This window comes from Callionymus lyra, chromosome 9 (assembly GCF_982586985.1).
Source record: "Callionymus lyra chromosome 9, fCalLyr1.hap1.1, whole genome shotgun sequence".
Taxonomy (NCBI): domain Eukaryota; kingdom Metazoa; phylum Chordata; class Actinopteri; order Syngnathiformes; family Callionymidae; genus Callionymus; species Callionymus lyra.
Genome location: NC_141826.1, coordinates 6,059,687 through 6,110,835, shown reverse-complemented (window position 1 = coordinate 6,110,835; position 51,149 = coordinate 6,059,687). Strand labels below are relative to the sequence as shown.

The following is a 51,149-nucleotide window of genomic DNA, read 5'->3' as shown; positions in this document are numbered from 1 at the left end:
ATCACAATATAGGTACTCACTATGCAACCAACGTAACATAAGAAACAACAAAAGTATTTCAACCCTTGTCAAAAAACTTGCGGCATCAATCCTCGCAAGAAAATGCTTTTTAAAACAAAAAACATGCTTGAATACTTATATTATAATGACCAAAAATCTATTAAAAAAAAACTTGTGATATAAAATTCACAAGCAAAAAACGCTTTTTTCAACCAATAGAAGTCCACGGCAGTTGACCGTAAAACTACTTTTATAAATAACTCCAAGTAAGCCGTTTTTTCCCTTTTTTAAAAATAAACTCGCAGCATAAAACTTACAAGAAAAAAACCTCTTTTTTAACCAATAGAAATTCAAGAAAGCTTATCTATAAATTTCTTCCCAAAAAACTTAAAAAACACACATTAGCGTTAACGTTGTATTTAATCAAGAAAGTGTTTTTATTTTTTATCATAATATAAGTACTCACTAGTCAGCGTAACCATACCCAGAAACTCGATTATTTAACCAAGAAAAGCCTTTTTTTTTAAAACATTCCGTTCGTACTCTCGGGGGTTAAGCCTCTCTAAAAGGGTGAATTAAATGCCTTTAAAACGTGCTAATAGAGATATATTTGTCACTCGACAGAATCCCCGGCCAATTTTGTTCTGTCTGTGATTACTTTATGTGCCGAGAATCGTAACGGAAAACCAAAACCAAAACAACAAGTTATATGTTCGTTTGCTTTACAAGCGGAATCAACGCACAACCCATCCACTCACACAGCTTCGGACATCGATCAACTCAGCCAGACGAAACTAAATGCAGAAATCAAATAAAAGGCTTTCTGCTTACCTTATCTTTGTCCCGTTCGTCCGGCTGAGAAAAAACTTCAGTCAGTCGCCATTCCTCTTTCCAAGAATCTCCAAAACAAATCCGGGTCACGGCACCATTTAAAACGGATAAAACCGGAGTCCGTTACCGTCGCTCCAACACGACGTCACCTCCGGGTCTTAATACTTTGCTTTATGGAGAAAAAAGGATCAATTCAGAGTGTACGGTCGTTTATTCACCGCTTCAAAACAAACAAACATAGAAACTTTTACGATCGATCGGACTCGCTCTTTGCCGGCAGCTGTACAGGTCAATAGCTCCGGGAAAGACGGTCTCTGGTTATGGGTTGTCTCTACATTTAAGGGAAAGTTTCCTGTCCAGGGGGCGTCTGTTCCGGGGCAGTGGTTCTTTTATGTTAACTCCTGTTTCGAGTCACCTGGAGAGTAACTTCCTTCCTTGCCTGTTGTGTGGGCAAGTTCCTTTGTCTTCCAGCCCCCCTCTTTTGGGTGTGTTCCGTGTTGCCCTTTTGTTTCACGTCCACAGGTGTGAACTGAGCAGACAGACAGTCCTTCATTAAATCGCTGAATAATCTCTAGTCTGTTTCAAGCTACCCTTGACACAGTGTATATCAGTATGAAAGTGAAATGTTGGTTGTGAATGTGTATTTAAACGTTTAAGCTCTTAGATGAGGCTAGTATTTTATACTCTATATTTTGATCATCTTTTTAGCATTAATTTAACTTATGGCGTATACGTATAGTGTAGAATAATTTCCAATCTAACAATTGTGATTGAATTTTTCCTTATTACTCGAAAACAACTTATTTAGGAGTAGTTTTCCGTTTTTCCCCGTTTTGTTTTTCTAATGGTGTCCAGCAGGGGGCAGTATCTCTGGTGTGACGCTAAAGTTTAAACCCAATTTACTTAATTAAATCTTGTTTTTTATTATATTCATGTTTTTGGTGCTGTTTCTTATTGTTAAATAATGTTTGTTTTTTACTATTATTTAAAGAATAGTGTCGCTACTCTCAGTCTGAAACGTGTTATGTCCATAAAGATCATTATTATTAATAATCATTGAGAAGCTCGAAAAGAACATGTGAGGAAATATCGTATTTGGTAATAAGTTTTTATCCATCTATTACAAATTTTTACATCATTTGGCTGCAGCAAACATAGATTAAAAATGTAAAATGACTTCATTTTCAATTTCACGTAGAGAAACCAAACAGGAACACAACAAATTAGAACCGATTGAAGATCCAAATGTTTTTTTTTTATAAAATAAGAATAACTAAACATGAGGAAAAAGTTGTTGTTGTTGAGAAGAAATGTCTATTTTCTGTTTTGTATTTACTTAATTATCCATTTACCATGAAACCTGAAAATTGAATCTTGTTTTTAATCATATTCCTTTTTGGTGCTGTTCTGGGTGCTGCTGCTCTCCTGCAGAAGATCCTGGAGGTGGATATAAATCTGCCGGTGGTGAAGGTCGAGCAGATGACCCGCCGCTCCTGATTCCATTTCTGGCGTCAGTCTCACAAGCTTAGTTTGAACGTCAGTCTGAACAGCTAGTAGATGCTTTTCAAGGTTCGTATCATCTTTCACTTCCATCCCTTTGAACTGTTGATCCACAAATGTGTCAATGACTTTTATTTCCTCCTTAGGATCTTCATCATCTGATAGTAGAAATCCTTGTCCTGCGACGACAACTTCCGCCACTGTAGAAACAGGAAAACAGGTTGTCAAACAAGAGCTTTTGGGACTTGTACAAATCTGGCTGTGTTTTAGACACTCACCATGTGCCCCAGGATGGTGTTGGTCTCTGCACTGTCTTTAGGCTTCATCGTGTTTTTCACTTTCTCCCTGTTCTCCCTCATGAACACCATGAAGGCGTTCAGGGTCTCTTGACATAGGGTGGTTTTTTGCCACAACCGCATCAGATCATTGACAACATTAGATCAATTTTATGAGTGAAGGTTGCATTTTTGGAAAAGTAAAAAAAGCGAGAGAACTAACTGGGAAGTGCAGGCCGGAGGAAGAGAAGGAGCGAAGCCGGAGGTCGGCTGGACGTTCTGGTTGTTGCTGGAATGAGATAGAAAATGATATTTAGAATCAGAATTAATATTAAAAAATGTACAAAAAGGAGACAAAGCTTGTGTGACACTTACAAAAAGGCGAGAGGGTTCATGGTTGGCACTGCTGGAACATTCTGGAGACACAAACACAAAGAAGGTCATGAACAGCTACTACATCAACAGTTGACAGTTGATCAGCCACTGACCTGCTGTTGGAAAACAACGTGTTGTTCGTACGTGTTTCCATGTAAGAAGGGATGAGCCATCATCGGTGGAAGCTGCACCCAGAACCCCGGGGGGGCGCCAACGTCGATCCATCTCCCTCCTGTCTGGACCGGATGGTTCTGCCCGACAGTGTTCTCCGACAGCACCGGTCTATACGACACGGCACTGTCGGGGCTCCACATTGTAGCGGGTTGATGTCGTACGTTGTCGTGTCGACAAGTCCGGAGGTCGAGTCTTTTCGTGGCTCCAGGGCCTCGACTTCATCGAGGAGTTTCATCAACTCCTCAAAGTCAATTTGAGGAGCAGAGTTGGAATCTGACGGAAGATCCCCGAACATTTCCTGGAGCGTTGAGAGGACAGTGTCCAACTCTTCGCTGGGATCGGTCCACGCCGGAGAGAAACGGCTCGGATTCGGAACAACGAAGTCCATCGTGGAAAGCATCTGTGAAATAGTTAGAAAATGTCATTTATAATTCTTTAATAAATACTCTGAGCAGAAACGTGTCTTTACCTTCTTCAGACGTCTGGAGATACAAGGTGTAAAATATTCTGTTGAACCTGAGATGAAGACAGAAAAAGGAAATTAAAAATATTGCCAGTGGCTCATAAATTAAAGTGTAAGGTGCTAATTTGACAAGGTTTATATTTAACACTTAATGAATGAACAGTTGAGAGCAGCTAGAAATGCAGTATATGTTGTCAGGTGCATTATTATGGGCTGTTTATGATCCAATCCACTGATAAAAATCTAAATATTACATGGATTAACACAAAAAACAATGGATAAATATTTATTATTACAGTTCAGATGTCATTTTGAAAATATATTAAGCTAATAATTCAATCACATGACTTGTTTAATGTTGTTTTTTTATTTTAAAGTAATCAACTTGAATTCATTTTGACACACTTACAGTCTTTATAATTTATTTCAACCTAATACTGGGGAAATTGACCATTTATAGTAAATAAACACATACAGTGTATCTTTATTGATAAATAAGTACAAATAAGTTTCAGATCAAATATTTTTTAACCAAAATTAAAACATAAACCTTAACTGTTGAAACAACACTTTCTAGGCAACATGTATTATTGTGATGTTACTATGATCTATCTATGGTAATAAACTGTACAATTATTTTCCTACTTGTACAAATAAATACATTTATATTTATAATATCTCTTGCTGTTTTAATAAACATGTCAAAGTAATTAAGTTAATGCGTAATTCAAACGACTCATATACATTTAAATTACATTAAAAGTATATATACCATATATATATGGTATATATATACCATCTCTAGCCTCAAATCTGCAGGTGGCGTAGTTTAAAGTAACTTACTACTTCAACCAGGTGTCACCTCTCAGTGTCTACTCTCTGTGTCATCTCTCCCTGAAGCCCATCAACTTCCATCTCTCTGCCTCTGCACTACCACTTAGTCTGAAGCAACATGAAAATATTACTGTTTATAAATATACAAATATGTACATAGTTCACATTTTTTATGGTCTTCAGTTTTCCCATGGAATTATAATAACAGCGAAAGCTGCTCTGTTTACAAAGTTATCCCATCCTTCCTTGTGACAAAAAAGTCACCTGATCAAAATGCATTCTGTAAGAAACTGACAGTTTTTTCTTTTTTCCTCATATTCCTCATCAAATGACTGATGCAAAAAAAAGAAGGAAAACATTGGGACATCATTCATTGATAGTCAACTCACCTCCGCTTTTGCTCATCAACTTTCATCTCTCCCAGTAACTGTTGTTCCGCTTTGTCTAGACAAACAAACCATGTCTTTTAATCACTAAAAAAACTGTTATTATAATTCCATGGGAAAACTGAAGACCATAAAAAATTTGAACCATGTACATATTTGTACGTTAATAAACAGTAATGTTTTCATGTTGCTTCAGACTAAGTGGAGCGGAGTGCAGAGGCAGAGAGATGGAAGTTGATGGGCTTCAGAGAGAGATGTCACAGAGAGTAGACACTGAGAGGTGACACCTGGTTGACGTAGTAAGTTACTTTAAACTACCCCACCTGCAGATTTGAGGCTAGAGATGGCAACACCGAGCAGCAAGCTGTGTGTGTCCGTTATTTAGCTAAAGGGAGTGTGAAGGAGGCCTTTATTGTGTCGACGTGATATAAAATGCATCAGACCTTCGGTAAGTATCACCTTTTCCAATTGAGTCCATCTTAGTTCTGCTTTAGGCACTTTTTTGCTAAAAAATCCCACAACTGATCCAACGTCACTCAACACACATGTCAATAAAAACTACTTTTAATGTGATTTTGAATGTATATGAATCGTTTGAATTACGCAATAACTTTATTACTTTGACATGTTAACTAAAACAGCAAGAAATATTATAAATATAAATGTATTTATTTGTACAAGTAGGAAAATAATTGTACAGTCTATTACCCCAGATCATTGTTAGTAACATTCCAATAATACACGTTGCCTAGAAAGTGTTGTTTCAACAGTTAAGGTTTATGTTTTAATTTTGGTTAAAAAATATTTGATCTGAAACTTATTTGTACTTATTTATCAATAAAGATCCACTGTATGTGTTTATTTACTGTAAATGGTCAATTTCCCCAGTATTAGGTTGAAATAAACTATAAAGACTGTAAGTGTGTGAAAATTAATTCAAGTTGATTACTTTAAAATAAAAAAACAACATTAAACAAGTCATGTGATTGAATTATTAGCCTAATATATTTTCAAAATGACGTGAACATTTATCCATTGTTTTTTGTGTTAATCCACATAATATTTCGATTTTTATCAGTGGATTGGATCATAAACAGCCCATAATAATGCACCTGACAAGATATACTGCATTTCTAGCTGCTCTCAACTGTTTGTTCATTAAGTGTTAAATATAAACCTTGTCAAATTAGCACCTTACACTTTAATTTATGAGCCATTGGCAATATATTTTAAATTTCTTTTTCTGTCTTCATCTCAGGTTCAACAGAGTATTTTACACCTTGTATCTCCAGACGTCTGAAGAAGGTAAAGACACGTTTCTGCTCAGAGTATTTATTAAAGAATTCTAAATGACATTTTCAAACTATTACACGGATGATTTCCACGATGGACTTCGTTGTTCCGAATCCGAGCAGTTTCTCTCCGGCGTGGACCCTCAACGCTCCAGGAAATATTCGGGGATCTTCCGTCAGATTCCAACTCTGCTCCTCAAATTGACTTTGAGGAGTTGATGAAACTCCTCGATGAAGTCGAGGCCCTGGAGTCACCGGTGCTGTCGGAGAACACTGTCGGGCAGAACTATCCGGTCCAGACAGGAGGGAGATGGATCGACGGTGGCGCCCCCCCCCCCCCCGGGGTTCTGGGTGCAGCTTCCACCGATGATGATTCATCCCTTCATACATGGAAACACGTACGAACAACACGTTGTTTTCCAACAGCAGGTCAGTGGCTTTTCAACTGTCAACTGTTGATGTAGTAGCTGTTCATGACCTTCTTCGTGTTGGTGTCTCCAGAATGTTCCAGCAGTGCCAACCATGAACCCTCTCGCCTTTTTGTAAGTGTCACACAAGTTTTGTCTCCTTTTTGTACATTTTTTAATATTAATTCTGATTCTAAATATCATTTTTCTATCTCATTCCAGCAACAACCCACACTTAACTCATAACATAGATCTAATGGTAATGATCTGATGTTCCACCAGATGCTGTGGGGCCAGAAAACCCTATGTCAAGAGACCACCGAACGCCTTCATGGTGTTCATGAGGGAGAACAGGGAGAAAGTGAAAAACACGATGAAGCCTGAAGATGCAGAGGCCAACACCCTCCTGGGGCACATGGTGAGTGTCTAAAACACAGCCAGATTTGTACAAGTCCGAAAAGCTCTTGTTTGACGACCTGTTTTCCTGTTTATACAGTGGCGGAAGTTGTCGTCGCAGGACAAGGATTTCTACTATCAGATGATGAAGATCCTAAGGAGGAAATAAAAGTCATTGACACATTTGTGGATCAACAGTTCAAAGGGATGGAAGTGAAAGATGATACGAACCTTGAAAAGCATCTACTAGCTGTTCAGACTGACGTTCAAACTAAGCTTGTGAGACTGACGGCAGAAATGGAATCAGGAGCGGCGGGTCATCTGCTCGACCTTCACCACCGGCAGATTTATATCCACCTCCAGGATCTTCTGCAGGAGAGCAGCAGCACCCAGAACAGCACCAAAAAAGGAATATGATTAAAAACAAGATTCAATTTTCAGGTTTCATGGTAAATGGATAATTAAGTAAATACAAAACAGAAAATAGACATTTCTTCTCAACAAAAACAACTTTTACCTCATGTTTAGTTATTCTTATTTTATGAAAAAAAACATTTGGATCTTCAATCGGTTCTAATTTGTTGTGTTCCTGTTTGGTTTCTCTACTTAAAATTGAAAATGAAGTAATTTTACATTTTTAATCTATGTTTGCTGCAGCCAAATGATGTAAAAATGTGTAATAGATACATAAAAACTTTTTACCGAATACGATCTTTCCTCACATGTTCTTTTCGAGCTTCTCAATGATTATTAATAATAATGATCTTTATGGACATAACACGTTTCAGACTGAGAGTAGCGACATTATTCTTTAAATAATAGTAAAAAACAAACATTATTTAACAATAAGAAACAGCACCAAAAACATTAATATAATAAAAAACAAGATTTAATTAAGTAAATTGGGTTTAGACTTTGGCGTCACACCGAGGTACTGCCCCCTGCTGGACACCATTTGAAAAACAAAACGGAAAACTACTCCTAAATAAGTTGTTTTCGAGTAATAATGCAAAATTCAATTACAATCGCTGTTTATTAACTAATCTTTATCTACTAGGTTCTGGTAGTGAGTGATACATGGGCGAAAAATTAGGTGAAATAAGGCGGCATTAGCTTAGCTACATGCTAACGTCATGCTACAGAGGTTGGATTAAATAAACGAATAACTTCGAAAATAATAAGCCAAATTGATAGATTTATTAAACCATATCGACGATAGTGAGATGTTTATTTCCCCGTGTAGCGACACAAGGATCTCAACAGGATAAAAAGGTTGTCGTGGTCAACGTTGACAAGTGTAACGGCTAGTTTTAGTGTTAGCCGCGTGACAAGTACAACCTTGAATCAAAAACTTCGAAGAGAAGGTAACAAACAAATCTTTTAAGAAATGAAACAAATAAACAACAAAAAACGGTCACTCACGGAACATCGAGTCCTCACCGATGTACGAAAACATGCCGGCGATGACACCTGCAAGTGGACGAACGCTCGCTTCTGATTGGCTGACACCTGAACCTGCGTCAATGATGACGTACACGAGGCCTTTAATGCGTCTTTATCGAAGCGATATAAAAGGTAATTTCCACCTGGATTTACCGTATTTCGCATCGGACCTTCGGTAAGTATCACCTTTTCCAATTGAGTCCATCTTAGTTCTGCTTTAGCCACATTTTTGCTAACAATCCCACAACTGATCCAACGTCACTCAACACACACGTCAATAAAAAATACTTTTAATGTAATTTAAATGTAAATGACTCGTTTGAATTAGGCAGTAACTTAATTACTTTGACATGTTAATTAAAACAGCAAGAGATATTATAAATATAAATGTATTTATTTGTACAAGTAGTACAATTATTGTACAGTTTATTACCACAGATCATTGTTAGTAACATCACAATAATACACGTTTCCTAGAAAGTGTTGTTTCAACAGTTAAGGTTTATGTTTTAATTTTGGTTTAAACATATTTTATCTGATCAATAATCTGTTGTACAGATGATTTCAACAATGGACCTCGTCACTATCGATCTGAGCAGCTTCTCGTCCGAGTGGACTGATCCCAGCACGGAGTCGGACACAGTCCACTCCACGTTCCTGTCCATGATCGGGGACCTTCCGTCTGCTCCTGATTTGGACTCTGCTGCTCAAGACGATCTGCTCTTGCTCAAACTCATTGAAGAGGTTGATGTCGAGCAGTTAGAGAAAGACTTGACCTCAGAGTTCAAGATGACGACGGCCCCTGAAACCCACCCCTTCCAATGTGGAGCCACGACGGTTCCATCGTTTGGACGAGTGCTGTCAGAGAACACACTAAGGCACTACCATCAAGTCCCAGCTGGGTTGACTTGGGTCAACAGTGGAGTCCCCCCAGGGTTCTGGGTTCAGCCGCGACCAGCTGTGGAAGTCATGAGCCCGCTCGTCTTTTTGTTAGTGTCACACATGTTCATATCCAACTCCACGTCTTAAATATCGTCTTGAAATTAACTTTCCTTTTCATTCTAGCAACAATCAGAACATCCAGAAGACCTCCAGCCGCGCTCCTTCTCCGCCTCAGGCCTGCTCTTCCACGTTAGTCCTCACGTTTGATTCATCTAAATGCACACTTAACTCATAACATAGATCTAATGGCAATGATATGATGTTCCACCAGATGCTGTGGGGCCAGACCGTACGTCAAGAGACCAGCGAACGCCTTCATGGTTTTCATGAGGGAGAACAGGCAGATGGTAAAAAACACCATGAAGCCGAAAGATAGTGCCGAGACCAACACCATCCTGGGGCACATGGTGAGTGTCTAGAACACAGCCAGATTTGAACAAGTCCGAAAAGCTCTTGTTTGACGACCTGTTTTCCCTGTTTCTACAGTGGCGGAAGTTGTCGTCTCCAGACAAGGATTTATACTATGGGATGGCAAAGGATGAGAGAAGAATCCACGCCGAGAAACACCCAGACTGGTCGGCGGGCAATAATTATGTAAATAACTTTATTTTCTCTCTTTCTCTTTTGGTAAGTGTTTTGTTAATCTTTTTGTTTCTCTGTGTGCAGGGAAGGAAACACAAGAGGGAGAGAAAGAAGAAGAATCTTATCATCTAAAGCCGCCGTTTTAACTGCTGTACATATGTTGAGTGTAAATAAATTATTTTTAATCAAAAAGTCTTTTTGAATGCAGCAGATGATGTTGTCTACATCAGGGCTCGACAACCTTTATTGTGTAAAGAGCCATTTACGGGTCGTGTCCCGCCAAAATAAAACTCTGTTTGACGGATAAACTGAATCCTAAAAAGCTAATAGTCCTATAAAGTATATTTTACAAAAACAGGAAAACTTATTAAACTTATTAAATTTGAAGGAACACTTGCAGGATATGAGAAATTGTCCCTTTCTCTTGTCCCTTGATTTTAAAAATGAAACGCAAGACAATCCGTTCTCTTTTCTAAAAAAAAAAAAAGTCCACCCTTTATTCCAAACATTTTTAATTTAGAAAAAACATAAGTATTTTCAAATATTTACAATGTACAAGTTGCCTTGTAAACAATACACAACATTTGCAAATATTATATTAAGAAATATACACTTTTATTTTCAAATATCATCCCTTAAAAATATTGTGGCCACATGAGCAAGAACATAAATTAATTACAATTTCAAGGGATTAATCTGCAGTATTTATTGGAATTTGGAATGATAATTTTAAAGAAGAAAACATGAGTAGGGGACACTTTGATTTCTCTTAACGTATCGTTCAGAATACTTTTCACCGTCTGTCGGTCCTCCCTGGAGATGTTTGTCTTGAGTTTCAGTAGAGCGGACACGCGTTTTTCACTGGAAAGAAATGGACACGATTCGATAAATGACAGGTTATTCTAAAATGGCATCGATCTTTTGGTCTGGACTTTATACTCGTCCTGATAAAGTGGGGATACGAGGAGGCCAGTGTGACGACTTGCATCTGTATGGCCGGAACATCCTGGAGGCTCAACACTCCCGCAATCATGTCCAGGTATTCCTTCAGCCAGTTTTCTTTGGACCCCTGCACACACATGTTTTAATAAGCTTTTAATTATCTCTTTGAAAAGTTAAATTAAATGTTTTTTTTATATTGAAAAGTTGAATTTATTTTAATTGAAAAATCTTTTTCAATAATTAGTATATTTAAAGGTAAGTAAGTAAGTAAGTGTTATTTGTAAAGCGCTTTTCGAGGCTAGACCATGAATAGCTCTTAAAGTAAGAACCAGAAATTTCAAATTGATCTTGAAAGAAACTGGCAGCCATTGAGAAACTGACAGCCATTGAAGAGTTTTAAGGATTGGAGAAATGTGAGTTCTTCTACTAGAGTGGGTCAGAATTCTTACAAAAATGTATTGCATGAAACCAAACACACCCTGTTTCATTTTACAATATCGGTTTTCATGGCATCAATCATAATGTCATCAGCAAAGGGACAATGAAATCCCGCGAGATTCTGGCGATAACTGAGGACGAGAGGATACACTCAACATATACAGGGAGTGCAGAATTATTAGGCAAATGAGTATTTTGACCACATCATGCTCTTTATGCATATTGTCTTACTCCAAGTTGTATAGGCTCGAAAGCCTACTCCCAATTACGCATATCAGGTGATGTGCATCTCTGTAATGAGAAGGGGTGTGGTCTAATGACATCAACACCCTATATCAGGTGTGCATAATTATTAGGCAACTTCCTTTCCTTTGGCAAAATGGGTCAGATGAGGGACTTGACAGGCTCCAAAAAGTCAAAAATAGTGAGATATCTTGCAGAGGGATGCAGCACTCTTAAAATTGCCAAGCTTCTGAAGCGTGATCATTGAACAATCAAGCGTTTCATTCAAAATAGTCAACAGGGTCGCAAAAAGCATGTGTAGAAAAACCAAGGCGCAAAATAACTGCCCATGAACTGAGAAAAGTCAAGCATGCAGCTGCCAAGATGCCACTTGCCACCAGTTTTGCCATATTTCAGAGCTGCAACATCACTGGAGTGCCAAAAAGCACAAGGTGTGCAATACTCAGAGACATGGCCAAGGTAAGAAAGGCTGAAAAACGACCACCACTGAACAAGACACACAAGCTGAAACGTCTACTTGTAGACTGGGCCAAGAAATATCTCAAGACTGATTTTTCTAAGGTTTTATGGACTGATGAAATGAGAGTGAGTCTTGATGGGCCAGATGGATGGGCCCGTGGCTGGATCGGTAAAGGGCAGAGAGCTCCAGTCCGACTCAGACGCCAGCAAGGTGGAGGTGGGGTACTGGTATGGGCTGGTATCATCAAAGATGAGCTTGTGGGGCCTTTTCGGGTTGAGGATGGAGTCAAGCTCAACTCCCAGTCCTACTGCCAGTTTCTGGAAGACACCTTCTTCAAGCAGTGGTACAGGAAGAAGTCTGCATCCTTCAAGAAAAACATGATTTTCATGCAGGACAATGCTCCATCATTGCTGGCAAGAAAGGGTCTAAAAGAAGAAAAACTAATGACATGGCCTCCTTGTTCACCTGATCTGAACCCCATAGAGAACCTGTGGTCCCTCATCAAATGTCAGATTTACAAGGAGGGAAAACGGTACACCTCTCTGAACGTGTCTGGGAGGCTGTGGTTGCTGCTGCACGCAATGTTGATCGTGAACAGATCAAAACACTGACAGAATCCATGGATGGCAGGCTTTTGAGTGTCCTTGCAAAGAAAGGTGGCTATATTGGTCACTGATTTGTTTTTGTTTTGTTTTTGAATGTCAGAAATGTATATTTGTGATTGTTGAACTGTTATATTGGTTTCCCTGGTGAAAATAAATAATTATAATGGGTATATATTTGTTTTTTGTTAAGTTGCCTAATAATTATGCACAGTAATAGTCACCTGCACACACAGATATCTTCCTAAAATAGCTAAAACTAAAAAAGCCCTGCTCCAACTTCCAAAAATATTCAGCTTTGATATTAATGAGTGTTTTGGGTTAATTAAGAGCATGGTTGTTGTTCAATAATAAAATTAATCCTCAAAAATACAACTTGCCTAATATTTCTGCACTCCCTGTAAAGGTCATTTATATTATAGTTCAATTGGTAGCCTTTTAAATAACTATAAATATAATGAATGTTTATGTTTTGTTTAGGCTACGATTAAAAATAAAAAAAGAAATCAGAAAATGTATTTTTGAATTATTGGAATTAAAATATCAAACTCTACAGTAAAAAAACAATTAATTAATTTTGAAAGTATTCAAAAAATTGTAACCACAAAATCAACCTTTCGATATATACACATTATTGAATTCAATTATTTAAAAGAAACAATTAAATGCTTAAACAACAACATTTCAATAAAAACAAGTTTAAGGTTAAATTCAACATATTCTAATGTCACTGAACTACGTCCATAGTTTCACCACAGTTTCTCACCTGATCACTGAACCAACGTTGTAAAGTGTCGGCGTCGCTCGTCACTCTGTCGAAGGCCTCCTGCTGCTGAGCCCGACTCCTCAGCTTCACGTCTCCCTTCAGCAGCCGTCTGACGTATTCCACCGTCACCTCCTGGTGCAGCTGTCCGATCAACTCCTGAAGACACGGATCATGAGTCTTAGCTTGTGAAAACCTTTTTTTTTTTAGCTCTTTTTTATTACCTGGTGAGAAGATTCAGGGGATGATCATCTTGTCGAACGTTGACGAGTGCAGCCAATCGTGGGTTCCAAGCTTTCTGTGGTTTGGCTGGGGCGACACAAGTGATGGATTTTTATTTTGATCACCTGTACGTCTGTTATTGACACTCACCTTGAGCGCCTGGTGGACCGGGCTCAGTAGGAACTGGTGCGCCGATTGTTTCATGTCGGCCAGGACGCTCATGCATCTCTCTCGAACGTCGTCCAGGATCATGGAGCTCTTCTTCAAAATAAAATCCCTGCAGACACATGACAGTTGAGTCACATGACCACCTCGCGGTCACACCCTGAAGTCGGAGGCTCCACCTGAATTGTTGAATCCATCCGAGGTTGGCTTTGATGAACGGTTTTCTGCTCCACTTGTTTTGCTTCATGACGTCCTCCTGGAAGTCCTTGAAACTAAAACATTAATTCATTTGAATCTTTTTTCTTTTGACGTGAGAGACGTTACCTGCACAGCGAGTTGCTCAGTTCAAGTTATACACTGGACCTTCTCTCTATCACCCACGACCATTCCCGCTGAGGTCAGCATTCCGTTGATGAGCTGAAGTGTGAAAATGAAGTCATGGTTTGAAACGTTACCGCTACTAGATTTAGCCAAAAGAATCCTTTTTTTTCAAATACCTGAATGATGTCATAGGACATGGTGAAGCTTCCGTCCTTCTTTGTCGGCTCGCTTTTCCACGATTCCCTCGCTTCCGCCAGGACTTGACTGATGAACGTCGTCATCTCTGCCTGATCAAACCAAAAAAAGCTTGATACGTTATCAATCACGAGTTATGATTAAATCCTACAATCTTAGGTGTATAAATAGAAAAGTGTTAAAGATCAACCGAGACATCTTATCTATAAAAACATTTGTTCCAAAGGTTGTTAAAGTCATAATACGTAAGTTTGAAAAAAAAAATGTTGGCTCCCCCTGTGTCAGAAAAATATAACTGCAATGCTGTCAAATCAGTCAACCATGCCTGTTCAAAATGACAACAATCGAACAGAAAATACATTTGAAAAAAAAAGGTTTTAAGAAAGAACTTTTTTTTAAATACTTTTTTAATTTGTAGGTATTTTAACTGTGTATTGTTTTGTTGTTTAAGCGCTTTGTGACCCTGGTTTATGGAATAGGGAAATTCAGATTTTTTAATTATTGGAATCAAAATATCAAACTCTATATGTAAAAAAAACAATTCATTAACTGTGAAAGTATTTTTAAAAATGTATTAAATAATTCAATAACTTTGTGTAGTTTTGTCTCTCAGGACAAACCTGATGATGAATGAATAATGAATGGAAATTACTTTTGTCTTGCCCATCAAAGTTGTCTTCAATGAAACGATTCACTAGTTACTAAATTAAGTCATATTGTAAGGGGTGGAGTCAATTTATACAACTTATATTTATAATAAACAAATGGTAAATTACATGTTTTTTCTTGTCTTGGCCACCTGAAACAAAATAACAATGCTTGGAAAATGTTTGTTTTTTTATCTTATTCTTCAATAATGTTTTACAAGCTTATATTACTGTGTAGTTAATGTGTAAATATACCTGTTGTTTGCTCAGGTACTGCTCCTGCAGCGACGCCACCATGTGGTCAGGCAGCAGACTTCCTAGACCTTCAAAGTTGATCTCTGGCGCCAAAAGAGGGTTCTTAAACAGTCTTATAGAATAAGAAGATTATATTGATAAATATAAAATCACTTTAATTTCCAGTTAAAAACAAAGAAGGAAGTTCAAGGTAGGAATAGCATTGGTGGGGAGTTGGACGGGCAACTTACCCAGGATAATAGTCAGTGACCCATCAGCAGCAGGAACTTGCAGTCCTCATCCCCCAGCCCGAACTCTGCAATCTCCTCCAAGCCTTTGCTCATTTACTGGTGGTACAGCTCGGCATAGAACTGACAGATGTCCATCTCCGGAGGGTAGCAGCTCTTGACCACCTTCACGACCGTCAGCAGGTCCTCCTTCATCTGCAGGCCCATGCTGTGGATCTTCGCCTGGAGGCAGTTCTGCTTCACCGGACTGCTGAGACCGACGGGTTCTCCATTCGCTCCTCCACCAGGCTGGTGAGCACTTGGTCGTGTTGTTGCCTCCATCTGCTCTGCCTCCAGGATGGCGCCGACCCGGCCATTTGATCCACCAGTTGGTCCTGCTCCTCCTGCAGCTGGACTGCTTTCACGGCGGACACTAACACGGCCGCTTCTTGTTCCCCCTTCAGAGACTCTTGGTCTATATGGTCTGGATCACGAGAGTCTCCAGGATTTTCTGGTCCGAAACAAGCTTGAGGACTTTTTTGTCTTCCTCTGATTGACCAAACAGAAGCTTCTCTTTGTCCACCAGCTGAAGTGCTGCCTCGTAAAAGTGAGATTGCTCCAGGTCTTGGTCAAAAGAGACGACTGGAAGAGAAACAAATAAGTGGTTAGATATTGAGCGTTCCTTCTGACCTTTGCTGACTGGCCATATTTTGGGGAACCTCCAACCTCCGGCTGGGCTTCCCTCTGGGATCGGTGGCACGTGTGACGCCGCTGACCTTGACCGGAGCCTCATTCAAGCCGTTTGCTCTGCAGGAAAACCATAATACAGCGTTTAAATGACAAAAGGGTTTTTTCCATTCATACATGATTTTTTCTTACACTTCTGAATATTTTAAGATGCTGAACAATCATTTTTAAGAACAAAAAAACCCATTATTTGCCATTTTTTAACCTCATCTAGAGCCTGATATTTAATTATTGGCACTAAACTGACAAACATTATCAACTTCAACTTCTATCCTCAGCCAGATTTTATGTTAAAATACATTTACATTTACACAGAAATTCAAAACACATTGTTAACGCAAACATCCTACTCACCAGATTTGTTCGTTTTGAGAGGATTCTCTTCCAAGCAGCCTTTGGCTGATGTGAGCTCCTGGAAGTTACAGTCGGGGAAATAACTCTCTGGTCCTCTGAGCGTTGGAGGATTTCTGAGGCTACAGGCTCCTCCCACTTTCCTCCCACCCCTTGCGTGCACACACCCACGCACTCATCGTACTTTCACCTTCACTTTTGTCTCGTTGTTTGCACAAGCATGCTTCTAGTTTTCATGCGGCACCTTCATTCCAGGGCAGCAACATTTGGATGACTTTGCCAGGTGTTATTGTGAATAAAGGTCACAATTTAAATCCAAGTCAAAGTTTCAGGTCAAACAAAAATTCAATTAATTAATTTCATGCAAGGTCAATAAAAAAACTTTCTTTTCAAGATATCTTTGCATTTATTTTCCTTATTATTTTTGATTTATCTTCGTTTTAGCTTCATGTCATTTTATTACTTCATTTTCATTCAAATTTCGTTTTTTATATTGAGGGGCATTTTTATCCGTCTGAGACTCGGTTTAGAGCCTCTACCCTCAAAGAAGTTAACCTTGACTTGACTTTTCACTTTGATTTAAAAAATAAATCAAAATATCTTCATAGTCGTTTCTCCTTTCAACCTTTTAGAAAATGAAAATAAAACGAGACAAAACTGAAAAGATGTTCCACAGTGTAGTCGGTTTCAAAATAACTTTTAAAAAGTGAACAAATATGCAGTGGTGGAGGTTGTTCACCTTGACCCTGAGACAACACAAGGGATACCACAAACACATTTGTTTTAGGGCCTTCGGGGTCACCTTGACCCCCAGACAACACTAGTTCAAATTCCCTTTCTGGAGACTCTAATTATCTCCATGAACAAAATAAAAATCAAATCATAGCTTTTTATCCATTATATTGTAAATCTAAATAAACAAGGATCAAAAATGAATGATTTGAAAATTATACCTTCAGGGTAATATTATAATCATAGTTATTATATTCAAAAGTTAATACATCTAAAATGCACTTTTTATTTTTATTTGACCGAAAAAGAGAAAATATTGTGTATGAAAATATATATTTATTGACTAGTTTCAGTGCTGGAGAAGCTAATAATATGTAGCGGGTCCCAGCAGGGCCTTCGCTGACAGATATGATAATCCTGGAATTACAATGGACATGAACGACACCGGACCACAAGTGCTCATGAACCAAGTCTCTTGGATTATCTTTATTCACATATTTTCATTAAACTGCAATCGTGACTCTTCCTTTGTTCTTTTTCTTTTGCATTAGCAATGGTTTAAAAACCACTTTTCAAAGTACATTTACATAAATGTCATTTTCCTTTGAAAACAAACCATGTCTTTTAATCACTAATCATTTTCTTGTTATCAATCATTCCTTCACTTCCAACATACACCCTTCATTCTTTCATCAAGAATAATAATCGTACATTATGTACAGTAGATGCCATAAGTGAACACTTAATAAAACAAAATGAATCTCTTTTGCAGTTTAACTCGCCAAAACGGTATAACATATTTATTTCTGCGCGTGCTTTCAACCAGGGCGGCTCCTATAACTGGTCTGAACTTGCAGTCATGCTAGCATGCTACATATACTCCACACAATACTTTTCACACTTCATAGCACACAAATGCACAATTCAGACTCACACACCACACACACACGACTATTTTAACATATTAAATATTACCGCACAAAAGTCAAGGAGTCAAAAGAAAAATACACACAGAAGCATTTAACTACGGCCACGGACGCCATTTTAGTAATCGCCACGATCATGAACCGCAGCACTTTCTATGTTCACACACATAACTGTCATATCAAAAATCCTTATAAACAGTTTAAAGTAAGAGGAATTAAAGAAAGAGTTCTTAACCAACCTGGAATTACAATGGACATAAACGACACCGGACCACAAGTGCTCATGAACCAAGTCTCTTGGGTTTCACTTGTGCGAAGTATTGCCATGAATACCGTCGCCCGCAAGTGCTGCCACCTTGTGTCCGTTTTCTGCATGGCATTGCACATTTATCTTTATTACACCCTCTTAGTGGGACTAAACAACAAACCAAAAAGTGACAGAAAACATTATATAATAATATCTAAACAAAACACTTTTGTGAGTATCACAAATACATTTAAAATCTCACCAAGGATGAAAACTAGATTTGTTAAAATGAATGATGAATATATTTAAATATAATCTTTATGTCAACAATTTAAATAATAAATATCTATATCAATTTAAAAGAGCCAATACTATGATAAAAAGTGGGTTTGTATCCAGACATTTATACTCAACAGTGTCAAAGGTCGAGCCTGGGAGCAGGAAGTTGATGCAGATTTGACAGACAGTCATTGTTGAGAGAGAGAGGCAGGCGATGAGAATCACTGCGTGAGGAAGGTAACGTTAGCCGACAACAACTTGTTAAATATATCATTTGGATTTTGATTTGAGTGGAACTCCTGTATAACTCCTAGATGGATATCAGAAAGTCCGCAGCAGGGATAAAGCAATGAGGAATGAGAGGTGGGTGAAGTCCTAGCTAGCTAGACAACATAAGTGTGTCTTAAGTTAATGCTAAGTTAGCTTTAACGTCATTCCTTCTATCAATATGTGAATAAAGATAATCCAAGAGACTTGGTTCATGAGCACTTGTGGTCCGGTGTCGTTCATGTCCATTGTAAGTAAGTAAGTAATTCTTATTTGTATAGCGCTTTTCCAGACCAGGGTCACAAAGCGCTTAAACAATCAAAACAATGTTCAATAAAGTATATATTTTAAAGATCAAGATAAAACTGATAACACAACAGGAGTTCCAGAAAATCAAGGAAAAGCCTGAACAAATAAAAACGTCTTAAGATGTTTATTAAAGGAGTCAGTAGACTCCATCAAGCACAAAGAGAGAGGAAGATTGTTCCAAAGCTTAGGAGCAACAGCCTGAAAAGATTTCTCCCCTCTGGTTCTGAACCTTGTGCGAGGAACCATAAGTAGATTCTGATCCACAGACCTCAGAGCCCGAGCTGGGGTGTAAGGCTGGATCAGATCAGTGATGTAAGGAGGAGCCTGACCATGAATAGTTCTGAAAGTAAGAACCAGAATTTTAAAGTTTATCCTAAAAGAAACTGGAAGCCAGTGAAGAGTTTTAAGGATCGGAGAAATGTGAGTTCTTCTACTTGAGCGGGTTAGAATTCTCGCTGCAGAGTTCTGAATCAACTGCAGGCGAGACAGCTCCTTCTTGTTAAGACATGGAAACAAACTGTTACAATAGTCCAGACGAGAAGAAACAAACGCATGGATTACAAGCTCCAGATCATGTTCCGACAACATTTTCCTAAGTTTAGAGATTTTTATCAGTTGAAGGAAACAGTTTCTGGTTCCAGGATTATCATATCTGTCAGCGAAGGCCCTGCTGGGACCCGCTACATATTATTAGCTCCTCCAGCACTGAAACTAGTAAATAAAAATATATTTTCAAACCCCATATTTTCTCTTTTTCGGTCAAATAAAAAAAAAGAAGAAAAAGTGCATTTTATGTATGATGTATTCATATATTTAATTTAACTTTTCAAAGAGATAATTAAAAGCTTATTGAAACATGTGTGTGCAGGGGTCCAAAGAAAACTGGCTGAAGGAATACCTGGACATGATTGCGGGAGTGTTGAGCCTCCAGGATGTTCCGGCCATACAGATGCAAGTCGTCACACTGGCCTCCTCGTATCCCGACCTCAGGTACCAAAATACAAACTTTATCAGGACGAGTATAAAGTCCAGACCAAAAGATCGATGTCATGCTAGAATAACCTGCCATTTATCGAATCGTGTCCATTTCTTTCCAGTGAAAAACACGTGTCCGCTCTACTGAAACTCAAGACAAACATCTCCAGGGAGGACCGACAGACGGTGAAAAGTATTCTGAACGATACGTTAAGAGAAATCAAAGTGTCCCCTACTCATGTTTTCTTCTTTAAAATTATCATTCCAAATTCCAATAAATACTGCAGATTAATCCCTTGAAATTTTAATTAATTTTTGTTCTTGCTCATGAGGCCACAATATTTTTTTTTTTAGAAGAGAGAACGGGTTGTCTTGCATTTCATTTTTAAAATCAAGAGAAAGGGAAAATGTCCCATATCCTGCCCGTGTGCCTTCAAATTGAAGTTTTATTAGTTTCCTTGGTCTAAAAATCAAGTTCAAGTCTGTCTTTTGGAATATCTTACTGCTCAAAGCACAGTCTTATTAAAAAGGGAAAATACATAAGGTTTAAAATATTGCTTCTGGCGCCGCCAAGTGTCCCTAAAGTGTAGCTGCCGGCCACAACATACTATGCATTTGTTTACAAAACAAGATAAATTCTCTTGTTGAGTCAGTTTAAAAGATTATCATTAAGAAAAACAGGAGTTCTAATGTCATGTGCCGAGGTGTCAAATGAATGTTGTTATTGACGCACCGTTCTAGAACAATACCTGGACGTCATCAATGTAAGATGTACTGCCTTCTCAGCCAACTTGTTTCCTTGTTTTTATTTACTATGAATGATGGCTGAACCGAGACGAGTTGGCGAAGACTTCAGAAGCAGAAGTTACTGTAAACACGTCCGCTGAGAATCACCGCTGCAGGGAAAAGGAGGAGAGGAAAAGCCCTCTGAAGGACAGGGAATGGCCCCACATTCCAGTCATGGTCCATAAAAATAGTTTCCTATTTATTTTATTAATTTATCTTAAAATATGACAGTCCTGGATTAAGAGTTAGCCACTTAGCATTTAGCTTGCTAGCTCTTTATACGGGACCTCTGTTGAACTTTTAGTGTATATTTAAACTCATAAACGAGGGAAACGTCTACTTCTTTGTAACAAGATGGCCCCAGATTTCTCTTTTAATTTCTGCATAAAGAGTATAAAGAGTTAAACTTTCAGACACATGCTACATGTTTAAAACAGACCATTTATTAGTTCATAATTTTCTTTCCTGTTTTTGTAAAATATACTTTATAGGACTATTAGCTGTTTAGCATTCAGTTTATCCGTCAAACAGAGTTTTATTTTGGCGGGACACGTCCCGTAAATGGCTCTATAAACAATAAAGGTTCTCGAGCCCTGATGTAGACAACATCATCTGCTGCATTCAAAAAGACTTTTTGATTAAAAATAATTTATTTACACTCAACATATGTACAGCAGTTAAAACAGCGGCTTTAGATGATAAGATTCTTCTTCTTTCTCTCCCTCTTGTGTTTCCTTCCCTGCACACAGAGAAACAAAAAGATTAATAAAACACTTACCAAAAGAGAAAGAGAGAAAATAAAGTGATTTACATAATTGTTGCCCGCCGACCAGTCTGGGTGTTTCTCGGCGTGCATTCTTCTCTCATCCTTTGCCATCCCATAGTAAAAATCCTTGTCTGGAGACGACAACTTCCGCCACTGTAGAAACAGGGAAAACAGGTCGTCAAACAAGAGCTTTTCGGACTTGTTCAAATCTGGCTGTGTTCTAGACACTCACCATGTGCCCCAGGATGGTGTTGGTCTCGGCACTATCTTTCGGCTTCATGGTGTTTTTTACCATCTGCCTGTTCTCCCTCATGAACACCATGAAGGCGTTCGCTGGTCTCTTGACGTACGGTCTGGCCCCACAGCATCTGGTGGAACATCATATCATTGCCATTAGATCTATGTTATGAGTTAAGTGTGCATTTAGATGAATCAAACGTGAGGACTAACGTGGAAGAGCAGGCCTGAGGCGGAGAAGGAGCGCGGCTGGAGGTCGACCTGATGTTCTGATTGTTGCTAGAATAAAAAGGAAAGTTAATTTCAAGACGATATTTAAGACGTGGAGTTGGATATGAACATGTGTGATACTTACAAAAAGACGAGCGGGCTCATGACTTCCACAGCTGGTGGCGGCTGAACCCAGAACCCTGGGGGGACTCCACTGTTGACCCAAGTCAACCCAGCTGGGACTTGATGGTAGTGCCTTAGTGTGTTCTCTGACAGCACTCGTCCAAACGATGGAACCGTCGTGGCTCCACATTGGAAGGGTTTGGTTTCAGGGGCCGTCGTCATCTTGAACTCTGAGGTCAAGTCCTTCTCCAACTGCTCGACATCAACCTCTTCAATGAGTTTGAGCAAGAGCAGATCGTCGTGAGCAGCAGAGTCCAAATCAGGAGCAGACGGAAGGTCCCCGATCATGGACAGGAACGTGGAGTGGACTGTGTCCGACTCCATGCTTGGATCAGTCCAATCGGACGAGAAGCTGCTCAGATCGATAGTGACGAGGTCCATCGTTGAAATCATCTGTACAAAAAAAGTCATTTATAATTCTTTAAGAAATATAATTAAATTATAATTAAAACATAAACCTTAACTGTTGAAACAACACTTTCTAGGCAACGTGTATTATGTATTATGGATTATTGTGATGTTACTAACATTGATCTGTGGTAATAAACTGTACAATAATTTTCCTACTTGTACAAATAAATACATTTATAATGTAATTAAGTTACTGCCTAATTCAAACGAGTCATTTACATTTAAATTACGTTAAAAGTAGTTTTTATTGACATGTGTGTTGAGTGACGTTGGATCAGTTGTGGGATTGTTAGCAAAAATGTGGCTAAAGCAGAACTATGATGGACTCAATTGGAAAAGGTGATACTTACCGAAGGTCCGATGCGAAATACGGTAAATCCAGGTGGAAATTACATTTTATATCGCTTCGATAAAGACGCATTAAAGGCCTCGTGTACGTCATCATTGACGCAGGTTCAGGTGTCAGCCAATCAGAAGCGAGCGTTCGTCCACTTGCAGGTGTCATCGCCGGCATGTTTTCGTACATCGGTGAGGACTCGATGTTCCGTGAGTGACCGTTTTTTGTTGTTTATTTGTTTCATTTCTTAAAAGATTTGTTTGTTACCTTCTCTTCGAAGTTTTTGATTCAAGTTTGTACTTGTCACGCGGCTAACACTAAAACTAGCCGTTACACTTGTCAACGTTGACCACGACAACCTTTTTATCCTGTTGAGATCCTTGTGTCGCTACACGGGGAAATAAACATCTCACTATCGTCGATATGGTTTAATTAATCTATCAATTTGGCTTATTATTTTCGAAGCTTATTCGTTTATTTAATCCCACCTCTGTAGCATGACGTTAGCATGTAGCTAAGCTAATGCCGCCTTATTTCACCTATTTTTTCGCACATGTGTCACTCACTACCAGAACCTAGTAGATAAAGATTAGTTAATAAACAACGATTGTGATTGAATTTTTCATTATTACTCGAAAACAACTTATTTAGGAGTAGTTTTCCGTTTTTCCCCGTTTTGTTTTTCTAATGGTGTCCAGCAGGGGGCAGTATCTCTGGTGTGACGCTAAAGTTTAAACCCAATTTACTTAATTAAATCTTGTTTTTTATTATATTCATGTTTTTGGTGCTGTTTCTTATTGTTAAATAATGTTTGTTTTTTACTATTATTTAAAGAATAGTGTCGCTACTCTCAGTCTGAAACGTGTTATGTCCATAAAGATCATTATTATTAATAATCATTGAGAAGCTCGAAAAGAACATGTGAGGAAATATCGTATTTGGTAATAACTTTTTATCCATCTATTACACATTTTTACATCATTTGGCTGCAGCAAACATAGATTAAAAATGTAAAATGACTTCATTTTCAATTTCACGTAGAGAAACCAAACAGGAACACAACAAATTAGAACCGATTGAAGATCCAAATGTTTTTTTTTTATAAAATAAGAATAACTAAACATGAGGAAAAAGTTGTTGTTGTTGAGAAGAAATGTCTATTTTCTGTTTTGTATTTACTTAATTATCCATTTACCATGAAACCTGAAAATTGAATCTTGTTTTTAATCATATTCCTTTTTGGTGCTGTTCTGGGTGCTGCTGCTCTCCTGCAGAAGATCCTGGAGGTGGATATAAATCTGCCGGTGGTAAAGGTCGAGCAGATGACCCGCCGCTCCTGATTCCATTTCTGGCGTCAGTCTCACAAGCTTAGTTTGAACGTCAGTCTGAACAGCTAGTAGATGCTTTTCAAGGTTCGTATCATCTTTCACTTCCATCCCTTTGAACTGTTGATCCACAAATGTGTCAATGACTTTTATTTCCTCCTTAGGATCTTCATCATCTGATAGTAGAAATCCTTGTCCTGCGACGACAACTTCCGCCACTGTAGAAACAGGAAAACAGGTTGTCAAACAAGAGCTTTTGGGACTTGTACAAATCTGGCTGTGTTTTAGACACTCACCATGTGCCCCAGGATGGTGTTGGTCTCTGCACTGTCTTTAGGCTTCATCGTGTTTTTCACTTTCTCCCTGTTCTCCCTCATGAACACCATGAAGGCGTTCAGGGTCTCTTGACGTAGGGTGGTTTTTTGCCACAACCGCATCAGATCATTGACAACATTAGATCAATTTTATGAGTGAAGGTTGCATTTTTGGAAAAGTAAAAAAAGCGAGAGAACTAACTGGGAAGTGCAGGCCGGAGGAAGAGAAGGAGCGAAGCCGGAGGTCGGCTGGACGTTCTGGTTGTTGCTGGAATGAGATAGAAAATGATATTTAGAATCAGAATTAATATTAAAAAATGTACAAAAAGGAGACAAAGCTTGTGTGACACTTACAAAAAGGCGAGAGGGTTCATGGTTGGCACTGCTGGAACATTCTGGAGACACAAACACAAAGAAGGTCATGAACAGCTACTACATCAACAGTTGACAGTTGATCAGCCACTGACCTGCTGTTGGAAAACAACGTGTTGTTCGTACGTGTTTCCATGTAAGAAGGGATGAGCCATCATCGGTGGAAGCTGCACCCAGAACCCCGGGGGGGCGCCAACGTCGATCCATATCCCTCCTGTCTGGACCGGATGGTTCTGCCCGACAGTGTTCTCCGACAGCACCGGTCTATACGACACGGCACTGTCGGGGCTCCACATTGTAGCGGGTTGATGTCGTACGTTGTCGTGTCGACAAGTCCGGAGGTCGAGTCTTTTCGTGGCTCCAGGGCCTCGACTTCATCGAGGAGTTTCATCAACTCCTCAAAGTCAATTTGAGGAGCAGAGTTGGAATCCGACGGAAGATCCCCGAACATTTCCTGGAGCGTTGAGAGGACAGTGTCCAACTCTTCGCTGGGATCGGTCCACGCCGGAGAGAAACGGCTCGGATTCGGAACAACGAAGTCCATCGTGGAAAGCATCTGTGAAATAGTTAGAAAATGTCATTTATAATTCTTTAATAAATACTCTGAGCAGAAACGTGTCTTTACCTTCTTCAGACGTCTGGAGATACAAGGTGTAAAATATTCTGTTGAACCTGAGATGAAGACAGAAAAAGGAAATTAAAAATATTGCCAGTGGCTCATAAATTAAAGTGTAAGGTGCTAATTTGACAAGGTTTATATTTAACACTTAATGAATGAACAGTTGAGAGCAGCTAGAAATGCAGTATATGTTGTCAGGTGCATTATTATGGGCTGTTTATGATCCAATCCACTGATAAAAATCTAAATATTACATGGATTAACACAAAAAACAATGGATAAATATTTATTATTACAGTTCAGATGTCATTTTGAAAATATATTAAGGTAATAATTCAATCACATGACTTGTTTAATGTTGTTTTTTTATTTTAAAGTAATCAACTTGAATTCATTTTGACACACTTACAGTCTTTATAATTTATTTCAACCTAATACTGGGGAAATTGACCATTTATAGTAAATAAACACATACAGTGTATCTTTATTGATAAATAAGTACAAATAAGTTTCAGATCAAATATTTTTTAACCAAAATTAAAACATAAACCTTAACTGTTGAAACAACACTTTCTAGGCAACATGTATTATTGTGATGTTACTATGATCTATCTATGGTAATAAACTGTACAATTATTTTCCTACTTGTACAAATAAATACATTTATATTTATAATATCTCTTGCTGTTTTAATAAACATGTCAAAGTAATTAAGTTAATGCGTAATTCAAACGACTCATATACATTTAAATTACATTAAAAGTATATATACCATATATATATGGTATATATATACCATCTCTAGCCTCATATCTGCAGGTGGCGTAGTTTAAAGTAACTTACTACTTCAACCAGGTGTCACCTCTCAGTGTCTACTCTCTGTGTCATCTCTCCCTGAAGCCCATCAACTTCCATCTCTCTGCCTCTGCACTACCACTTAGTCTGAAGCAACATGAAAATATTACTGTTTATAAATATACAAATATGTACATAGTTCACATTTTTTATGGTCTTCAGTTTTCCCATGGAATTATAATAACAGCGAAAGCTGCTCTGTTTACAAAGTTATCCCATCCTTCCTTGTGACAAAAAAGTCACCTGATCAAAATGCATTCTGTAAGAAACTGACAGTTTTTTCTTTTTTCCTCATATTCCTCATCAAATGACTGATGCAAAAAAAAGAAGGAAAACATTGGGACATCATTCATTGATAGTCAACTCACCTCCGCTTTTGCTCATCAACTTTCATCTCTCCCAGTAACTGTTGTTCCGCTTTGTCTAGACAAACAAACCATGTCTTTTAATCACTAAAAAAACTGTTATTATAATTCCATGGGAAAACTGAAGACCATAAAAAATTTGAACTATGTACATATTTGTACGTTAATAAACAGTAATGTTTTCATGTTGCTTCAGACTAAGTGGAGCGGAGTGCAGAGGCAGAGAGATGGAAGTTGATGGGCTTCAGAGAGAGATGTCACAGAGAGTAGACACTGAGAGGTGACACCTGGTTGACGTAGTAAGTTACTTTAAACTACCCCACCTGCAGATTTGAGGCTAGAGATGGCAACACCGAGCAGCAAGCTGTGTGTGTCCGTTATTTAGCTAAAGGGAGTGTGAAGGAGGCCTTTATTGTGTCGACGTGATATAAAATGCATCAGACCTTCGGTAAGTATCACCTTTTCCAATTGAGTCCATCTTAGTTCTGCTTTAGGCACTTTTTTGCTAAAAAATCCCACAACTGATCCAACGTCACTCAACACACATGTCAATAAAAACTACTTTTAATGTGATTTTGAATGTATATGAATCGTTTGAATTACGCAATAACTTTATTACTTTGACATGTTAACTAAAACAGCAAGAAATATTATAAATATAAATGTATTTATTTGTACAAGTAGGAAAATAATTGTACAGTCTATTACCCCAGATCATTGTTAGTAACATTCCAATAATACACGTTGCCTAGAAAGTGTTGTTTCAACAGTTAAGGTTTATGTTTTAATTTTGGTTAAAAAATATTTGATCTGAAACTTATTTGTACTTATTTATCAATAAAGATCCACTGTATGTGTTTATTTACTGTAAATGGTCAATTTCCCCAGTATTAGGTTGAAATAAACTATAAAGACTGTAAGTGTGTGAAAATTAATTCAAGTTGATTACTTTAAAATAAAAAAACAACATTAAACAAGTCATGTGATTGAATTATTAGCCTAATATATTTTCAAAATGACGTGAACATTTATCCATTGTTTTTTGTGTTAATCCACATAATATTTCGATTTTTATCAGTGGATTGGATCATAAACAGCCCATAATAATGCACCTGACAAGATATACTGCATTTCTAGCTGCTCTCAACTGTTTGTTCATTAAGTGTTAAATATAAACCTTGTCAAATTAGCACCTTACACTTTAATTTATGAGCCATTGGCAATATATTTTAAATTTCTTTTTCTGTCTTCATCTCAGGTTCAACAGAGTATTTTACACCTTGTATCTCCAGACGTCTGAAGAAGGTAAAGACACGTTTCTGCTCAGAGTATTTATTAAAGAATTCTAAATGACATTTTCAAACTATTACACGGATGATTTCCACGATGGACTTCGTTGTTCCGAATCCGAGCAGTTTCTCTCCGGCGTGGACCCTCAACGCTCCAGGAAATATTCGGGGATCTTCCGTCAGATTCCAACTCTGCTCCTCAAATTGACTTTGAGGAGTTGATGAAACTCCTCGATGAAGTCGAGGCCCTGGAGTCACCGGTGCTGTCGGAGAACACTGTCGGGCAGAACTATCCGGTCCAGACAGGAGGGAGATGGATCGACGGTGGCGCCCCCCCCCCCCCCCCCGGGGTTCTGGGTGCAGCTTCCACCGATGATGATTCATCCCTTCATACATGGAAACACGTACGAACAACACGTTGTTTTCCAACAGCAGGTCAGTGGCTTTTCAACTGTCAACTGTTGATGTAGTAGCTGTTCATGACCTTCTTCGTGTTTGTGTCTCCAGAATGTTCCAGCAGTGCCAACCATGAACCCTCTCGCCTTTTTGTAAGTGTCACACAAGTTTTGTCTCCTTTTTGTACATTTTTTAATATTAATTCTGATTCTAAATATCATTTTTCTATCTCATTCCAGCAACAACCCACACTTAACTCATAACATAGATCTAATGGCAATGATCTGATGTTCCACCAGATGCTGTGGGGCCAGAAAACCCTATGTCAAGAGACCACCGAACGCCTTCATGGTGTTCATGAGGGAGAACAGGGAGAAAGTGAAAAACACGATGAAGCCTGAAGATGCAGAGGCCAACACCCTCCTGGGGCACATGGTGAGTGTCTAAAACACAGCCAGATTTGTACAAGTCCGAAAAGCTCTTGTTTGACGACCTGTTTTCCTGTTTATACAGTGGCGGAAGTTGTCGTCGCAGGACAAGGATTTCTACTATCAGATGATGAAGATCCTAAGGAGGAAATAAAAGTCATTGACACATTTGTGGATCAACAGTTCAAAGGGATGGAAGTGAAAGATGATACGAACCTTGAAAAGCATCTACTAGCTGTTCAGACTGACGTTCAAACTAAGCTTGTGAGACTGACGCCAGAAATGGAATCAGGAGCGGCGGGTCATCTGCTCGACCTTCACCACCGGCAGATTTATATCCACCTCCAGGATCTTCTGCAGGAGAGCAGCAGCACCCAGAACAGCACCAAAAAAGGAATATGATTAAAAACAAGATTCAATTTTCAGGTTTCATGGTAAATGGATAATTAAGTAAATACAAAACAGAAAATAGACATTTCTTCTCAACAAAAACAACTTTTACCTCATGTTTAGTTATTCTTATTTTATGAAAAAAAACATTTGGATCTTCAATCGGTTCTAATTTGTTGTGTTCCTGTTTGGTTTCTCTACTTAAAATTGAAAATGAAGTAATTTTACATTTTTAATCTATGTTTGCTGCAGCCAAATGATGTAAAAATGTGTAATAGATACATAAAAACTTTTTACCGAATACGATCTTTCCTCACATGTTCTTTTCGAGCTTCTCAATGATTATTAATAATAATGATCTTTATGGACATAACACGTTTCAGACTGAGAGTAGCGACATTATTCTTTAAATAATAGTAAAAAACAAACATTATTTAACAATAAGAAACAGCACCAAAAACATTAATATAATAAAAAACAAGATTTAATTAAGTAAATTGGGTTTAGACTTTGGCGTCACACCGAGGTACTGCCCCCTGCTGGACACCATTTGAAAAACAAAACGGAAAACTACTCCTAAATAAGTTGTTTTCGAGTAATAATGCAAAATTCAATTACAATCGCTGTTTATTAACTAATCTTTATCTACTAGGTTCTGGTAGTGAGTGATACATGGGCGAAAAATTAGGTGAAATAAGGCGGCATTAGCTTAGCTACATGCTAACGTCATGCTACAGAGGTTGGATTAAATAAACGAATAAGCTTCGAAAATAATAAGCCAAATTGATAGATTTATTAAACCATATCGACGATAGTGAGATGTTTATTTCCCCGTGTAGCGACACAAGGATCTCAACAGGATAAAAAGGTTGTCGTGGTCAACGTTGACAAGTGTAACGGCTAGTTTTAGTGTTAGCCGCGTGACAAGTACAACCTTGAATCAAAAACTTCGAAGAGAAGGTAACAAACAAATCTTTTAAGAAATGAAACAAATAAACAACAAAAAACGGTCACTCACGGAACATCGAGTCCTCACCGATGTACGAAAACATGCCGGCGATGACACCTGCAAGTGGACGAACGCTCGCTTCTGATTGGCTGACACCTGAACCTGCGTCAATGATGACGTACACGAGGCCTTTAATGCGTCTTTATCGAAGCGATATAAAAGGTAATTTCCACCTGGATTTACCGTATTTCGCATCGGACCTTCGGTAAGTATCACCTTTTCCAATTGAGTCCATCTTAGTTCTGCTTTAGCCACATTTTTGCTAACAATCCCACAACTGATCCAACGTCACTCAACACACACGTCAATAAAAAATACTTTTAATGTAATTTAAATGTAAATGACTCGTTTGAATTAGGCAGTAACTTAATTACTTTAACATGTTAATTAAAACAGCAAGAGATATTATAAATATAAATGTATTTATTTGTACAAGTAGTACAATTATTGTACAGTTTATTACCACAGATCATTGTTAGTAACATCACAATAATACACGTTTCCTAGAAAGTGTTGTTTCAACAGTTAAGGTTTATGTTTTAATTTTGGTTTAAACATATTTTATCTGATCAATAATCTGTTGTACAGATGATTTCAACAATGGACCTCGTCACTATCGATCTGAGCAGCTTCTCGTCCGAGTGGACTGATCCCAGCACGGAGTCGGACACAGTCCACTCCACGTTCCTGTCCATGATCGGGGACCTTCCGTCTGCTCCTGATTTGGACTCTGCTGCTCAAGACGATCTGCTCTTGCTCAAACTCATTGAAGAGGTTGATGTCGAGCAGTTAGAGAAAGACTTGACCTCAGAGTTCAAGATGACGACGGCCCCTGAAACCCACCCCTTCCAATGTGGAGCCACGACGGTTCCATCGTTTGGACGAGTGCTGTCAGAGAACACACTAAGGCACTACCATCAAGTCCCAGCTGGGTTGACTTGGGTCAACAGTGGAGTCCCCCCAGGGTTCTGGGTTCAGCCGCGACCAGCTGTGGAAGTCATGAGCCCGCTCGTCTTTTTGTTAGTGTCACACATGTTCATATCCAACTCCACGTCTTAAATATCGTCTTGAAATTAACTTTCCTTTTCATTCTAGCAACAATCAGAACATCCAGAAGACCTCCAGCCGCGCTCCTTCTCCGCCTCAGGCCTGCTCTTCCACGTTAGTCCTCACGTTTGATTCATCTAAATGCACACTTAACTCATAACATAGATCTAATGGCAATGATATGATGTTCCACCAGATGCTGTGGGGCCAGACCGTACGTCAAGAGACCAGCGAACGCCTTCATGGTTTTCATGAGGGAGAACAGGCAGATGGTAAAAAACACCATGAAGCCGAAAGATAGTGCCGAGACCAACACCATCCTGGGGCACATGGTGAGTGTCTAGAACACAGCCAGATTTGAACAAGTCCGAAAAGCTCTTGTTTGACGACCTGTTTTCCCTGTTTCTACAGTGGCGGAAGTTGTCGTCTCCAGACAAGGATTTATACTATGGGATGGCAAAGGATGAGAGAAGAATCCACGCCGAGAAACACCCAGACTGGTCGGCGGGCAATAATTATGTAAATAACTTTATTTTCTCTCTTTCTCTTTTGGTAAGTGTTTTGTTAATCTTTTTGTTTCTCTGTGTGCAGGGAAGGAAACACAAGAGGGAGAGAAAGAAGAAGAATCTTATCATCTAAAGCCGCCGTTTTAACTGCTGTACATATGTTGAGTGTAAATAAATTATTTTTAATCAAAAAGTCTTTTTGAATGCAGCAGATGATGTTGTCTACATCAGGGCTCGACAACCTTTATTGTGTAAAGAGCCATTTACGGGTCGTGTCCCGCCAAAATAAAACTCTGTTTGACGGATAAACTGAATCCTAAAAAGCTAATAGTCCTATAAAGTATATTTTACAAAAACAGGAAAACTTATTAAACTTATTAAATTTGAAGGAACACTTGCAGGATATGAGAAATTGTCCCTTTCTCTTGTCCCTTGATTTTAAAAATGAAACGCAAGACAATCCGTTCTCTTTTCTAAAAAAAAAAAAAGTCCACCCTTTATTCCAAACATTTTTAATTTAGAAAAAACATAAGTATTTTCAAATATTTACAATGTACAAGTTGCTTTGTAAACAATACACAACATTTGCAAATATTATATTAAGAAATATACACTTTTATTTTCAAATATCATCCCTTAAAAATATTGTGGCCACATGAGCAAGAACATAAATTAATTACAATTTCAAGGGATTAATCTGCAGTATTTATTGGAATTTGGAATGATAATTTTAAAGAAGAAAACATGAGTAGGGGACACTTTGATTTCTCTTAACGTATCGTTCAGAATACTTTTCACCGTCTGTCGGTCCTCCCTGGAGATGTTTGTCTTGAGTTTCAGTAGAGCGGACACGCGTTTTTCACTGGAAAGAAATGGACACGATTCGATAAATGACAGGTTATTCTAAAATGGCATCGATCTTTTGGTCTGGACTTTATACTCGTCCTGATAAAGTTTGTATTTTGGTACCTGAGGTGGGGATACGAGGAGGCCAGTGTGACGACTTGCATCTGTATGGCCGGAACATCCTGGAGGCTCAACACTCCCGCAATCATGTCCAGGTATTCCTTCAGCCAGTTTTCTTTGGACCCCTGCACACACGTGTTTTAATAAGCTTTTAATTATCTCTTTGAAAAGTTAAATTAAATGTTTTTTTTATATTGAAAAGTTGAATTTATTTTAATTGAAAAATCTTTTTCAATAATTAGTATATTTAAAGGTAAGTAAGTAAGTAAGTGTTATTTGTAAAGCACCTTTCGAGGCTAGACCATGAATAGCTCTTAAAGTAAGAACCAGAAATTTCAAATTGATCTTGAAAGAAACTGGCAGCCATTGAGAAACTGACAGCCATTGAAGAGTTTTAAGGATTGGAGAAATGTGAGTTCTTCTACTAGAGTGGGTCAGAATTCTTACAAAAATGTATTGCATGAAACCAAACACACCCTGTTTCATTTTACAATATCGGTTTTCATGGCATCAATCATAATGTCATCAGCAAAGGGACAATGAAATCCCGCGAGATTCTGGCGATAACTGAGGACGAGAGGATACACTCAACATATAAAGGTCATTTATATTATAGTTCAATTGGTAGCCTTTTAAATAACTATAAATATAATGAATGTTTATGTTTTGTTTAGGCTACGATTAAAAATAAAAAAAGAAATCAGAAAATGTATTTTTGAATTATTGGAATTAAAATATCAAACTCTACAGTAAAAAAACAATTAATTAATTTTGAAAGTATTCAAAAAATTGTAACCACAAAATCAACCTTTCGATATATACACATTATTGAATTCAATTATTTAAAAGAAACAATTAAATGCTTAAACAACAACATTTCAATAAAAACAAGTTTAAGGTTAAATTCAACATATTCTAATGTCACTGAACTACGTCCATAGTTTCACCACAGTTTCTCACCTGATCACTGAACCAACGTTGTAAAGTGTCGGCGTCGCTCGTCACTCTGTCGAAGGCCTCCTGCTGCTGAGCCCGACTCCTCAGCTTCACGTCTCCCTTCAGCAGCCGTCTGACGTATTCCACCGTCACCTCCTGGTGCAGCTGTCCGATCAACTCCTGAAGACACGGATCATGAGTCTTAGCTCGTGAAAACCTTTTTTTTTTTAGCTCTTTTTTAATACCTGGTGAGAAGATTCAGGGGATGATCATCTTGTCGAACGTTGACGAGTGCAGCCAATCGTGGGTTCCAAGCTTTCTGTGGTTTGGCTGGGGCGACACAAGTGATGGATTTTTATTTTGATCACCTGTACGTCTGTTATTGACACTCACCTTGAGCGCCTGGTGGACCGGGCTCAGTAGGAACTGGTGCGCCGATTGTTTCATGTCGGCCAGGACGCTCATGCATCTCTCTCGAACGTCGTCCAGGATCATGGAGCTCTTCTTCAAAATAAAATCCCTGCAGACACATGACAGTTGAGTCACATGACCACCTCGCGGTCACACCCTGAAGTCGGAGGCTCCACCTGAATTGTTGAATCCATCCGAGGTTGGCTTTGATGAACGGTTTTCTGCTCCACTTGTTTTGCTTCATGACGTCCTCCTGGAAGTCCTTGAAACTAAAACATTAATTCATTTGAATCTTTTTTCTTTTGACGTGAGAGACGTTACCTGCACAGCGAGTCGCTCAGTTCAAGTTATACACTGGACCTTCTCTCTATCACCCACGACCATTCCCGCTGAGGTCAGCATTCCGTTGATGAGCTGAAGTGTGAAAATGAAGTCATGGTTTGAAACATTACCGCTACTAGATTTAGCCAAAAGAATCCTTTTTTTTCAAATACCTGAATGATGTCATAGGACATGGTGAAGCTTCCGTCCTTCTTTGTCGGCTCGCTTTTCCACGATTCCCTCGCTTCCGCCAGGACTTGACTGATGAACGTCGTCATCTCTGCCTGATCAAACCAAAAAAAGCTTGATACGTTATCAATCACGAGTTATGATTAAATCCTACAATCTTAGGTGTATAAATAGAAAAGTGTTAAAGATCAACCGAGACATCTTATCTATAAAAACATTTGTTCCAAAGGTTGTTAAAGTCATAATACGTAAGTTTGAAAAAAAAAATGTTGGCTCCCCCTGTGTCAGAAAAATATAACTGCAATGCTGTCAAATCAGTCAACCATGCCTGTTCAAAATGACAACAATCGAACAGAAAATACATTTGAAAAAAAAAGGTTTTAAGAAAGAACTTTTTTTTAAATACTTTTTTAATTTGTAGGTATTTTAACTGTGTATTGTTTTGTTGTTTAAGCGCTTTGTGACCCTGGTTTATGGAATAGGGAAATTCAGATTTTTTAATTATTGGAATCAAAATATCAAACTCTATATGTAAAAAAAACAATTCATTAACTGTGAAAGTATTTTTAAAAATGTATTAAATAATTCAATAACTTTGTGTAGTTTTGTCTCTCAGGACAAACCTGATGATGAATGAATAATGAATGGAAATTACTTTTGTCTTGCCCATCAAAGTTGTCTTCAATGAAACGATTCACTAGTTACTAAATTAAGTCATATTGTAAGGGGTGGAGTCAATTTATACAACTTATATTTATAATAAACAAATGGTAAATTACATGTTTTTTCTTGTCTTGGCCACCTGAAACAAAATAACAATGCTTGGAAAATGTTTGTTTTTTTATCTTATTCTTCAATAATGTTTTACAAGCTTATATTACTGTGTAGTTAATGTGTAAATATACCTGTTGTTTGCTCAGGTACTGCTCCTGCAGCGACGCCACCATGTGGTCAGGCAGCAGACTTCCTAGACCTTCAAAGTTGATCTCTGGCGCCAAAAGAGGGTTCTTAAACAGTCTTATAGAATAAGAAGATTATATTGATAAATATAAAATCACTTTAATTTCCAGTTAAAAACAAAGAAGGAAGTTCAAGGTAGGAATAGCATTGGTGGGGAGTTGGACGGGCAACTTACCCAGGATAATATTCAGTGACCCATTGCAGCAGGAACTTGCAGTCCTCATCCCCCAGCCCGAACTCTGCAATCTCCTCCAAGCCTTTGCTCATTTACTGGTGGTACAGCTCGGCATAGAACTGACAGATGTCCATCTCCGGAGGGTAGCAGCTCTTGACCACCTTCACGACCGTCAGCAGGTCCTCCTTCATCTGCAGGCCCATGCTGTGGATCTTCGCCTGGAGGCAGTTCTGCTTCACCGGACTGCTGAGACCGACGGGTTCTCCATTCGCTCCTCCACCAGGCTGGTGAGCACTTGGTCGTGTTGTTGCCTCCATCTGCTCTGCCTCCAGGATGGCGCCGACCCGGCCATTTGATCCACCAGTTGGTCCTGCTCCTCCTGCAGCTGGACTGCTTTCACGGCGGACACTAACACGGCCGCTTCTTGTTCCCCCTTCAGAGACTCTTGGTCTATATGGTCTGGATCACGAGAGTCTCCAGGATTTTCTGGTCCGAAACAAGCTTGAGGACTTTTTTGTCTTCCTCTGATTGACCAAACAGAAGCTTCTCTTTGTCCACCAGCTGAAGTGCTGCCTCGTAAAAGTGAGATTGCTCCAGGTCTTGGTCAAAAGAGACGACTGGAAGAGAAACAAATAAGTGGTTAGATATTGAGCGTTCCTTCTGACCTTTGCTGACTGGCCATATTTTGGGGAACCTCCAACCTCCGGCTGGGCTTCCCTCTGGGATCGGTGGCACGTGTGACGCCGCTGACCTTGACCGGAGCCTCATTCAAGCCGTTTGCTCTGCAGGAAAACCATAATACAGCGTTTAAATGACAAAAGGGTTTTTTCCATTCATACATGATTTTTTCTTACACTTCTGAATATTTTAAGATGCTGAACAATCATTTTTAAGAACAAAAAAACCCATTATTTGCCATTTTTTAACCTCATCTAGAGCCTGATATTTAATTATTGGCACTAAACTGACAAACATTATCAACTTCAACTTCTATCCTCAGCCAGATTTTATGTTAAAATACATTTACATTTACACAGAAATTCAAAACACATTGTTAACGCAAACATCCTACTCACCAGATTTGTTCGTTTTGAGAGGATTCTCTTCCAAGCAGCCTTTGGCTGATGTGAGCTCCTGGAAGTTACAGTCGGGGAAATAACTCTCTGGTCCTCTGAGCGTTGGAGGATTTCTGAGGCTACAGGCTCCTCCCACTTTCCTCCCACCCCTTGCGTGCACACACCCACGCACTCATCGTACTTTCACCTTCACTTTTGTCTCGTTGTTTGCACAAGCATGCTTCTAGTTTTCATGCGGCACCTTCATTCCAGGGCAGCAACATTTGGATGACTTTGCCAGGTGTTATTGTGAATAAAGGTCACAATTTAAATCCAAGTCAAAGTTTCAGGTCAAACAAAAATTCAATTAATTAATTTCATGCAAGGTCAATAAAAAAACTTTTTTTTCAAGATATCTTTGCATTTATTTTCCTTATTATTTTTGATTTATCTTCGTTTTAGCTTCATGTCATTTTATTACTTCATTTTCATTCAAATTTCGTTTTTTATATTGAGGGGCATTTTTATCCGTCTGAGACTCGGTTTAGATCCTCTACCCTCAAAGAAGTTAACCTTGACTTGACTTTTCACTTTGATTTAAAAAATAAATCAAAAGATCTTCATAGTCGTTTCTCCTTTCAACCTTTTAGAAAATGAAAATAAAACGAGACAAAACTGAAAAGATGTTCCACAGTGTAGTCGGTTTCAAAATAACTTTTAAAAAGTGAACAAATATGCAGTGGTGGAGGTTGTTCACCTTGACCCTGAGACAACACAAGGGATACCACAAACACATTTGTTTTAGGGCCTTCGGGGTCACCTTGACCCCCAGACAACACTAGTTCAAATTCCCGTTCTGGAGACTCTAATTATCTCCATGAACAAAATAAAAATCAAATCATAGCTTTTTATCCATTATATTGTAAATCTAAATAAACAAGGATCAAAAATGAATGATTTGAAAATTATACCTTCAGGGTAATATTATAATCATAGTTATTATATTCAAAAGTTAATACATGTAAAATGCACTTTTTATTTTTATTTGACCGAAAAAGAGAAAATATTGTGTATGAAAATATATATTTATTGACTAGTTTCAGTGCTGGAGAAGCTAATAATATGTAGCGGGTCCCAGCAGGGCCTTCGCTGACAGATATGATAATCCTGGAATTACAATGGACATGAACGACACCGGACCACAAGTGCTCATGAACCAAGTCTCTTGGATTATCTTTATTCACATATTTTCATTAAACTGCAATCGTGACTCTTCCTTTGTTCTTTTTCTTTTGCATTAGCAATGGTTTAAAAACCACTTTCAAAGTACATTTACATAAATGTCAATTTTACAATTTTCCTTTGAAAACAAACCATGTCTTTTAATCACTAATCATTTTCTTGTTATCAATCATTCCTTCACTTCCAACATACACCCTTCATTCTTTCATCAAGAATAATAATCGTACATTATGTACAGTAGATGCCATAAGTGAACACTTAATAAAACAAAATGAATCTCTTTTGCAGTTTAACTCGCCAAAACGGTATAACATATTTATTTCTGCGCGTGCTTTCAACCAGGGCGGCTCCTATAACTGGTCTGAACTTCATAGCACACAAATGCACAATTCAGACTCACACACCACACACACACGACTATTTTAACATATTAAATATTACCGCACAAAAGTCAAGGAGTCAAAAGAAAAATACACACAGAAGCATTTAACTACGGCCACGGACGCCATTTTAGTAATCGCCACGATCATGAACCGCAGCACTTTCTATGTTCACACACATAACTGTCATATCAAAAATCCTTATAAACAGTTTAAAGTAAGAGGAATTAAAGAAAGAGTTCTTAACCAACCTGGAATTACAATGGACATGAACGACACCGGACCACAAGTGCTCATGAACCAAGTCTCTTGGGTTTCACTTGTGCGAAGTATTGCCATGAATACCGTCGCCCGCAAGTGCTGCCACCTTGTGTCCGTTTTCTGCATGGCATTGCACATTTATCTTTATTACACCCTCTTAGTGGGACTAAACAACAAACCAAAAAGTGACAGAAAACATTATATAATAATATCTAAACAAAACACTTTTGTGAGTATCACAAATACATTTAAAATCTCACCAAGGATGAAAACTAGATTTGTTAAAATGAATGATGAATATATTTAAATATAATCTTTATGTCAACAATTTAAATAATAAATATCTATATCAATTTAAAAGAGCCAATACTATGATAAAAAGTGGGTTTGTATCCAGACATTTATACTCAACAGTGTCAAAGGTCGAGCCTGGGAGCAGGAAGTTGATGCAGATTTGAAAGACAGTCATTGTTGAGAGAGAGAGGCAGGCGATGAGAATCACTGCGTGAGGAAGGTAACGTTAGCCGACAACAACTTGTTAAATATATCATTTGGATTTTGATTTGAGTGGAACTCCTGTATAACTCCTAGATGGATATCAGAAAGTCCGCAGCAGGGATAAAGCAATGAGGAATGAGAGGTAAGTGAAGTCCTAGCTAGCTAGACAACATAAGTGCGTCTTAAGTTAATGCTAAGTTAGCTTTAACGTCATTCCTTCTATCAATATGTGAATAAAGATAATCCAAGAGACTTGGTTCATGAGCACTTGTGGTCCGGTGTCGTTCATGTCCATTGTAAGTTGTTATGTTCTGCGATGCTGAACCCAAGAGCAGACAGAGGCGAAGTTCCAGAGAGTACAAAAGGGGTTTATTGAACGAAGGGGAAGCAGGTAGTTGAAGGGGAAGCCGGAGGGAGAGCGAGATCGGCGAGCTGGAGTGAGGGATCCGAGTTACTGCAGGCAGAGGAACAAAAGTTAGCTGAGGTCCGAAAAAACAACGAGAGACTTCAATACGAGAACGAAGGTAACACATAAACTGAGCCAGTCACGTATAGTTACCACGGTAGAGTAGAGTACGATCTGGCGCCGACCGCGGGGAATCCAAGGGTAGATGAAGGGGGTTGATTGGGGATCAGGAACAGGTGAGTGTGATTGTTGATGAGGACCAGGTGTGAGGTGAGGCGACAGGAGGAGTGGCAGACCAGGGGGAGGGGAACACAGCAGGCTGCTGTGACCACAACAGTACCCCCCCCTCAAGGGACGACTCTAGGCGGCCGAGAGAGAGCTGACGGAGACTGGCTTAAGGCGAGAGACATGGAAGGTGGGGTGAACGCGCATGGCTGGAGGCAGCTTGAGTGTGACAGCTGAGGGGTTGACGATGGACACAATAGGGAAGGGACCAACAAAACGAGGGGTTAGCTTCTTGGAGCCAGTCTTTAGGGGGAGATCCTTTGAGGACAGCCACACCTGTTGGCCCACCCGATAGGCAGGAGCGGGAGCCCGGTGGCGGTCGGCAATGCGCCGGTTCTGCTCGGCGGAGCGCAGCAGAGCGGAGCGTGCGACCCTCCACATCTTGCGGCAACGGCGGAGATGGTGTTGAACCGAGGGGACAGAGATATCCTCCTCCTCGGCGGGAAACAAGGGTGGCTGGTACCCCAGGGAACACTCAAATGGAGACATGCCGGTGGCAGCGCAGGACATGGAATTGTGGGCATACTCAATCCAAGAGAGATGGTCGCTCCATGCAGAGGGGTTGCGCGCAGCCACACAACGAAGTGCAGTCCCCAGGTCCTGGTTAGCTCTCTCAGCCTGCCCATTCGTCTGTGGTTGGAATCCTGAAGACAGGCTGACAGAGGCTCCAAGTGCTTGGCAGAAGGCCTTCCAAACTTGGGAGATGAATTGAGGGCCACGGTCGGAGACGAGGTCAGTGGGAATCCCGTGGAGGCGGACGACATGCTGCACAAGCAGCTGGGCAGTCTCTGTGGCACTAGGGAGCTTGGGGAGGGCAATGAAGTGAACTGCCTTAGAAAATCTGTCCACCACCGTTAGGATCACAGTGTGGCCCCTAGAGGGAGGAAGACCGGTCACAAAGTCCAGGCCGATGTGAGACCAGGGCCGACCAGGAACGGGAAGGGGACGTAGCAGACCAGCAGGAGCTTGATGGGAGGACTTGGCCCGAGCACAAACCGTGCAGGCGAGCACGAATGCCCGAGTGTCGGCGTCCATCGCTGGCCACCAAAAGTACCTCTTCAGGAGGGACAGGGTGCGGACCACGCCAGGGTGACAGGCGAAGCGTGATGTGTGGACCCACACCAGAACTTGGGAGCGAACCGCACTGGGCACGAAGAGACGGTTAGGAGGACCATTACCCGGATCTGGTTCTGTGACTTGGGCTTCCCGGATGAGGGACTCAATTTCCCAGGTGACGGCAGCGATCCGGAGGCAAGAAGGGGAGAGGATCGTGTCAGGGGAGGCCGGTGCGTCCTCAGGGTTGAACTGACGAGAGAGGGCATCAGGCTTGACGTTACGGGAACCCGGACGGTAAGTGAGGGTGAAATTAAATCGCCCAAAAAAGAGGGCCCATCGCGCTTGGCGGGAATTAAGACGCTTCGCTGTCTGGATGTAGGACAAGTTCTTGTGGTCCGTCCAAACCACGAACGGTTGTTCAGCCCCCTCAAGCCAGTGGCGCCATTCCTCCAACGCCAATTTCACAGCCAACAACTCTCTGTTACCAACATCATAGTTGCGCTCAGCAGGTGCCAGCCGCCGAGAGAAAAACGCGCAGGGGTGAATCTTCTCGTCAGAGGCAGAGCGCTGGGTAAGGACTGCCCCCACCCCTGTGTCAGACGCATCGACCTCCACGATGAATTGCCTGGAGGGGTCAGGTTGGATGAGAATGGGGGCAGACGAGAAAAGTCTCTTTAGATCAGAGAAGGCAGTCTCCGCCTCGGGTGACCAGGCAAATGGGAGGGCAGGAGAGGTGAGACGAGTGAGAGGGGCTGCAACCCTGCTGTAGTTCCGGATGAACCTCCGGTAGAAGTTAGCAAACCCCAGAAACTGCTGCAGTTTCTTGCGGGAATTGGGGATGGGCCAGTCTGTCACCGCACTGACCTTCTCGGGGCAGGTCCTCACTTGTCCACTCGCTACGATGAACCCAAGGAAGGATACCGAGGTGACACTGAACTCACACTTCTCGGCCTTAACATAGAGTTTGTTCTCCAACAGCCGCTGAAGAACTTGTCGGACGTGCTGGCAGTGCTCCTCCTCGTTCCGAGAAAAAATAAGTATGTCGTCCAGATAGACAAAAACCGAGCGGTTGAGAAAGTCCCTGAGGACGTCATTTACAAGGTTCTGGAACACTGCAGGGGCATTAGAGAGACCGAAGGGCATGACCAGGTATTCGAAATGGCCAAGGGGGGTGTTAAAAGCAGTCTTCCACTCATCCCCTTCACGGATGCGCACCAGGTGGTAGGCATTGCGTAGGTCCAATTTTGAGAAGACTGTAGCGCCCTGCAGTGGCTCGAATGCGGAACTGATGAGGGGCAGGGCATACTTGTTCTTGATCGTAATGTTGTTGAGTCCCCTGAAGTCGATACAAGGACGAAGAGACTTGTCCTTTTTGGAGACGAAAAAGAAGCCAGCACCAACAGGGGAGGAGGAGGGTCTTATGAGGCCAGCCGAAAGAGAATCTTTGATGTACTTCTCCATTGCCTCCCTCTCTGGCCGGGACAAGTTATACAGGCGACTACTGGGCAAGGGGGCGCCGGGGAGGAGATCAATGGGACAGTCATAGGGGCGATGAGGGGGCAGGGTGAGCGCACGACACTTGCTAAACACCTCTCCTAGGTCATGATAGGCTGGGGGAACCAAGGAGAGGTCGGGGGGTACTTGGGGCGAGGGAACAACTCCCTCTGCTGGAGGTAGTGCAGATTGAAGACATGTGGAATGACAGAAGGTGCTCCAACTCACCACCTTGCCAGACGACCAGTCGAAATGGGGGTTGTGCAGCTTGAGCCAGGGGTAACCCAGGACCAGAGGGGTACGAGGAGACTGGATAACGTGAAACTGAAGTTTCTCATGGCGATTACCAGAAACAATTAATTCCAGGGGCTTGGTACGATGAGTAATAAGGGCCAGGTGGCGGCCATCTAAGGCGTTAGCGTTAAGGGGCGAGGGTAATTTTTCGAAAGTGATGCCAACCTGAGAAGCGAACTTGGCGTCAATGAAGTTTTCGTCCTGAGTCCACCAGGGCGGGTACTGGCAAGGGACGTCCGAGGAACAGAAGAGTGGCATCCAGGAGAGAGCGTGAACCGAGAGGAACGGGGACGGAAGGAGGGTGGCTCAGCAGGGCCCCGAGTCTCACTGACGAACAGGTGGAGATGAGATGTCCGGGTTGTGCACAGTACAAACACACCCCATTCTTTAAACGACGGGACCGCTCAGCTTCGGTGAGACGAGTGCGCCCCAGCTGCATGGGTTCCTCTTCGGGCACAGCACATCTCACGGGGGCAGAGGGGGTAGCCCTCGGGAAGTGTGAGGAATGGATAGTAGAGAGTGCTGGGGATATGGAACTCCCTGTCCTCTCCCTACGCCGCTCACGTAGGCGGTTATCCAGCCGGATAGAAACGGAGATAATTTCGTCCAGAGTCTCAGCCTCCTCCCTAGTAGCCAGCTCATCCTTGATGGACTCACTGAGACCAGAAAGAAAAATCCCACGTAGAGACTTATCATTCCAGCCCGATCTTGCTGCATAAGTCCTAAACTCTACGGAGAACTCAGCTACACTGCGAGAGCCCTGGCGTAAGGAAATAAGGCGTTTGGCGGTGTCCCCTCCCTCCACGGGGTGATCAAAAACCTTCCTCATTTCAGCAACAAAAAGATCAAAATTATCCCTGACTTGAGAATCACTGTCCCATACTGCTGAGGCCCACGCTAAGGCATTCCCCTTAAGTGACCCCATAATGTAAGCTATCTTAGCCTTCTCAGTGGGGTAGGTGAGGGGTTGTTGACTGAAGACTAGGGAACACTGAATCAAAAAGGCCCTGCACGTACCCATGTCCCCGGCGTAGCGTTCGGGCGCAGGAATGAGAGGTTCTCGGGCTCGTGGCAGGTGTGCTGGGGAAGTGGGGGCAGGCGGAGGAGTCGTAAGCAGTCGGGGTTCCGGTGTGTGGGGAACCAATGCATCCAGTTGTGCGGCCATCAGAGTGACTCGGGTGGCGATGTTTTTGAAGGCTTCCATAGCGTCCCGGAGGGCTTGGCTGTGCTCGGCAATCTGAGTGCCTTGAGTGGCGAGAGCTCCGTGGACTTTTGCCATGTCCGCTGGGTCCATCTTGGCCAGATCGTTCTGTTATGTTCTGCGATGCTGAACCCAAGAGCAGACAGAGGCGAAGTTCCAGAGAGTACAAAAGGGGTTTATTAAACGAAGGGGAAGCAGGTAGTTGAAGGGGAAGCCGGAGGGAGAGCGAGATCGGCGAGCTGGAGTGAGGGATCCGAGTTACTGCAGGCAGAGGAACAAAAGTTAGCTGAGGTCCGAAAAAACAACGAGAGACTTCAATACGAGAACGAAGGTAACACATAAACTGAGCCAGTCACGTATAGTTACCACGGTAGAGTAGAGTACGATCTGGCGCCGACCGCGGGGAATCCAAGGGTAGATGAAGGGGGTTGATTGGGGATCAGGAACAGGTGAGTGTGATTGTTGATGAGGACCAGGTGTGAGGTGAGGCGACAGGAGGAGTGGCAGACCAGGGGGAGGGGAACACAGCAGGCTGCTGTGACCACAACAGTAAGTAAGTAAGTAAGTAAGTAAGTAATTCTTATTTGTATAGCGCTTTTCCAGACCAGGGTCACAAAGCGCTTAAACAATCAAAACAATATTCAATAAAGTATATATTTTAAAGATCAAGATAAAACTGATAACACAACAGGAGTTCCAGAAAATCAAGGAAAAGCCTGAACAAATAAAAACGTCTTAAGATGTTTATTAAAGGAGTCAGTAGACTCCATCAAGCACAAAGAGAGAGGAAGATTGTTCCAAAGCTTAGGAGCAACAGCCTGAAAAGATTTCTCTCCTCTGGTTCTGAACCTTGTGCGAGGAACCATAAGTAGATTCTGATCCACAGACCTCAGAGCCCGAGCTGGGGTGTAAGGCTGGATCAGATCAGTGATGTAAGGAGGAGCCTGACCATGAATAGTTCTGAAAGTAAGAACCAGAATTTTAAAGTTTATCCTAAAAGAAACTGGAAGCCAGTGAAGAGTTTTAAGGATCGGAGAAATGTGAGTTCTTCTACTTGAGCGGGTTAGAATTCTCGCTGCAGAGTTCTGAATCAACTGCAGGCGAGACAGCTCCTTCTTGTTAAGACATGGAAACAAACTGTTACAATAGTCCAGACGAGAAGAAACAAACGCATGGATTACAAGCTCCAGATCATGTTCCGACAACATTTTCCTAAGTTTAGAGATTTTTATCAGTTGAAGGAAACAGTTTCTGGTTCCAGGATTATCATATCTGTCAGCGAAGGCCCTGCTGGGACCCGCTACATATTATTAGCTCCTCCAGCACTGAAACTAGTAAATAAAAATATATTTTCAAACCCCATATTTTCTCTTTTTCGGTCAAATAAAAAAAAAGAAGAAAAAGTGCATTTTATGTATGATGTATTCATATATTTAATTTAACTTTTCAAAGAGATAATTAAAAGCTTATTGAAACATGTGTGTGCAGGGTTCCAAAGAAAACTGGCTGAAGGAATACCTGGACATGATTGCGGGAGTGTTGAGCCTCCAGGATGTTCCGGCCATACAGATGCAAGTCGTCACACTGGCCTCCTCGTATCCCGACCTCAGGTACCAAAATACAAACTTTATCAGGACGAGTATAAAGTCCAGACCAAAAGATCGATGTCATGCTAGAATAACCTGCCATTTATCGAATCGTGTCCATTTCTTTCCAGTGAAAAACACGTGTCCGCTCTACTGAAACTCAAGACAAACATCTCCAGGGAGGACCGACAGACGGTGAAAAGTATTCTGAACGATACGTTAAGAGAAATCAAAGTGTCCCCTACTCATGTTTTCTTCTTTAAAATTATCATTCCAAATTCCAATAAATACTGCAGATTAATCCCTTGAAATTTTAATTAATTTTTGTTCTTGCTCATGAGGCCACAATATTTTTTTTGTTTAGAAGAGAGAACGGGTTGTCTTGCATTTCATTTTTAAAATCAAGAGAAAGGGAAAATGTCCCATATCCTGCCCGTGTGCCTTCAAATTGAAGTTTTATTAGTTTCCTTGGTCTAAAAATCAAGTTCAAGTCTGTCTTTTGGAATATCTTACTGCTCAAAGCACAGTCTTATTAAAAAGGGAAAATACATAAGGTTTAAAATATTGCTTCTGGCGCCGCCAAGTGTCCCTAAAGTGTAGCTGCCGGCCACAACATACTATGCATTTGTTTACAAAACAAGATAAATTCTCTTGTTGAGTCAGTTTAAAAGATTATCATTAAGAAAAACAGGAGTTCTAATGTCATGTGCCGAGGTGTCAAATGAATGTTGTTATTGACGCACCGTTCTAGAACAATACCTGGACGTCATCAATGTAAGATGTACTGCCTTCTCAGCCAACTTGTTTCCTTGTTTTTATTTACTATGAATGATGACTGAACCGAGACGAGTTGGCGAAGACTTCAGAAGCAGAAGTTACTGTAAACACGTCCGCTGAGAATCACCGCTGCAGGGAAAAGGAGGAGAGGAAAAGCCCTCTGAAGGACAGGGAATGGCCCCACATTCCAGTCATGGTCCATAAAAATAGTTTCCTATTTATTTTATTAATTTATCTTAAAATATGACAGTCCTGGATTAAGAGTTAGCCACTTAGCATTTAGCTTGCTAGCTCTTTATACGGGACCTCTGTTGAACTTTTAGTGTATATTTAAACTCATAAACGAGGGAAACGTCTACTTCTTTGTAACAAGATGGCCCCAGATTTCTCTTTTAATTTCTGCATAAAGAGTATAAAGAGTTAAACTTTCAGACACATGCTACATGTTTAAAACAGACCATTTATTAGTTCATAATTTTCTTTCCTGTTTTTGTAAAATATACTTTATAGGACTATTAGCTGTTTAGCATTCAGTTTATCCGTCAAACAGAGTTTTATTTTGGCGGGACACGTCCCGTAAATGGCTCTATAAACAATAAAGGTTCTCGAGCCCTGATGTAGACAACATCATCTGCTGCATTCAAAAAGACTTTTTGATTAAAAATAATTTATTTACACTCAACATATGTACAGCAGTTAAAACAGCGGCTTTAGATGATAAGATTCTTCTTCTTTCTCTCCCTCTTGTGTTTCCTTCCCTGCACACAGAGAAACAAAAAGATTAATAAAACACTTACCAAAAGAGAAAGAGAGAAAATAAAGTGATTTACATAATTGTTGCCCGCCGACCAGTCTGGGTGTTTCTCGGCGTGCATTCTTCTCTCATCCTTTGCCATCCCATAGTAAAAATCCTTGTCTGGAGACGACAACTTCCGCCACTGTAGAAACAGGGAAAACAGGTCGTCAAACAAGAGCTTTTCGGACTTGTTCAAATCTGGTTGTGTTCTAGACACTCACCATGTGCCCCAGGATGGTGTTGGTCTCGGCACTATCTTTCGGCTTCATGGTGTTTTTTACCATCTGCCTGTTCTCCCTCATGAACACCATGAAGGCGTTCGCTGGTCTCTTGACGTACGGTCTGGCCCCACAGCATCTGGTGGAACATCATATCATTGCCATTAGATCTATGTTATGAGTTAAGTGTGCATTTAGATGAATCAAACGTGAGGACTAACGTGGAAGAGCAGGCCTGAGGCGGAGAAGGAGCGCGGCTGGAGGTCGACCTGATGTTCTGATTGTTGCTAGAATGAAAAGGAAAGTTAATTTCAAGACGATATTTAAGACGTGGAGTTGGATATGAACATGTGTGACACTTACAAAAAGACGAGCGGGCTCATGACTTCCACAGCTGGTGGCGGCTGAACCCAGAACCCTGGGGGGACTCCACTGTTGACCCAAGTCAACCCAGCTGGGACTTGATGGTAGTGCCTTAGTGTGTTCTCTGACAGCACTCGTCCAAACGATGGAACCGTCGTGGCTCCACATTGGAAGGGTTTGGTTTCAGGGGCCGTCGTCATCTTGAACTCTGAGGTCAAGTCCTTCTCCAACTGCTCGACATCAACCTCTTCAATGAGTTTGAGCAAGAGCAGATCGTCTTGAGCAGCAGAGTCCAAATCAGGAGCAGACGGAAGGTCCCCGATCATGGACAGGAACGTGGAGTGGACTGTGTCCGACTCCATGCTTGGATCAGTCCAATCGGACGAGAAGCTGCTCAGATCGATAGTGACGAGGTCCATCGTTGAAATCATCTGTACAAAAAAAGTCATTTATAATTCTTTAAGAAATATAATTAAATTATAATTAAAACATAAACCTTAACTGTTGAAACAACACTTTCTAGGCAACGTGTATTATGTATTATGGATTATTGTGATGTTACTAACATTGATCTGTGGTAATAAACTGTACAATAATTTTCCTACTTGTACAAATAAATACATTTATATTTATAATATTTCTTGCTGTTTTAATTAACATGTCAAAGTAATTAAGTTACTGCCTAATTCAAACGAGTCATTTACATTTAAATTACGTTAAAAGTAGTTTTTATTGACATGTGTGTTGAGTGACGTTGGATCAGTTGTGGGATTGTTAGCAAAAATGTGGCTAAAGCAGAACTATGATGGACTCAATTGGAAAAGGTGATACTTACCGAAGGTCCGATGCGAAATACGGTAAATCCAGGTGGAAATTACATTTTATATCGCTTCGATAAAGACGCATTAAAGGCCTCGTGTACGTCATCATTGACGCAGGTTCAGGTGTCAGCCAATCAGAAGCGAGCGTTCGTCCACTTGCAGGTGTCATCGCCGTCATGTTTTCGTACATCGGTGAGGACTCGATGTTCCGTGAGTGACCGTTTTTTGTTGTTTATTTGTTTCATTTCTTAAAAGATTTGTTTGTTACCTTCTCTTCGAAGTTTTTGATTCAAGTTTGTACTTGTCACTCGGCTAACACTAAAACTAGCCGTTACACTTGTCAACGTTGACCACGACAACCTTTTTATCCTGTTGAGATCCTTGTGTCGCTACACGGGGAAATAAACATCTCACTATCGTCGATATGGTTTAATTAATCTATCAATTTGGCTTATTATTTTCGAAACTTATTCGTTTATTTAATCCCACCTCTGTAGCATGACGTTAGCATGTAGCTAAGCTAATGCCGCCTTATTTCACCTATTTTTTCGCACATGTGTCACTCACTACCAGAACCTAGTAGATAAAGATTAGTTAATAAACAACGATTGTGATTGAATTTTTCATTATTACTCGAAAACAACTTATTTAGGAGTAGTTTTCCGTTTTTCCCCGTTTTGTTTTTCTAATGGTGTCCAGCAGGGGGCAGTATCTCTGGTGTGACGCTAAAGTTTAAACCCAATTTACTTAATTAAATCTTGTTTTTTATTATATTCATGTTTTTGGTGCTGTTTCTTATTGTTAAATAATGTTTGTTTTTTACTATTATTTAAAGAATAGTGTCGCTACTCTCAGTCTGAAACGTGTTATGTCCATAAAGATCATTATTATTAATAATCATTGAGAAGCTCGAAAAGAACATGTGAGGAAATATCGTATTTGGTAATAAGTTTTTATCCATCTATTACACATTTTTACATCATTTGGCTGCAGCAAACATAGATTAAAAATGTAAAATGACTTCATTTTCAATTTCACGTAGAGAAACCAAACAGGAACACAACAAATTAGAACCGATTGAAGATCCAAATGTTTTTTTTTTATAAAATAAGAATAACTAAACATGAGGAAAAAGTTGTTGTTGTTGAGAAGAAATGTCTACTTTCTGTTTTGTATTTACTTAATTATCCATTTACCATGAAACCTGAAAATTGAATCTTGTTTTTAATCATATTCCTTTTTGGTGCTGTTCTGGGTGCTGCTGCTCTCCTGCAGAAGATCCTGGAGGTGGATATAAATCTGCCGGTGGTAAAGGTCGAGCAGATGACCCGCCGCTCCTGATTCCATTTCTGGCGTCAGTCTCACAAGCTTAGTTTGAACGTCAGTCTGAACAGCTAGTAGATGCTTTTCAAGGTTCGTATCATCTTTCACTTCCATCCCTTTGAACTGTTGATCCACAAATGTGTCAATGACTTTTATTTCCTCCTTAGGATCTTCATCATCTGATAGTAGAAATCCTTGTCCTGCGACGACAACTTCCGCCACTGTAGAAACAGGAAAACAGGTTGTCAAACAAGAGCTTTTGGGACTTGTACAAATCTGGCTGTGTTTTAGACACTCACCATGTGCCCCAGGATGGTGTTGGTCTCTGCACTGTCTTTAGGCTTCATCGTGTTTTTCACTTTCTCCCTGTTCTCCCTCATGAACACCATGAAGGCGTTCAGGGTCTCTTGACGTAGGGTGGTTTTTTGCCACAACCGCATCAGATCATTGACAACATTAGATCAATTTTATGAGTGAAGGTTGCATTTTTGGAAAAGTAAAAAAAGCGAGAGAACTAACTGGGAAGTGCAGGCCGGAGGAAGAGAAGGAGCGAAGCCGGAGGTCGGCTGGACGTTCTGGTTGTTGCTGGAATGAGATAGAAAATGATATTTAGAATCAGAATTAATATTAAAAAATGTACAAAAAGGAGACAAAGCTTGTGTGACACTTACAAAAAGGCGAGAGGGTTCATGGTTGGCACTGCTGGAACATTCTGGAGACACAAACACAAAGAAGGTCATGAACAGCTACTACATCAACAGTTGACAGTTGATCAGCCACTGACCTGCTGTTGGAAAACAACGTGTTGTTCGTACGTGTTTCCATGTAAGAAGGGATGAGCCATCATCGGTGGAAGCTGCACCCAGAACCCCGGGGGGGCGCCAACGTCGATCCATCTCCCTCCTGTCTGGACCGGATGGTTCTGCCCGACAGTGTTCTCCGACAGCACCGGTCTATACGACACGGCACTGTCGGGGCTCCACATTGTAGCGGGTTGATGTCGTACGTTGTCGTGTCGACAAGTCCGGAGGTCGAGTCTTTTCGTGGCTCCAGGGCCTCGACTTCATCGAGGAGTTTCATCAACTCCTCAAAGTCAAT

General features: G+C 40.3%; 1 long non-coding RNA gene and 2 pseudogenes across 1 annotated transcript; 1 reads left to right on the top strand and 2 right to left on the bottom strand.

Moving 5' to 3' along the window:
• The first annotated feature begins 11,829 nt into the window (after window positions 1-11,829).
• LOC148071571 (uncharacterized) lies at window positions 11,830-12,996 on the top strand. Its single transcript, XR_015712836.1, has 3 exons — window positions 11,830-12,034; window positions 12,165-12,199; window positions 12,298-12,996. It is a non-coding gene; the product is annotated as an uncharacterized LOC148071571 (long non-coding RNA).
• Window positions 12,997-13,312: 316 nt separating this feature from the next.
• LOC148071570 (exocyst complex component 3-like) lies at window positions 13,313-16,836 on the bottom strand (annotated as a pseudogene).
• A 13,649-nt stretch (window positions 16,837-30,485) lies between these two features.
• LOC148071569 (tumor necrosis factor alpha-induced protein 2-like) lies at window positions 30,486-38,042 on the bottom strand (annotated as a pseudogene).
• Window positions 38,043-51,149: the final 13,107 nt, after the last annotated feature.